Source organism: Carcharodon carcharias, chromosome 7, assembly GCF_017639515.1.
Source record: "Carcharodon carcharias isolate sCarCar2 chromosome 7, sCarCar2.pri, whole genome shotgun sequence".
In the NCBI taxonomy this organism is placed as follows: domain Eukaryota; kingdom Metazoa; phylum Chordata; class Chondrichthyes; order Lamniformes; family Lamnidae; genus Carcharodon; species Carcharodon carcharias.
In genome coordinates, this window is record NC_054473.1 from 174,039,140 (window position 1) to 174,111,228 (window position 72,089).

Sequence of the window (72,089 nt, forward strand, 5' to 3'; positions counted from 1 at the left end):
AGACTGGGATTATTTCCCCTAGAGTAAAGGAGATTGAGGGGGGACATGATTAAGGTGTATAAACTTATGTGGGGCATAGATAGGGTAGACAGAAAAGAATGTTTCCCCTAGGCGGAGGGATCAATAACCAGGGGCATAGATTTAGGGAAAGGGGCAGGAGGTTTACAGGGGATGTGATGAACAAATTTTGCACTCAGACGGTGGTGGGAATCTGGAACTCACTGCCTGAAAGAGTGGTAAACACAGAAATCCTCATAACATGTAAGAAGTATTTGGATGTGCGCTTGTGATGCCATGGCATACAAGGCCATGGGCATAGTGCTGGAAAATGGGATTAGAATAGTTAGGTACTTGCTTGACCTGCGCATCCAAACCTCTGACTCTATCACTCTGTGACCAAGCAATGTTGCAACAATAACAAATTAAACAATCATCAGTGCTATGGATGTTGGGAGGACATTGTGGATTTCACTGTTGGCCTCAAGTACCTGGCCATTCCACCCCAGCCTCACCTATACCAGTTGACCTGGATGCATGCTGCCTCTCCAGCTCAAGGGCCTCCTACTCGAATTGGCTTAACATGAGGAGGTGAACCTGGCCACCTCCAGTCCTCGCATGCTCCGAGGCATTATGAGCCTTCTTCTGAGAAAGAGAGAACACCATTCATTACGGCAAATTGCACATGGACTCTGCACGCGCAGGCCACACCCCAACCACAATGGGCTACATCAGGCCTCCAGTGCCTCCACTCCCTACTACTGCCGATCACTCACAAAAAGATAGTACGCCTGATCCCGACCCCAGCCACTTGGACACATGCTGCGTACATCACTTTAGGAACCACACGGTATTTGCTCCCATAGCAAGGAGGCGCAACCACGTGTAGCATCGAGGGCAGCAGAAGGTTTTTTGCCATGACACCTTGAGGCTCTCCTTCCACCATCTCATCACCGCGAATAGGACATGTGCTGGAGTTCTGAGTATGTGCCTAGCTACACCTCCTGCAGGTTGCCCCCAGACTAGTCATGTGTGCGGGGGAGAACCCATCTCCTCATGAACCACTCAGGCTCATCTAAGCATGGGCACTAAATGCTTGCCCATCCAGTGAAGGAAAAATGCCCAACATGATTTCAAGGCTGTGGGCCAAGTGCTGGTAAATGGGATTAGGTACGTAGGTCAGGTGTTTCTCACGTGTCGGTGCAGACTTGATGGGCCAAAGGGCCTCTTCTGCACTGTGATTCTGTGATTCTGTGATTCAATGCAGTCACGACAGTAAGACTTGAGGGGGGAAACCTCAAAGGCTAAGGCTACCTGCTGGGTTAAATGCCCATTGCCAACATGGTACTCACCCTGCCAGAGCGCAACAAATCGTTGAAGTGCTTGCGACACTGGATCCAGGAGCGCCGCACCACGTCGCGGGAGCTCACCACCTCCGCCACCTCCTCCCAGGCCCCTTATGGCAATATGGGGGGGTCCTCCTCCTCCCATCCTGGGGGACCAACACCTCCCACCGTGCTGCCACCTCCTCAAGGAGGGCAGCAAGGCAGTCATCAGGAAAACGAGGGGCGCATTGGCCCCCCGCTGGCCTACCCTGCAGCCTGGCCTGCTCCACAGGTCTACCCTCCAGCCTGGCCTGCTCCACAGGTCTACCCTCCAGCCTGGCCTGCTCACCCAACCCCCTGTGGTGCGCCCTTGAACTTGCCATTGTGAGCAGCCTACAAAAGGCGATCCGGCCTAGACTGCCTGTTTGCCATTGGACCCGGTGGTCTGTGCAGGCCCACCGCAGCCTGCACACTCCTGCTATGCAGAGGAGTCGGCAAATACACTTGGCGGGCCTTAATTGGCCCACCGACGTAAAATGGTGGCGCAGACCCAATCATGGGCGGCGATCGGGTCCATGTCTGCCCGCCTGCACCCGTCCAGGCCCACACCCCCACCCCCCCCACCCCCCCCAACACAACGGAAAATTCTGCCCGTTGTGTCTTTGCTGCTTGGTAGTTTATTTGGGTGGTTTATTGTCCTCATTGAATATTCATAGTGGTCTTGGGAGCAATTTGACCTTTAGTACAAAGGGGCCATTAATATTGCGCTGCCTGTTGGCACACATCCTTGTTTTTTTTATTGCTGCCAAGCTGGAAGTAGCTTTTGTAGTGGAACATTTTAATTCAGGTTTTTAGCTGCCGTGCTAAAATAAACCTAAGTTGGTTTGGTTACTGAATAAAATCTGCTTTCCTCATAAGCACTACTCCAGTTTTTAACTCAGATTTCTTGAGTAATGCCAGGTAAATAAGAATCTTCCCCCCTTCATTCAATTTAAATCATGATTCTTAAGTGATAGAATCTGATGTTGTGATGTCCTTTCCTCCTGGTCTGCAGTTTATTATGTTAAAATTCAGACAAGGGAACAGGATAGCTATAGAGTAGGGAATGTGATCATACCATGAGCTTTCCAAGGTCCACTGAGCGACTAATGAAAATTAACTGAAAACCTTATTAAACCAAAATAATTAAAAACCTCCATATCAGAAGACATGCAGGTAGGTTTGAAATGGAGGGGAAGGAAGGTCTGAACTTCAAAAGGGAAGACTTTTTTTAGAATTATATAGCACCTTTCACAACATTGGGATGTCCCGGAGAGGGTCCAGAGGAGGTTCACGAAAATGATCCCAGGAATGAAAGACTTAACATATGAGGAACGTTTGAGGACTCGATGGAGTTTAGAAGGATGAGGGGGGATCTGATTGAAACTTACAGAATACTGAAAGGCCTGGATAGAGTGGACGTGGGGAAGATGTTTCCATTAGTAGGAGAGACTAGGACCCGAGGGCACAGCCTCAGAGTAAAGGGAAGACCTTTTAGAACAGAGATGAGGAGAAACTTCTTTAGCCAGAGAATGGTGAATCTATGGAATTGATTGCCACAGAAGGCTGTGGAGGCCAGGTCATTGAATGTATTTAAGACCGAGATAGATAGGTTCTTGACTGGTAAGGGGATCAAAGGTTACGGGGAGAAGGTGGGAAAATGGGGTTGAGAAACTTATGAGCCATGATTGAATGGTGAAGCAGACTCGATGAGCTGAATGGCCTAATTTCTGCTCCTATGTTTTATCGTCTTATGGTCCCAAAGTACCTTCCAGCCATTTAAGTGCTATTGAAGTGTAGTCACTATTGTAATGTAGCAAACCCAACAGTCAATTTGTGCACAGCAACCTCCCTCAAACAGTAATGTGTTAATAACCAGATAACCTGTTTAACTGATGTTGATTGAGGAACGAATATTGCCCATGACATTAGGGATATTTCCTTTTTAATAGTGAAAAAGTGCCGTGGGATTCTATTGTTACGATCCCTGTAGGGACCGATAACTTTTAAAAATATATATTAATTCCCAGTGACAAACTCAAATGATCACATTACAAGATGTCACATTTTAAAACTTTTAGTGTAACAGACAAATTAAAATCAGCATCAACTAAACATTACTTAGTAGGCAACTAATACACTAAACTACAGAAAAGATATCCCCCTTAACTTCCTAACATAATCAAAAACGCCATGCCACGTTTATACGTTATACCGCACTCTCCACAGAATGGTAGTCATTATAGGAACCAGTCCAAAATTACTTTCAGCTTCCAAAAGGTTTCCTTCTCCCTGTTTCACAGAGTCATAATGTCCAGTGTCCATAAAAATTTGTTTCTTTCAATTTGCTGAGAATCCCCAAACCGATTTCTAGTGGCAAGGTTGATTTTGATGACTCCTTCAAGCCACGCCAGGGAGAATCTTCCATGTCCTTACATTTCCGCAGGTCTTGTCTCTCCAACCATAGGATGAGCTCCCACAAAGTTCTGCCTGGCGGATAACAGAGGGAACAGCCTTTTTCCTCTGTTGTTCCCAAAAGCTACTGTTTCCCTGTCTCTCTCTCTCTCTCTCTCTCTCTCTCCAGGTCTCTCTCTTTCCCTCTCTCTGTCTAAGTCAGTAAGTCTGCACACAACAAAACCAGCTGCCCTTCTCTTTGTGTCCAGGGTTGAAAGCTGGCACTCGAGTTTCATTAAGAATTGACCTGGGCCCCTGTCCCCGTGGCAATCAGGTCACATTGGCTTATCACTAGGCAGAACTAGTAGGAGGTCACATGTCGCTCTCCATTGCTTCACTTTGCCTTGCATTAAAAAAGAGAGTTTAAAACATAACCATCTTATAAAACCTCATATTCATAACAATATACACACAACTGCGAGGGCAGACAGGGCCTCAGTTTTAACATTTTATCTGGAAGATGGCACCTCTCAGCACAGCATTTCCTCAGTACTGCACTGGAGTACCAGACTGAACTTTGGTGCTCATGTCTCTGGAGTGGGACTTGGAACCCACAACCTTTTGACTCAGAGGTGAGAGTGCTACCAATTGACTTATGGCTGATACCAGAGGGAAGGTTTGTGCAGACGAAAGTTGTTTTAGAACAAGATGAAGGACTAGTGCGTTTACTGGTAAGACTGGTGTGTGTTTTTTTTAACAAATGTTGAACATCTAATGTATGTACAATGTTAGGCACCTTTTGGGGTAGAGTTTGGCAAATTTCAAACATAAATACTTAATGAGCTAATAGTACATGTGTTTAAAATGAATTTTACCTGTGTAAAAATGCTACTCATAGGAATATAGTGTAATCATATTAAGTATTTGCATATGAATCCTTTTAGTTTTAGGGTTATAAAAGTGTAGTTTAAGGCATGGGAAGAATGCATCAAAAAGGGTCCTGTTAAATCATTGAGATGTCTTTATACAAATGATAGAAACATATGGAAAAAAACTGCTGGATTTGGAGGTTTGCTTAAACATGTTTTATCATTAACAATAAACCAGAATATATCTGTATAATGTGCTTTAAAAAAATCTTACTTCTGTGCGCATTTTCTGCAACAACATTTTCCGGTATAAATCCTGACATTTATATTTATAATGGAAACTACCAATGTAAACTTGTCACACTGTAATTACAACATCCTGCCTGTGGAGGCACTGTACCAATTCTGTTTCTTATCTCCCAGCATTTTCAGTCAGAAACATTGACAGTGCAGCCAACTCAACTTCCCTGCTTCCCAAGTTGCCGTTAGTTTTGATATTTAACTAGATAAATATTATCATGTATAAAATCACAGTATTACAGAAAGCAAGAAGAGAAAGTACGGCTTATTTGTTAGATGGGTTAGGAAGAGGTACAGCTGTATTTCTACAAGAAAATGTGGATACAATCAAGATACAATGATCTAGGCAACTAAGAGAGATCATGGAAAAATTTTGGGTTCGATTAGAGCAGAGCGCTGGATAATTTCTGATGTTGGAAATGGTTCGCTTTGCAGGGAGAGGAAAGGGAGATTTATAAATTAGTCAGCATATGTAGCAAGAGAATGTAGGGTATTTATCAGGGAGGTTTTCAATCATCCATCTACTAGGAAGTTTGAAACAAGACAGCCAAGTGAGGAAGTAAACAATTTGGAGGAATTTATAGAAATAATTAATGCTGACTGCACTTTTTAAGGATGCTTCCAGAGGAGGATATTTATTTTGTGATTTCTGTGCTGACATATCAAATCCTTTTGAAAATTTGCCCAGTGTTCCAGACACACAGCGTTTCAGAGGCATGTTTGGGATGTAGACCGAATCTAAAAGCAGAGAGAAATTAAAGGTAAGATGAAAGCAGAAAATGCTGAAAATAGCAGGGGTGGAATTTTCCAGTCCCACTCGCTGGCAGGATCTTCCGGCCCCACCGAAGTCAATGGCCTTCTGGCTGGCTCACCCCATCCACCGTGGGGAGCCCGCACAGGTCCGGCAGGCATCTGTGGAGAGAGGAACAGAGTTAATGATTCAGGTCGGTGATCTTTTACCAGTTCTGATTATCATCATTTCCAACATCTGTTGTATTTTGGTTTTGTGTTAGAAATTGTAGGCAAATGTCTTAATCAGGACAAGTGTAATGTTTTCTTAACTGTCAAACACCAACGACCATTTGTACACGTGGTATATTTTTTCGTACCAGTTTCTATATGGTTGACAGAAGACCAGTTTTGAACCACTTGATGCCACCTTCAACTCTTACTTAACAACAGCAGGTAAGACAGTTCCCAACCAAGATGATTCTTGTAGGGCATTCACAATATTTATGCTCCTTGAGGAAAAAATTGAACCCACCTCCTATTTAAGCTACTAATGCTTTGCATTATCCTGTAACAACAGTGAGCATGTGCTTCTGTTGCATGTCCGATATATTCTGCAATGTATTTATCTATCATGTTTCTCAGTAAAAATGAAATAGTTAATTCTTCCAGTGGCTTGGTGGTTAAATTCACTTCTTGCATGGTACTGTGCCATGCAGAACAGTACAGTTCATGGACTTCCACCTGTAGTGAGCTGGCTGGTCCCAACAATAGGTGGACACAAAATGATCCTCAGGATGAGAACCAAAGGAAGTCAGCTGGCCTTTCGACTGCTGGGAAACATAGGTTTGTGTGCGGTCCCCACTTTGCACAACAGCGCTTAAGAAATTGGATCAGACTCCACCCATCTTTCACTGCGGCGTTGCATGTGCCATTTCCACACTGAACTGGACTAGCCATATAAATAAAAGCAAAATACTGTGGATGCTGGAAAACTGAAATGAAAACAGAAAACACTGGAAAAACTCATCAGGTCTGGCAGCATCTATGGAGAGAGAAGCAGAGTTAATGTTTTGAGTCCATAGGACTCTTCTTTAGCACTAAAGGGAGGTAGAAATGTGATGGATTTTATCCTGTTTAAGTGGGAGTGGAACAAGTGGAGCAAGATAGAAGGTCAGGGATAATTGACAGCTAAGGAGAGATTGACAAAGGTGTCATAGACACTAGACAAAAGGAGTGTTAACGGTAGTAGTAAAGAGTAAAGGAGGTGCTAACAGCGGCATAAAGATAAGATAACAGAAGGTGTTAATAGCAGAACAAGGGTCAGTGCTCTGTGAAAGCACAATAACAAGTGACAGATCGCCCTGTGGGACGGAGGGGGGATTTGGGGGAAAAGGATTTAAAAATGAACAAATAAATAAAAGAATAAGATAAGATTCAAAAAATAAATTTTTAAAAATAAATAGGTAAATAAATTGAATTTAAAAAGAGGTCAAGGTGGAGGAAGAGAGTTCATGGTCTGAAGTTATTGAACTCAATGTTAAGTCTGGAAGGCTGTAAAGTGCCTGATCGGAAGATGAGGTGCTGTTCCTCCAGTTTGAGTTGGGCTTCACTGGAACAATGCAGCAGGCCAAGAACTGATATGTGGGCATCAGATCAGGATGGTGTGTTGAAATGGCAAGCGACAGGAAGGTCTGGGTCGTGCTTGCAAACTTTGCGAAGGTGTTCCGCAAAACGGTCACCCAGTCTGCGCTTGGCCTCCCCAATGTAGAGGAAACTGCGTTGGGAGCAGCAAATACCATAGACCAAATTGAAGGAGGTGCAAATGAAGTGCTGCTTCGCCTGAAAGGAGTGTTTGGGGCTTTGGATGGTGAGGAGGGAGGAGGAAATGAGGCAGGTCAGAGACTAGGAATCCTGCAGCAAGCAATTCACCTCCTGACTCCCCAAAGCCTGTCCACCATCCACAAAACAGCCCACTTGGTTGGCACCCATCCACAAATATTCACTCTCTCCACCACTCACATACAGTGGCAGCAGTGTGTACCATCTCCAAGAGGCACTGCAGGAACTCACCAAGTTTCCTTAGATAGCACTTTCCAAATCCATGACTACTACCACCTAGAAGGACAAGGGCAGCAGATACATGGGAACACCAGCACCTGGAAGTTCCCCTCCAAGCCACTCACCATCCTGACTTGGAAATATATCACTGTTCCTTCACTGGTACTGGGTCAAAATGCTGGAACTCCCTCCCTAACAGCACTGTGAGTGGACCTGCACCACACGGACTGCAACGGTTCAAGAAGGCAGCTCGCCACCACCTTCTCAAGGGCAACTAGGGATGGGCAATAAATGCTGGCCAATAAATGCTGACCTAGCCAGTGACGCCCACTTCCCATAAATGAATAATAGGAGATTTTGCCGTCTGCCTAATTGATTACAATGCTCCGTAGTGTATTTGCTTGGAACAATGTTAGGTCCATGGCCTACGCAAATCAGGAAATTAATGCTGAATTCAGTCCCTTTCCAATATCGGATTGTGACTGATTACAGCGTGCAGCGTCCACTGTGTGGTCAGTTTTCTCAGGCAAACAGCAGCGAAACCAGCTGTCTTTATACAGACTGTTGGAGGTTGGCATCACAAAAGTAAATTTGCCTGAATATAGTGCCAGCGGGAAGGGGAGTGCGCTAACTGGCTTCACACTAAAACCATGGGCTGCTGCCAGCCACGGCTCACTCCCTCTCCTGCCCTGCACTCATGGTAATTCTGGTGCGGGCATCCTTTCCGGCTGATGTTCATATTCTTCGTGATTAGAGCAATCCCCCTTGGGATGGGACGCTGGTCGTGTCCTACTGTGCATTGTCCTCTTTCTCTGCAGTTTGGTTTTGGCAACTTGTGGTTGACACTCGGATCAAGTCCGCAATTAGGCATGAACCAAATTCAAGGCGCATTAATCTCCTGTAATGGCTTCTCTTGTTCTGCACCGTTACATCTGGAGACCCCTAAGGATCTATATTTGATCCCCTCCCATCTCTCAACAAGATGTCCCTCGACCACATCATCCGAAAACACTTCAAATTGTTGTCGGTAATTGAATTTGTTTTTCTGTAAAGAGAGTAAACCAGAGGCCGTGGTTATAAATTTTCCTGCTTTTTACACCAGTAAATTTCTGGCACAGATAATGCAGCAAAAAAATACCTATTTCATTTCCATGTTTTGTGATTTCAGTGTGCCAACCATTGCTGAGCCAAACCCTATCAGGAGTCAACATCTTCAAGGGTGCTAGGGACAAATGTTGGCAACCAGAGACAATGTTAGAATGTGAACACAAATTCTCGACTGACTCTTCAGTGCACTACCAGAGGAGTGCTTCACTGTTAGAGGGGAGGGTTCAGATGAGATGTTCAGGCGCACATAAAAGATTCAATGGCGCTGTTGGGAGAGGGGAGTTTTCTCAGCATTCTGGCCAACATTTATCAACATCACCAAAAACAGATTAACTCATCAGTTATCTTACTGCTGTTTGTGGAACTGAGCTGTGGACAAATTAAAGGCCTTGTTTGCTTACAGAACAACAGTGATTACCTCGAAAGTAGTATATTGACTGTGAAGCACGGATGCAAAAAAATGCAAGTTCTTTAGGCAATAGTACTATTCTTAGCATCCATTCTATGGGCCAAAGATGCCCTCTCATGTCCAGTCTGCAGCCTTTCACTTTCATGATTTGGTTCACTGGTTCTGTCTTTTATTACTAATTATTATTCAGACTATCATGTTATCACTAACTGCTGTGAAACTCTTCACTTTGCTTCATGTTGGCGCCTTTGGGTTGTTATCGTAAACCAGAACTCAAGTTTCATCGTTATCTTATTCACAGGAAGAAAAATGAATTTACATGTTAATACTGTGTTATGGATGAACTCACACACTTGAATCGGTGGCTCATTAGCAACGAATTGCCACCAGCCCAATGTTACTTTTATGAGAGAGTGCTAATGTGCTGAAAGCTGTCTTCTGTGTGGCCTGTTGTTTAGAGGTGAAAGCAGGAAGAAAATTGATAGATTAATGTCAGCTGAACATTGAACGTGTGACTGAAGGATGACAGTTCTACAGGCATATCTGCAAGTGCACAGGTACAATGTACCTATGGAAGGAACTCAGCCAGATTGACTCAATATTAATGACATTCGGACAAGTTTAACAAGGCTACTCGATTCCAATTTCACAGAAAATACTGGTAAAAAAAACCCGAAGCACGTGTACTGCGAATGGAACTTGATTTGCCACTTGCAAAGCAACGAGCCTGCCAATCACTAATGTAGAGACATCCTGCAGTACCAATAATGGGGATGTTTTATCAGCTCCCTCAGATTTTTCACCACCCACCTCTCCTGAAGATAACTGATTCATGTTAGGAAATCCATTGATCTGTGTGTCCCTGTAGACATTGCAACATTTAAGGGACATTTAAGGATGTTCCAAGGCTGTTACAGTGGTTCTGGCCTAGTAACAAGTGGGACCTGCTGTAAGTGTGTTGATAGGTATCCCAGATCAGTTCAAGGGACAATGAAGAGCGTCAGTCAGAGAAGCCAGGCAACAACAGTGAGCAGGCTGTGCAGCTGGGACTCAGGAGAAGGCCCAGGAGCTGTTTGGTGGCTCCATGCTGTGGAAAAGGTTCAGGCTAAAAGAAACCCTGGGAACCATTGATAGTTCAGTGCAGCTGAGAGTGGGGTCAAGGAAGCCCACTAGCAGCATTTACTTGGGGCCGCTGAGAATGATTGGAGCCCAGAGAAATTCAGGGGCAGTGCCAGCTCAGTGAAGCTAGCTGCTTGGTGAAGAAGCTGACATTGTGCTGGTGAATAGATGCTTGTGAGCCATCTCCAGAATCCTGGGGAATGTGGTCTCAGTAAAAGAGATTAAACTACCGGGAGGTGATCAGCTGCTGAGGCAATCCGAGTCCAAACGGCTTTGAGGGAGTTCCGAGGCTTGATCTTTGAAAGTACACAATTGGAATTCCTTTTGAAGAAGACAGTGTTCAAAGATAAACGCTAAATACTGCAGATGCTGGAAATCTGAGATAAAAACAGAAAATGCTGGAAAAACTCAGCAGGTCTGGCAGCAACTGAGAGAGAAACAAAGTTAATGCTTCAAGTACATTTCACTCCTCTTCAGAGCTAAAAAAGTGCAAGAGATTGTGTAACTCAGTGAAGACTAACGTCTGGGTGGGTTCCTGAGAAATCCGTTGGTTACATCTGTCAGTTAGTCTGTAGTGTGGTGTGTTGGACCAAGTTTGTCGGTCAATCCACATGGACAAGTTGATTTTGAACATTAGAGTATAAGATATACCTTGTACATTGTTTTATCTTTCTGAACTTATGTAATAAAGTTTGTTCTTGTTTGTTCAAGATCTGTGGAATCTTGTGACTTTATTCCAAAAGCAGGTGTCTTTAATCTCAATCTTTAACCACTTTAAAATGGTTCTCAACTGGACCCTCCCCCCACATCCTGGGGTCTGGCCAAGGATCATAACACTCAGGATAAACTCACTTCCAAGGGCACTAATCACCCCCCAAGTGTCTTGGGGCTAAATTTTCACCTCGGTGTGCGGCTGTAAGCCTGACACGCCCAAGCGTGAAACAGCACGGGATGATATTGGCAGGCGCATGCGGTAGTCGGCAGCATGCCCGCTGACAATTAAGAGGGCTGTTAAACCCATTAATCGATTAATTAACTAGAATTTCTCCCTGCCTGCCCAACCATATGGTTGGTGGGTGGGTGAATGAGCCAAGCGGCCTTTGGATTTTTGAGGAAGCCTAATCCACGGGCGGGATGAGGTTTCCGATGTTAGTTAACAATAAAATAAAAGTTTCCAGAACTCATTCACAACATGTCCCTGCCCATGTGACAGAGTCATATGAGGGGACATACTTTCCTTATTTTTTAAAACTTTATATTTAACGTGGACAATCTTTAGCTCCCTGAGGCAGCTCGGTGCCTTCAGGGAGCTTTCTGTGAGCACACCCACATGAGTGCTGACTTCCGCGCTTGAACCCCTAACCCCCCCCCGCACCCCACCACCACCGCCACCACCACCCAGCCACCACCACCACCACCCCCCCCCCCCCCCCCCCCCAACCCCGGCGAGTTCAACAACTTCAGATCGTGAACTCTCTCCTCTGCCCTCACCCATTTTTGATCCCCTTTTTTCAAATGATTATTTTTTATATATATATATTTTTCCCACCTATTTCTATTATTATTATTTTTTAAAATTTATTTCCATTTGTTGTTTTATCCCCGCCTTTTAGCCTATTTCGATCTTTTTCTCCCACACCATCCCCCCACCCCACCCCCATTCGGGCCATCTGTCACTTGCTCATCCTGCTTTCTACTCTTAATGTCACCACTAGCACCTCCTTTAGCCAGTATCACCACCATCAACCCCCTTCGAGCTTTCATTTATGCCATCTTTTGAAATCTATCGTTTGCCTGCACCTATCACTGGCCTTCTACCCAGCTTCACCTGTCCCATTCCCCTTAAACAGTATGTATTTCACCACATTTTTACTTCTTTTTAGTTCTGAAGAAGGGTCACACAGACTCGAAACGTTAACTCTGTCTTTCTTTCCACAGATGTTGTCAGACCCGCTGAGTTTTTCCAGCAATTTTTGTTTTTGTTTCAGATTTCCAGCATCAGCAATATGTTGTTCTTTGCTCTTGTTTCATTATTGGTAGAATTCTGAATACAGCTGAAGTGTGGAATCATCAGTGAACTGCCCCATTCCTGACCTTATATTGGAGGCCATTTATGACGCAGCTGAAGATTGTTGGCCAAGAACACCTCCCTGGAGATCTCCTGCAGCGATGTACCAATGGGTGCAATGATTAGTTTCCAAAAACCATGACAATCCTCTTCTGTATCAGGTATGACTCCAACCACCAGAGGGTTTTGCCCAGGATCCCCATTGGGCTACTTGGTACCAGAATTGATCAAAAGTGTTGCCTTGATCTCGCCTCCAACATTCCACTCTTACGTTCATGCCTGAATCAGGACAGGGAAAAGGTCTGTTGATGTGTATTGATGAACGGGTTATTGCTGGAGAGGTGCTATTTGATGACAATATCACTGAGTCCTTCTCGCTCTGAAGAAGTCATCCAGACTCGAAACGTTAACTCTGTTTCTCTCTCCACAGATGCTGCCAGACCTGCTGAGTTTTTCCAGCATTTTCTGTTTTTGTGTCAGAGTCCTTCCATCAACTTGCTGATTGATCGTGGGATGTCGCTGGTGCTGAATGTGTTTCCCTACATAATATAAATCACTGAACTCCAAAAAGCACTTCATTGTGCAAAGTCCTTTGGGAAGTTATTTTAAAGGCAAATTCCTAATCTCAGTGGTCACCCTTCTTCCAAAACACGCGTGGTCATCAGTACTACAATTAGGTATAAAATTTTGAGTGGGGCATCAGTGAAGGTTTCAAGGGTATAATGGAGGGGGACAATGAAGCACTGGCAAAATTCATGCCGGAAAAAGAGAAAACAAAACAGAAGTAGTATTATGCAGAATTTACAACAAGGAAACTGATCATTCAGCCCGACTGGTCTATTCCGGGGTTTATGATCCACTTGAGTCCTTTCCCACTCTACTTCATCTAAAAAGCCTTGCAGTTAGCACCTATCACAATCTCAGGGTGTCCCATAGTGCTTTACAGCCAATGTAGTACTTTTGAATGTAGTTGCTGTTGTAAAATAAGACACAAAGCAGACAATTTGCTGACAGCAAGCTCCCTCAAATAGCAATGTGATAATGACCAGATCATCTGATTTTATGATGTTGAATGAGGGATCAATATTGTCCAGGACACCTGGGGAGAACTCCCCTGCTCTTCTTCCAAATGATGTCATGGAATCTTTTACATGAGAAAGCAGAACAAGGCCTTGGATTAACATCTCATCTGAAAGATGGCACCTCTCACACTGCAGCACCCTCTCGGTACTGCGCTGGTGTGCCAGCCTAGATTGTTGTGCTATGGAGTTGTGGAGTAGGTCTTGAACCCACAACCCTCTGACTTAAGGGGAGGATGGTACCAACTGAGCCCTGGCTGCTGCCAATCTAACCAATTCAGCATAACCGTCTCCTCCTTTCTCCCTTGTGACTTATGTTGTTTACCCTAACATTCATCTATGCTGTTTACTTCAGCTACACTACATGGCAGCACGTACCATCTTTGAACCACTCACTGGGTAAAGAATTTTCACCTGAACTTCTTAGTGGTTTTGGCATCAATTAAATAGAGTCATAGATTCCCATTGTGTCCGTGCCAGCCATCAAGCACCTATCTATTCTAATCCCATTTTCCAGCACTTAGCCCATAGCTCTGTATGCTATGGTGTTTCAAGTGCTCATCTAAATATTTCTTAAATCTTGTGAAGGCTCCTGCCTCTACCACCCCCTCAGATTCCAACCACGTCTGAGTAAAAAAAGTTTTCCTCAAATCCCCTCTAAACCTCCTGCCCCTTACTTTAAATCTATGCCCCCTGGTTATTGACACCTCTGCAAAGGGGAAAAGTTTCTTCCTATCTACCCTATCTATGCCCCGCATAATTTTGTATAGCTCTATCAGGCCTCAGCCTTCTCTGCTTTAAGGAAAACAACCCCAGCCTATTCAGTCTCTCTTCATAGCTGAAATGGTCCAGCCCAGGAAGCATCCTGGTAAATCTCCTCTGCACCTCTCCATTGCAATCACATCCTTCCTATATTGTGGCGACCAGAACTACACACAGTGCCCCAGCTGTAGCCTAATTAGCACTTTATACAGCTCCAACATAACCTCCCTGCTTTTATATTCTATGCCTCGGCTAATAATGGCAAGTATCCTATATATACATATAGAGTGGCTATTTCCCTGCAAAACAGATATGCCGCTTAGGATACTGTTGAGGGGAATGGCCTCTCAGGAGAAAGCAGCAACAGCCAAATTCGTTGCACCGCGGTTGGCTCTGCTGCACAGGGGAGGAGTAAAAAGTGTGGGAATGCAATAGTTATAGGGGATTCAACTGTAAGGGGAATAGATAGGCATTTCTGTGGCCGCAAACGAGACTCCAGGATGGTATGTTGCCTCCCTGGTGCTAGGGTCAAGGATGTCTCAGAGCGGCTACAGGACATTCTGAAGGGGGAGGGTGAACAGCCCCAGGGGTACACATTGGTACAAACGATGAAGGTAAAAAAAGGGATGAGGTCCTAAAAGCAGAATATAGGGAGTTAGGAAGTAAGTTGAAAAGTAGGACCTCAAAGCTAGTGATCTCAGGATTACTACCAGTACCACGTGCTAGTCAGAGTAGAAATAGCAGGATATATGGGATGAATATGTGGCTGAAGAGATGGTGTGAAGAGGAGGGTTTCAGATTCCTGGGACATTGGGACCGGTTCTGGGAGAGGTGGAACCAGTACAAACTGGGCGGGTTACACATGGGCAGGATTGGGCTGATGTCCTAGGGGGACTGTTTGCTAGAGTGGTTGGGGAGGGTTTAAACTAAATTAGTGGGGGGTGGGGGTTTGGGGGGTTGAGGGGGGGGTGGTGGTGGGGTTGCGGTGGTGGGAACCTGTGCAAGGAGTCAGAGGAGGGGGAATCAAAGACAAGAACAAAAGACAGAAAGGAGAATAAGAAAAGTGATAGGCAGAGAAATCAAGAGCAAGAATCAAACATGTGAAAAATAGTTGGGCCGGGACAAGTAATGTTAAAAAGACAAGCCTTAAGGCTTTGTGCCTTAACGCAAGGGGCATTCACGATAAAGTGGATGAATTAACCATACAAATAGATGTAAACAGGTAGAATATAGTCGGGATTATGGAGACATGGCTGCAGGGTGACCAGGGATGGGAACTGAACATCCATACTTTGGTTCTGTCTTCACAAAGGAGGACACAAATAACATACCAGAAATGTTGGGGAACACAGGGTTTAGTGAGAGGGAGGAACTGAAAGAAATCAGTAGTAGTAGGGAAGCGGTGTTGGGGAAATTGATTGGATTGAAGGCCGATAAATCCCCAGGGCTTGATAATCTACATCCTAGAGTACTTAAGGAAGTAGCCCTAGAAATAATTGATGCATTGGTGGTCATCATCCAAGATTCTATAGACTCTGGAGCAGTTCCTACAGATTGGAGGGTAGATAATGTAACCCCACTATTTAAAAAGGGAGGTAGAGAGAAAACAGGGAATTATGGTCCAGTCAGCCTGACGTCAGTAGTGGAGAAAATTCTAGAGTCCATTATAAAAGATTTAATAGCTGAGCACTTGTAAAACAGTGACAGAATTGGACAGAGTCAGCATGGATTTATGAAAGGGAAATCATGCTTGACAAATCTGCTGGAATTTTTCAAGGATGTAACTAATAGAGTTGATGAGGGGGAGCCAGTGGATATGGTTTATTTGGACTTTCAGAAGGCTTTTGACAAAGTCCCACATAAGAGATTGGTGTGTAAAATTAAAGCACATGGGATTGGGGGTAGTGTACTGAGATGGATAGAAAACTGGTTGGCAGACACGAAACAAAGAGTAGGAATAAACGGGTCTTTTTCCGAATGGCAGGCAGTGACTAGTGGGGTACCACAGGGATCGGTGCTGGGACCACAGCTAATCACAATTTATAGTAATGATTTAGATCAGCGAACAAAATGTAATATCTCCAAATTTGCAGATGACACAAAGCTGAGTGGGAGGATGAGCTGTGAGGAGTATGCAGAGATGCTTCAGTGTGATTTAGACAAGCTGAGTGAGTGGGCAAATGCATTGCAGATGCAGTATAATGTGGATAAATGTGAGGTTATCCACTTTGGTAGCAAAAACAGGAAGGCAGTTTATTATCTGAATGGCTATAAATTGAGAGAGGGGAATGTGCAACGAGACCTGGGTGTCCTCGTACACCAGTCACTGAAGGTAAGCATGCAGGTGCAGCAGGTGGTAAAGAAGGCAAATGGTATGTTGGCCTTCATAGCAAGAGGATTTGAGTACAGGAACAGGGATGTTTTGCTGCAATTATATAGCTCCTTGATGAGACCACACCTGGAATATTGTGTGCAGTTTTGGTCTCCTTTTCTGAGGAAGGATGTTCTTGCTATAGAGGGAGTGCAGTGAATGTTTACCAGACTGATTACTGGGATGGTAGAACTGGCATATGAGAAGAGATTGAGTCAGTTAGGATTATATTCGCTGAAGTTCAGAAGAATGAAGGGGGTCTTCATAGAAACCTATAAAATTCTAACAGGATTAGACAGGGTAGATGCAGGAAGGATGTTCCCGATGATGGGGGTGTCCAGAACCAGGGGTCACAGTCTGAGGATGCAGGGTAGACCATTTACAATTGAGATGAGGGGAAATTTCTTCACCCAGAGAATGGTGAGCCTGTGGAATTTGCTACCACAGAAAGTAATTGAGGCCAAAACATATGTTTTCAAGAAGGAGTTAGATATAGCTCTTGGGGCGAAAGGGATCAAATGATATGGGGAGAAAGTGGGAACAGGCTATTGAGTTGGATGATCAGCCATGATCATAATGAATGGTGGGGCAGGCTTGAAGGGCTGAATGGCCTACTCCTGCTCCTAGTTTCTATGTTTCTATGCCTCCTTAACTACCTTATCTACCTGTGCTGCTGCCTTCAGGGACCTATGGACATGTACACCAAGGTCCCTCTATACTTTCTAGGGTCCTACCATTCATTGTGTATTCCCTTGCCGTGTTAGTCCTCCCAAAATGCATCACCTCACACTTCTCAGGATTACATTCCATTTGCCACTGCTCTTCCCATCTTACCAGCCCATCTATATCGTCCTGTAATCTAAGGCTTTGCTTCTCACTATTTACGTCATCACCAATTTTTGTGTCATCTGGGAACTTACTCCTATATTCATTTTTAAATCAATAATGTACACTACAAATAGCATGGGTCCCAGCACCAATCCCTGTGGTACACCTCTCATCACAGGCTTCCAATCACAAAAATAACCTTTGACCCATCACCCTCTACCTCCTGCCACTAAGCTAATTTTGGATCCAATTTGCCAAATTGCCCTGGATCCCATGGGCTCTTATCTTCTTGACCATTCTCCCATGCGAGACCTTGTCAAAAGCCTTTATTGAAGTCCAAAATAAAAGCAAAAAACTGCAGATGCTGGAAACCCAAAACAAAAACAAAAATACCTGGAAAAACTCAGCAGGTCTGACAGCATCTGTGGGGAGGAGCACAGTTAATGTTTCGAGTCCGCATGACTCTTCAACAAGACTAAGGAAAAATAGAAAAGGGGTGAAATATAAGCTGGTTTAAGTGGGGGTGGGACAAGAAGAGCTGGATAGAGGGCCAGTGATAGGTGGAGATAACCAAAAGATGTCACAGACAAAAGGACAAAGAGGTGTTGAAGGTGGTGATATTATCTGAGGAATGTGCTAATTAAGGGTAGAAAGCAGGACAAGCAAGGTACAGATAGTCCTAGTGGGGGTGGGGTGGGGTGAAGGAGTCGAAAAAGGCTAAAAGGTAGAGATAAAACAATGGATGGAAATACATTTAAAAATAATGGAAATAGGTGGGAAAAGAAAAATCTATATAAATTATTGGAAAAAACAAAAAGGAGGGGGAAAATCGGAAATGGGGTGGGGATGGAGGTGAGAGCTCAAAATTGTTGAACTCAATATTCAGTCCGGAAGGATGTAAAGTGCCTAGTCGGAAGATGAGGTGCTGTTCCTCCAGTTTGCATTGAGCTTCACTGGAACAATGCAGCAAGCCAAGGACGGACATGTGGGCATGAGAGCAGGGTGGAGTGTTGAAATGGCAAGCGACAGGGAGATCTGGGTAATGCTTGCAGACAGACCGAAGGTGTTCTGCAAAGCGGTCACCCAGTCTGCGTTTGGTCTCTCGAATGTAGAGGAAACAGCATTGGGAGCAACAAATGTAGTAGACTAAATTGAGGGAAGTGCAATTGAAATGCTGCTTCACTTGAAATGAGTGTTTGGGCCTTTGGACAGTGAGGAGAGGGGAGGTAAAGGGGCAGGTGTTGCACCTTCTGCAGTTACATGGGAAAGTACCTTGGGAGGGGGGTTGAGGTGTAAGGGGTGATGGAGGAGTGGACCAGGGTGTCACGGAGGGAATGATTCCTATGGAATGCTGCCGGGGGGGTGAAGTGAAGATGTGTTTGGTGGTGGCATCATGCTGGAGTTGGCGAAAATGGCGGAGGATGATCCTTTGAACGCAGAGGCTGGTGGGGTGATAAGTGAGGACAAGGGGGACCCTATCATGTTTCTGGGAGGAAGAGGAAGGTGTGAGGGCAGATGCACAGGAGATGGGCTGGACACGGTTGAGGGCTCTGTCAACGACCGTGGGTGGAAAACCTCGGTTAAGGAAGAAGGAGGACATGTCAGAGGAACTGTTTTTGAAAACGGCATCATCAAAACAGATGCGACGGAGGCGAAGAAACTGAGAGAATCCCATTCTCTCAGTTCCTTCGCCTCCATCGCATCTGTTCTGATGATGCCACTTTCAAAAACAGTTCCCTGCCAAATTAGTTTAACCACCCCCCACAACAGCACTAGCTAACCTCCCCGCAAGGTGGTTGGTCCTGTTCTGGTTCAGGTGCAACATGACCGACTTGTACAGGCCCCACCTTCGCCAGAAACAGACCCAGTGATCTAGGAAACTAAAGCTCTCCCTCCTGCACCATCCCTTCAGCCACGCATTCATCCTCTCTATCCTCCTATTCCTATATTCACTAGCACGTGGCACAGGGAATAATCCGGAGATTACAACCTGTTTTTTAATCTGCTACCTAGCTCCCTAAATTTTTGTTGCAGGACCTCATCCCTCTTTCTACCTATGTTGTTGGTACCAATGTGAACCATGACCTCTGACTGTTCACTCTCCCCCTTCAGGATGCCCTGCAGCCATTCTGTGACATCCTTGACCCTGGCATCAGGGAGGCAACACACCATCTTAGAGTCACATCTACAGCTGCAGAAGCACCTGTCTGCACCCCTCACTATTGAGTCTCCTACCACTATTGCTCTTGCACTCTTACTCCTCCCATCTGAGCCACCCACAGTGCCGTGAACTTGGCTCTGGCTGGATTCTCCAGAGGAACCTTCACCCTCACCATTTTCCAACACAGAAAAATGGTTTTTGAGTGAGATTCATTCTGGGGCTCCCCTGACTACCTACCTGCCTCCCTTCTTCTGACTCGTGATCACCCATTCCCTCTTGGACTGCACTTCCTTAAGCTGCGGAGTGGCATCTAAACACGTGCTATCTGCGTAACCCTCAGCCTCGTGGATGCACCGCTGTGTCTCCAGCTGACGCTCAAGCTCCGAAACCCATTGCTCAAGCTGGTCAAGCCGGTGGCACTGCCTACACGTGGTCATCCAGACTGCAAGGAGTGTCTAAGAATTCCCACATGCTGCAGGCCGTACAACACATGGGACTGAGCTCCCTTGCCATGCTTTTTTCTTTGTTTTTAATTGAAAGACTATCTCCTTAAATTTAAGCCAAGTAGAAAACCATTTTGTTTTTCTTAAAGAAAAGAAATGCTGAGACTCTTACCTTCTATAATGTCACTTTAAAATGGAAAAAAAAACTTATCCACTGGACTTTGGCAGGAAGAATAGAGGAGCTGAATATTATTTAGATGGAGAAAGATTGCAGAAGGCTGTAGCACACAGGGATTTGGGAGTCCTTGTGCATGAATCCCAAAAAGCTAACATACGAGTTCAACAGGTAATAGGAAAGGCAAATGGGGTGTTCACCTTCATTTCAAGGGGAATGGAGTATAAAATAGGGAAGTATTGCTAAAACTATACAAGGCACTAGTTAGACCACACCTAGAATACCGTGAACAATTTTGGTCCCCTTAACTGAGGAAAGATATACTGGCATTGGATGCAGTTCAGAGAAGGTTCACTAGGTTGATCCTGGGTATGGAGGGATTTTCTTACAAGGAGAGGTTGAGTAGGTTGGGCCTGTACTCCTTGGAGTTTAGAAGAATGAGAGGCGACCTTATTGAAATGTATACAATTCTTAGGGGGCTTGACAGGGTGGATGCTGAGAGGTTGTTTTCCTTTGTGGGAGAGTCTAGGACCAGACTGCATAATCTCCATTTAAAACAGAGATGAGGAGGAATTTCTTCTCTCAGAGGGTAGTCAATCTTTGGAATTCTTTACCGCAGAGGGCTGTAGAGGCTGGGTCGTTAAGTATATTCAAGGCTGAGATAGACAGATTTTTAATCAGTAAGGGAATCATGGGTTATGGGGGGAAAAGGCAGGAAAGTGGATCTGAGGATTATCAGATCAGCCATGATCTCATTGTATGGCGGAGCAGACTCGATGGGCCAAATGGCCTACTTCTGCTCCTACGTCTTATGGTCTTGTAGCTCTCTCCTTTGCCCTGACGTCATCCCTTTCTAATTCCAGCGCCGCTGAGTGTCTGGGTGAGAACTGGCCCCCTCGTGGGTAAACTCCACTCCGCTCCGCTCCTTATACAGCCCCTCCACCCCCTCACAGGTAAACTCCCGCTCTTTCTCCAGCCGCTCCACTCCAGCTCCCGCTCCCTAAATGTAGATACGGACTCAGTAGCACCACCTCAATGGACCTTACAACTTCTCTTAATTTACCTACACAGCAACTCATCAAAAAGAGCAAGATATTTATTGGAAAGCGTGTGGGATATCTTGTGAAAGTAATAAGGCACTCTCTCTCTCTCTCTATATATAAGCACAATCTTTAATTCCCAATTGAAATTTGGAGCAAGTACAGTTTTTATGTGGAGCTGATTAACAGATAAGAAAATTCGTACTTTAGTTTCTGAAATAATTGCCTTTTAAAGGGGAAAAAAAGCTAACATTTTGTCAAAAAATACTGCTGCTTTAAAGAGTTAACAAATTGCCAGGCAAGATTGAGATACTGGGCTTGTCTGTAGATGGGCGGAGCTTGGCGTTTGATGGGCGTCCCGTGCAGGGCGGGCGGGCTGCAGTCAGGGGGCGGGGCCTGTAGTCAAGGGGCGGGAGCTGTAGTTAAGGGGCGGGGCTGGGTCTGTTGAGCGACAGCGCTGCTGTTTCCGGGTTGTGTTTGCGCGGGAAGGTGTTTCAGCGTTCTATCGGTGTCTCAGGGTTCTGGCGGGGCATTTAAACCCTGAGGGCGGCGGGCAGGAAGCATGGACCCCTCGGAGGTGGAGTTTCTCGCAGAGAAACAGAGCGTGACCATTATACCCAACTTCAGCTTGGATAAGATCTATTTAATAACCGTGAGTCTGCTCTGGCAATCTGCCCTCTATTGCCCAGCTTGAATGGGAGGCTGTTTCCTGCAACTCTTACGAATAATTGGTGCATTCGCCTTCATTTACACTTTAAAGCACTTTGAGATATTTCTCACACATTGCACATGTAGGCAAGTCTAAACTAGAAGGCAAGGTTTTTTTTAAAGCAACTAAATACATGTAAACAAGCGCTGAAGAGTTGAGAAAAAACCGGTGCCAGGGTGAGGGACATCTCTGACCGGCTTGAAAGGATATTGGAGGGAGGGGGAGGATCCAGTTGTTGTGGTCCACGTGGGGACAAAGAACATCGGTAAGACTAGGAAAGAGGACCTGTTTGGGGATTATCAGGAACTAGGAACTAAATTAAAGAACAGGTCCTCAAGGGTTATAATCTCCAGATTACTACTTGAGCTACATGCAAATTGGCATAGGGACTGGAGAATAAGGGAAGTAAACAGGTGGCTAAAGGAGTGGTGTGGGAAAGAGGGGTTCCATTTCGTGGGGCACTGGCATCAGTATTGGAACAGGAGGGATCGGTACCGTTGGGATGGTCTCCACCTGAACCGATCTGGGATCAATGTTCTAGTGAAAAGGGTAAATAGTGTGGTCAACAGGACTTTAAACTAGAAAGGGAGGGGAGGGGGAGGGGGGTCGGGGGAGGGGGAGGGGGGTCGGGGGAGGATAAAACTCCAATAACTATGACTAATGGGAAACAAAACAGCAGGTTAGCGTATGGGGGGGAGTGGATTCAACTTCATGGAAAATTATGAAAAAACTGAAAAGAAAGGAGAGCCTAGGAGAGACTATTAAAGCCTCCAGAACACAAAATAGGACAGTGTTTGGAAAGGGCTAGGAATCTAACTTCAAGCACATCAGATAAAGGGACGACAATGAGAAAGGGGACGGGAAATACAGGACTGAAGGTGTTGTATCTGAATGCATGCAGTATACGAAATAAGGTAAATGAGCTTGTGGTGCAGATTGAAATTGGCAGGTATGATGTGGTGGGCATTACGAAGACATGGCTGCAAGGGGATCAGGACTGGGAGCTAAATATCCAAGGATATACATCCTATAGAAAAGATAGGCAGGTTGGCAGAGGGGTTGAGGTTGCTTTGTTAGTAAGAAATGAAATTAAATCGATAGCAAGAAATGATGTAGGTTCAAATGATGTAGAATCTGTGTGGGTAGAGTTGAGGAACCGCGAAGGTAAAAAAACCACAATGGGAGTTATGCACAGGCCTCCAAACAGTAGTTAGGATGTGGGGCACAAGATACACCAGGAGATAGAAAAGGTGTGTAAGAAAGGCAAGGTTACAGTGATCATGGGCGATTTCAATATGCAGGTAGACTGGGAAAATCAGTTTGGTAGTGGATCCCAAGAAAAGGAATTTGTGGAGTGTCTACGAGATGGCTTTTTGGAGCAGCTTGTGGTGGAGCCTACTAGGGAACAGGCAATTCTAGATTTAATGATGTGTAATGAGGCAGATTTGATAAGGGAGCTTAAGGTGAAGGAACCCTTAGGAGGAAGTGACCATAATATGATAGAATTTACCCTGCAATTTGAGAGGAAAAAACTGGAATCAGATGTAACGGTATTACAGTTGAATAAAGGCAACAACAGAGGCATGAGGGAGGAGCTGGCCAGAATTGACTGGGAGATGAGCCTAGCAGGAAAGACAGTGGAACAGCAATGGCAGGAGTTTCTGGGAGTAATTTGGGAGACACAGCAAAAATTCATCCCTAGGACGAAGAAGCATACTAAAGGGAGGACAGGGCAACCATGGCTGAAAAGAGAAGTCAGGGACAGCATAAAAGCTAAAGAGAACGCATACAATGAGGCGAAGAGCAGTGGGAAACCAGGGGATTGGGAAGCCTACAAAGGCCAACAGAGGACAACTAAAAGAAGAAATAAGGAGAGAGAAGATTAAATATGAGGGTAAACTAGCCAGTAATATAAAAGAATGTTGCAAGAGTTTTTTTTAGATATATAAAGGGTAAGAGAGAGTCAAAAGTGGACATTGGGCCCCTGGAAAATGACGCTGGAGTAGTAGTGGGGAACAAAGAAATGGTGGAGGAACTAAATAGGTACTTTGCATTAGTCTTCACAGTGGAAGACACAAGTGACATCCCCAAAGTTCAAGAGAGTCGGGGGGCAGAGGTGAGTATGGTGGCCATTACCAAGGAGAAGGTGCTAGGAAAACTGAAAGGTCTGAAGGTGGATAAATCACCTGGACCAGATGGATTACACCCCAGAGTTCTGAAGGAGATAGCTGAAGAGATAGTGGAGGCGTTAGTGGTGATCTTTCAGGAATCACTGGAGTCAGGGAGGATCCCAGAGGACTGGAAAATCGCTAATGTAACTCCCCTGTTTAAAAAGGGAGTGAGGCAAAAGACGGGAAATTACAGGCCAATTAGCCTGACCTCAATCATTGGTAAGATTTTAGAGTCCATTATTAAGGATGAGATTTCAGAATACTTGGGAGCGCATGGTAAAATAGGGCAAAGTCAGCATGGTTTCATCAAGGGGAGGTCATGCCTGACAAATCTGTTAGAATTCTTTGAGGAGGTAACGAGTAGGTTAGACAAAGGAGAGCCAATGGATGTTATCTACTTGGACTTCCAGAAGGCCTTTGACAAGGTGCTGCACAGGAGGCTGCTCAGTAAGATAAGAGCCCATGGTGTTAGAGGCAAGGTACTAGCATGGATAGAAGATTGGCTGTCTGGCAGGAGGCAGAGAGTGGGGATAAGGGGGTCCTTCTCAGGGTGGCGGCCTGTGACTAGTGGAGTTCCGCAGGGGTCAGTGTTGGGACCACAACTTTTCACTTTATACATTAATGATCTAGATGAAGGAACTGAGGGCATCCTGGCCAAGTTTGCAGATGATACAAAGATAGGTGGAGGGACAGGTAGTATTGAGGAGGCAGGGAGGCTGCAGAAGGATTTGAACAGGTTAGGAGAATGGGCAAAGAAGTGGCAGATGGAATACAACGTGGGGAAGTGTGAGGTCATGCATTTTGTTAGGAAGAATAGAGGCATAGACTATTTTCTAAATGGGGAGAGAATTCAGAAATCTGGAGTGCAAAGGGACTTGGGAGTCCTAGTCCAGGATTCTCTTAAGGTTAACTTGCAGGTTGAGTCAGCAGTTAGGAAGGCAAATGCAATGTTGGCATTTATTTCGAGAGGACTAGAATATAAAAGCAGGGTTGTGCTGCTGAGGCTTTATAAGGCTCTGGTCAGACCACATCTAGAATGTTGTGAGCAATTTTGGGCCCCGTATCTCAGGAAGGATGCTCTGGCCCTGGAGAGTGTCCAGAGGAGGTTCACGAGAATGATCCCAGGAATGAAAGGCTTAACATATGGGGAACGTCTGAGGACTCTGGGTCTATATTCGATGGAGTTTAGAAGGATGAGGGGGGATCTGATTGAAACTTACAGAATGCTGAAAGGCCAGGATAGAGTGGACGTGGGGAAGATGTTTCCATTAGTAGGAGAGACTAGGACCCGAGGGCACAGCCTCAGAGTAAAGGGAAGACCTTTTAGACCAGAGATGAGGAGAAACTTCTTTAGCCAGGGAGTGGTGAATCTATGGAATTCATTGCCACAGAAGGCTATGGAGGCCAGGTCATTGAGTGTATTTAAGACCAAGATAGATAGGTTCTTGATTGGTAATGGGATCAAAGGTTACGAGGAGAAGGTGGGAGAATGGTGTTGAGAAACTTATGAGCCATGATTGAATGGCAGAATAGACTCGATGGGCCGAACGGCCTAATTTCTGCTCCTCTGCCTTATGGTCTTATGGGAAACCTTTCCTTCAATCTGTTGTTCCCTGCATCAGGAAGACTGTCAAAAGTTTCAGAGTATGTGGTGAAATGCTTGAATCCCAGAACTTTCAAACTCCGATCAATCCACATCTCACTGATTTTACTTTAAAAATTTTTACTAATTTTGCAGCATTTAATGTACTCTCTATGCTGGAGTTGGTCTCGTGTAAAAGTTGACCCCCAACTTTCTGGCCAAAAAAAATCATTTTTTTTCATGTATCAGTCGATTTTGATTTTCAATCAAAATAATCCAAACTCTTTGTACTTGCCACAAGCTCGTGGCTGAAGTCAAACTTGCTCTGGTGCAAACCTACTCATTGATAGAATAATAGACTAGCACACCATTCAGCTCTTCATGTCCACGCACGTCAACACGTGATAAAAATATTTTATGGCTAACTTTACAGTACTTTTGAGGGGGTGGGGTTGGCAGGAACAGTCCCTGACCTGGCAACTCTGGAGATGATGGGAGAGGGTGAATTTCAACCCTTCCACTATTACTGGTGAGACATTACAAGTCTATTTAAAAAGACCTGGAGCTTTGCTGCCTTACTGTTTATACTGGTGTAAAAGTCCACCCTTTGCATTTTGGCTGAAAGTTTAGCCTTAGAAATTCAGCTGTTACACCAGTAAGTCAGCAAAGTTCCAGATCTTTAAATAGATTTGTAATGTCTCATTTTGATCCTAAATCTCACTCATTCACTCCTCATCTTTTACGCAAGTGTAAACTGACACGTTTTAGGCACAGTTGGCCAAATCCTGCTTATTTTATTCAAATTTGCTCTGTTTAATGTATGTCATGCTTGAGAACTAAAATCAACTTCTTACGTTTGACTGGCATGTGATCTCTCATTTGTTGATCTTAAGCTCCACTCTTAATGTTTCTCTCATGTTGACTACACCCCATGACCCAGTTTCCACAAAATGAAGAAAGCATTTCTTCCCTGCCTTCAGTATTTGTTCATGCCTTTAATTTATAATAGAATGATTTGCATTTGCTGAGAGGATGTTTCCCCTTGTGGGAGAGGCTAGAACTAAGGGCACAGTTTTTTTTAAAAACAAAAAGGGGGTATCCTATTTAAGATGGAGGTGAGGAGAATTTTTTTCTGAGAGTCGTGAGTCTGTAAAATTCTCTTCCTCAGAGAGCGGTGGAGGCTGTGTCATTGAATATTTTTTAAGGCTGAGTTAAATAGGTTCTTGACTGACAAAGGAGCCAAAGGGTGTGAGGGTAGGAAGGGAAGTGGAGTTGAGGGCGCAGTCAGATCAGCCATGATCTTATCAAATGCTTGAGCAGGCTTGAGGGGCTGAATGGCCTACTCTTGCTCCTAATTTTTTTTTATTCGTTCATGGGATGTGGGCATTGCTGGCTAGGCCAGCGTTTATTGCCCATCCCCAATTGCCCTTCAGAGGGCATTTAAGAGCCAACCACATTGCTGTGGGTCTGGAGTCACATGTAGGCAAGACCAGGTAAGGATGACAGATTTCCTTCCCTAAAGGTCATTAGGCATCCAGATGGGTTTTTACAACAATCGACAATGGGTTCATGGTCATCATCAGACTTTTAATTCCAGATTTCTATTGAATTCAATTTTCACCATCTGCTGTGGTGGGATTTGAACCTGGGTCCCCACAGCATTACCCGGGGTCTCTGGATTACTAGTCCAGTGACTAGTATGTTAATGTGAACATTAACATATCATTCAGAAATGTCCCAAAGTGTTTCATGGCTAACTATTTTGAAAAGTAACTTATGTAAGCAAATGCACCAATTATATTGCAAGGCTCTATGACCAGTAATGGGGTAAATGTCTTGGTTAAAGCAACTTCTAGTGGTATTTGATTTTTGTGGGTGTGTGTAAATTTAATTTGCATATAAACTTCAACCACCCGGCATGAACTCAATGGGCTGAATGGTCAGCTTTTGCGCAGTTATGATTCTATGTTGTGCTTTTGGTGGCCTTTTGTATACAGGGAGATTTGGGACCATTCAATCCAGGGCTTCCAGTCGACGTACCTGTGTGGCTCGCTATTAATCTTAAACAGCGACAGAAGTGCAGGATTGTAGTACCAGATTGGATGGATGTGGGTGAGTTATCTCGGTGTGTTTGAGCTTCAGATGGGAAACCAACTTGAGTAAATTTAAAAATACTGTTTGTTACTCCCCATTTGGCAGGGTGTTTGGGCATGGATGTTGGAGTTTGCCCTGGCCCTCCCTCAGTCCGTGGTTGAAAGGGCCAATGACTTGCTTCCAAATCCATGTTATTCCTCAGCTGGTGCTGGCTCCCATTTGTTGTCATAATAAGTCCCCAGGGGAGCAGCACTCGAAGTCTACGCCTCTCCTTTAACCCGCTGTCCCCATTTAACTTGCTTCAAGGCTTGTATTGGAGGTGTGTGATTCTGCAGCTGAAGGGTAGGGGGCCTGCTTTGTTTGGTTTTATTGGTGACCTGAGGCTGACTCTCTGCTGTTGCCAGTTGTCAAGTGGCATCCATACAATGGGAGTTGCTCCTTGTCGGTGCCTGTCATCATGTTAGTGATCTAATGTGCTGCTCTGCCCAGTGCCACTCTTTTCAACTGCTGCAGCCCTGAGAAAGAAAGGCTTTGCATTTATATAGCAGCTTTCAGACCTTCAGAACATCCCATCGTGCAGGCAGGAAAACGGAGTTAAAAGCCCAGGATCAGCCATGATCGTATTGCATGGTGGAGCAGGCTCAGGGGGCTGTGTGGTCTACTCCTGCTTCTTGTGATCTTATGATTCAGAGCCAGTGACGTACCTTTTTGAAATGTAGTCACCGCTTTAATCTAGGCATAGGACGATTTTGCAAGGACAAATGTGATAAATGACCAGCTAACTTGCTTTAGTTGTTTTCAGGGATAAATCTTGGCTGCGAGAACTCTCTAGCCCTTCATAGAGCCGTGGGATCTTTTATGCCCATCTGATCAAACATGGCAGCTCCTTCAGTTCTGTGCTGCGTTGTCAGCTTGGACTGTGTGCCAAAGTGGGGCTTGAACCTCACATGCTTCAGACTTGGGCAGTGCCACTCCTGATCAAAAATGGAGGCCTTTGGGGATGAGGACTTCATGATTGCTTGTTTTTATACTTCCTTCCTCACGAGGCAAGACATTCTCAGACTGCGCTGTTCTGAGTCATTGCGTGAAGCTGCCGTTCTGCCAGGCACCAACCGTGTAAAGGAAAAAGAACTCGCATTTTCGTAGCGCCTTTCACAACCTCAGGGCACCCCAAAGCACCTCGCAGCTGATGAAACACTATTGGCGTGTGGTCACTATTGTAATGTTGGAAACATAGCAGCCAATTTGCGCACAGCAAGTTCCTGCAAGCAGTGATTTCAATTAAAAGAGAAGACTAGATAACCTCTCTTAGTGACACAAAAGCAAAGTACTGCAGATGCTGAAAATCTGAAATAAAAACAAAGTTCTGGAAATACTCAACAGGTCAGACAGCATCTGCGGCGAGAGAAACTTTTCAGGTCGGTGATCTGGTGTCAGAACTGGAGAAATTTAGAGATGTAATAGTTTAAGTTAGAGATATAATAGTTTAAGGCAAGAGCAGAGAATAGGAGACAAGGAACAAAAAGAAAGCTCTGCGATAGGGGGGAGGGCAGGAGAGATTGCATGATAAACTGGGGGCGGTGAGGGGTGGGGGTAATGGGACAAGAAAAGATGCATCTAAAGGAGGTGTACACGACAACAGAAGAATCATTGCCAGAATTTGCTGTCCGAAAAAATGGAAGCAGTGGTTGTGAGCTGCAATTGTTGAGCTCAGTATTGGGTCCCAAAGGCTGTAAAGTGCCTAATCGAAAGATGAAGTGCAAGACCTTGAGCTTTATTGTAGGAGGTCCAGGACACACAGATCAGAGTGGGATGCAGAACTAAAATGACGGGGTCATTCTTGCAGACTGAACGGAGGTAAAGCGATGACCTAATTCTCATTTGGTCTCCCCAACCTGGGGGAGACAGCATCACGAACAGCATACACAGTACACTAAATTGAAAGAAAATACAAGTAATGTTTTAGTAATATTCCTTGAGGGGTTTCACCCAAGAGGGCAGTCAGGGCCTCGGTTTGACTGCACCCCTGACCGTGCCGCACATCCTCAGTACTGTGCTGAAGTGTCAGCCTAGATTTTGTGCTTGAGTCTCTGGAATGGGATTTGAACCTACAACCTTAAAGATGTAAACGCTTCAGAAACAGTTCAGAGAAGGTTTGCTAAACTTTGGTGATGGCGTAGGGGTATTGTCGCTGGACTAGTAATCCAGAGACCTACGGTAATGCTCTGAGGACCCGGGTTCGAATCCTGCCACGGCAGACGGTGGAATTTGAATTCAATATAAAAAAAACCCTGGAATTAATGGCCTAATGATGACCATGAAGCCATTGTCGATTGTTGTAAAAACCCATCTGGTTCACTAATGCCCTTTCGGGAAGGAAATCTGCCATCCTTACCTGGCCTGGACTACATGTGACTCCAGATCCACAGTAATGCGGTTGACTTTTAAATGCCCTCTGAACCAGGGCAAATGGAGATGGGTAATAAATGCTGGCCAGGCCGATGACACCCACATCCCATGAACGAATGTAAAAAAAAAAAGACTAATACCAATAATGGGCAGATTGTCTTATGAGGAAAGGCTGGACAGGTTAGGCTCATATCCACTGAAGTTTAAAAGAGTAAGAGGCGACTTAATTGAAACCTTTAAGATCCTGAGGGGTCTTGACAGGGTGGATGTGGAGAGGATGTTTCCTCTTGTGGGAGAATCTAGAACTAGGGGGTCACTGTTTAAAAATAAGGGGTCGCTCATTTAAGGCAAGAGATGGAAAAAATTTTTCTGAAGGTTGTGAGTCTTTGGAACACTCTTACTCAAAAGGCGGTGGAAGCAGAACCTTTGAATATGTTTAAGGAAGAGGTGGATAGATTCTTGATCAACAAGGGGGTGAATGGTTATTGGGGGAAGACAGGAACCTGGGTTGAAGTTACAGTCAAATCAGTCGTGATCTTATTGAATAATGGAGCAGGCTTGAGGGGCTGAATGGCCTACTCCTGCTCTTAATTCGCATGTTCTGAATGAGAAGTGAGAGTGCTACCACTCACTATTACCTACACTGGTACAGTCTTCAATTCTGTCATAAGATGTGACTAAGTGAGGATTAATGGTCTTGGTGATATAAGCATTTTGTTATTTTCTTTCAGAAAAGCTTGAACAAATCAAGGAACAGGAACGTAAAGAAGAAACCTTCACCCTGATGCCCAGCCCACACTACATGGAACTGACTAAGTTACTGCTGAATCAGTAAGTTGTGCACCGAACCCAGCAATTGCATTAACAATGATGTATCGCTTCTTTTTTCGTTCACTCTTTTAAAAGTGTTAACTTCTTGCTTGAGAGACAGTTCACTCTCTGGCACCTCCTCTGAACTGGTCCTTATCTGTCTGTTAACCTTGGCAATGCAAATTGGCTATTTAACTGTGATGGACTGACATCAAAACCAAACCTGGTGCAATCAGCAGTCTCTGTCCTCACATGTATGGTCACTGATGAACACAGACATATTTGCATACACAGACACACTTGTAGGTGGGATTGATGGAGAGAACTGGAACTGTAGCCAATTTGACTTCTCCCCTAACCCATGGTGCTGAGGTCCATTGTGGTACCACAGCACCAACTGAGGACTGAATCAGCGAGTTTCTTTTTAAAATGAGATAAGTTTACAGATTTCCCCTGTCACCTTCAATTCCCCAGGCTGCATCCCATTCTGTCCGGCTTGTGTCACTCTTGAGCTGGGCATTAAGTAGCTTGGGGCAATTCTCTCTTTATCTTCCTACTGTTCAGTATTTCCCTGATCAGTATGCACAAGTTTGGGAATTGACCATGTGGAAGATTGAGCTGCAAACCTGCACCCTGTGGCTGCAGATCCCTTTTGTTATTTTTTATTCATTCATGGGATGTGGGTGTCACCGTCAAGGCTGTCATTTATTGCCCATTTCTAATTGCCCTTGAGAAGATGAGCTACCTTCTTGAACTGCTGCAGTCCATGTGGTGTCAGTACACCCACAGTGCTGTTAGGGAGGGAGTTCCAGGATTTTGACCCTGTGACAGTAAAGGAACGGTGATATATTTCCAAGTCAGGATCATGAGTGGCTTGGAGGTGAACTTCCCGGTGGTGGTGTTCCCATCTATCTGCTGCCCTTGTCCTTCTAGATGGTCGTGGGTTTGGAAGGTGCTGTCTAAGGGGGCTTGGTGAGTTCCTGCTGTGCATCTTGTAGATGATACACACTGCTGCCACTGTGTGTCGGTGCTGGAGGGAGTGATTTTTTGTGGATGTGGTGCCATTCAAGTGGGCTGCTTTTTCCTGGGTGGTGTCAAGCTTCTTGAGTGTTGTTGGAGCTGCACTGGTCCAGGGAAGTGAAGAGTATTCCATCACATTCCTGATTTGTGCCTTGCAGATGGTGGACAGGACTTGTTTGTGACATTTAAAAGTAATCTAACCAAGTTAAAGCAAACTTGTTTACATGAGCCTTGATGCTGCTGGCTACTGGTGCTGAATATTTTGGGAGTTGCTGCTGTTAACGCTATAAATTATTTCCTCTTGCCGATTCCTGTTCTGGTTAATCCTTTAAAATCGATTTAAAACTGCTTAAAGTGTAACTCGAACAACAATTGGAACAGTAAAATCCTTTTACTTTTGACATGCACAGAAACTTGAGGATCCTCATCTTGTTCATTGATTAAATTGGGTGTCACCTTGCACCAATTTTATAGGACATGAATCCATGCTTGTATTTACCCATGTTTCTGGACTGCTGGCATCAGATGGATCTCACCCCCTTCCATCTGTCGTCTTCTCCCCCAAAGCCCACTCAAAAAAAAAAGAGGGGAAATCTAGGAGCATCACTCCCCAGTGTTGTGCATATCGATATTGTTCCAATTTGAAGCAGAAATGACTAAGGTACAGGAGCAGATGGGCTGGGGTTGGGCAAAGACAAAGTGAAGAGGAGAAAAGCTGAAAAGTTAACCTTTTCTTTTATTGGCGTTCAGCTCTGAAGCCTGCTAGGCACCACTCCTAACTTTTTACCTTTCAACGAACCTTCTTGGTTAGGAGATGGTTGATTAATGCTCCATACATGCTTATTTTTCAAACTATTTTGAGAGAGGTGCCCATTCTTTTTGCGCCTATGAAACTGATGACAATTGCTGATGTTCCCAGTTGAAAGCTCCCCTGCCTGTGTAGACTGATGCTATTCAGGCATTTGGAATGTAAGTCCAGTGTGTCAGGAGGCCACTTTAAAATGTCCTGAAGCAGTCTGTTAGCACATTATACAGTAACTATACCAAAATGAAGGATCCTAAATATAAGGTGGTCACAAATGAATCCAGTATGGACATTAGGAGAAATTTCTTTATCAGAGAGTGGTTAGAATGTGGAACTTGCTATCGCAGGGAGAAGCTGAGGTGAATAACACAGATGCATTTAAGAGAAAGCTAGATAAACAAATGAGGGAGATAGGGTGAGATGAAGAGCATTGGGAGGAACCTCCTGTAGAACATAAACACTGAACCAATTGGAACTAGTTGTGGTTCTGGCTGTAAGTTCTCATTAATTTTTGAAGGAAGGAAATACCTAACCATATTCTCCGACATTAAGTACCTGCCTGAGTAGCCACACACAACCTGTACTTGTGCGGAGCTTTACTGTAGCAGGCAGAGCGCAAGTCAGCTACATTCATTTAGTGCGTCTAACGGTGACTGTGGTCCTATAACAGTGTGATAGACCACTTCAGAAAGCATCAAGAGCCAAAAGAAGCCATAACTAAGAATGGAAAATGGCATCCACATCCCAAGAATGACCTTTTTTTGTTGAAAGTAAAACGTAACTTGATGTGCTTCCTTTTGGGTTACTGGTTTCAGAATGCTGCTGCAGTAGCTCTAAGTGTATTTACTCTCCCTCTCCAGTGCCTCAGACAACATTCCCAAAGCTGATGAAATCCGGACCTTGATAAAGGATACTTGGGATACTCGCATTGCAAAGCTGCGGTTGTCTGCAGATAATTTTGTGAATCAGCAGGAGGTACACGCTAAGGTAAGAAACTTTGATTTTCTAACCTGGTGCCCACACTGTTTCCAACTTGAAAATCTGACTCTCGGTCAGACAGCTTCTAGGTAACTAGATTTGCACCCATTGAAAGATTTAAACTGGATGGATTTTGATCTTCACAAAGACTCCGTCAACAAAAATAAAAGCTGCAGCGACCAAGGAGAGAGGGATTGGGAGGAATAGCCAAAAGCTTCGACAAAGAGGTGTCTCATAAAGGAGAAGAGGGAAGTGGTGGGTGTGGGGGTTTGTGAAGGATTTGCAAAGATGAAGGATGTGACACCAACGATGGGACGTCCAAGAGGCCCTGAGAAGAATGGAGAGTTTGTGGGGGAGGTTGTAGGAGCTTTTAGAGATGGTGAGGATCAAGGCTTATGAAGTGAATTAGATATGTGATAGTTAAATTGGAGGCTTTGGGAAATTGGGAACCATTTGAAGTCAGGATGAGTGAGCCTTGTTATGGCATACAATACAGATACTGGAATGTGGATGAGCTGAAGATTTTGGAAGCTGGTGTATAGAGCTGGTAACACTGCAACAGTCGGGTTTAGAGGTGGCAAAGACATGGGTTGAGGCTTCAGCAACAGATGAGAGGAAACAGAAGCGGATGTTGTAGCTGCTCTTTGTGATGTCAAGGGCTTGGAAGTTCTTCTCGCAGTTGAAATGAAGGTTGCAAACAGTCTGGTTCAGCAGGAGATGGCGGCCGGGGAGGATCACAGAATCTGCGGCAAAGCTGTGGCACGGCGGGAGGTTAGGCCCAGGCAAGGGAGTGAAGTTGGTAAGGCAACTGAACTGACAGCTTCGGCCTTTATGCCAAAGAAATTCATGAGCTCCTTGCTCCTCCGGCGAAGGGGAAGGAGTGTCAGATTTTAGATGGTTGACACTAGTAACAGGAAGGTCTCCACTTAGTTGTGGGCAACTCGTGGCAAGCAAGAGGAAGGTTTGCCAGTACTTGATGTGATCCAGCAGATCAGCTGATTCACAGCTACACCTGCTGTGCACCAGATAAGATGAAGCCTTTTGTTTTATTCCTTCATAGGATGTGAGAGTTGCTGGCAAGGCCAGCATTTGTTGCCCACCCCTAATTGCCCTTAAACTGAGTGGTTTACAAGGCTATTTCGGAGGGCAGTTAAGAAGGCATGTTACTGTGTGTCTGGAGTTACATGTGGGCCAGGCCAGGTAGGGACTGCAGATTTCTTTCCCTTAAGGGCATGAGTGAACCAGATGGGTTTTTACAACAATCGATGACAGTTTCACAGTCACCGTTACTGAGACTAGCTGTATGTTCCAGATTTTAATCACTGAATTTAAATTCTACCATCTGCCGTGGTGGGATTTGAACCCATGTCCCCAGGCAGGGCATTAGCCTGGGCCTCTGGTGGAGTAACATTACAATTATGCCACCGTCTTCCCCCATCACCTGCAGCACTTGGATTTGAGGGAGTTAAAATGGATTCGAAACCCGTGTTCCAAAACAGCCAGAACATGGAGAGAGTAAGGATTTTGCTGGGGCATCAAAGATGCAGATGAAGGAGTGTTTGAGCTGCTGACCTATAACGCTGAATGGAGAACCAAAGGTTTTAAGTGACTGGGGAGAGTTTTATCCAAAGAAGAGGGGGTTGGTACTGACGGATACAAGGACCTTTTTATTCTTTGATGGGATGTGGGTACTTCAGCTATTTCACAGGGGAGTTAAGAGTTAACCACATTGCTCTGGATCTGGAGTTACATGTAGACCAGACCAGGTAAGGATGGCAGATTTCCTTAGTGAAGCACATGGGTTTTTACAACAACTGGCAAGGGTTATCATTAGACTTTTAATACCAGATATATATTTTTAATTAATTTCAAGTTAAATCATCTTCTGTGGGGGGTGGGGTTTGAACCCATGTCTCCAGAGCATTACTCTGGGCCTCTGGATTATGAGTCCAGTGACAATACCACTGCACGAGCACTATTAAGCATGAGGCTGCCTTGCCTTTGAGGGAGGGGGGTACTGAGCTGAGGCTTCGGTTCTGAGTCATTTCCTGACCCTTGTCTGTACATGATCCCTATTTCCCCCAAAGTATTCAAATTTCCTCTTTGCTATTCCGCATTTTCCCTTTTTTTTTGAAGCCTGGTTTTGCATTGCAGATGTTGTTTCTGGTTTCCCACTGCCCCCCCCACCCCCCAACAAACCAGAGCTTTCTCTTCCTCACCTTTACTGGGCAAAGCTAAGGAACCCGAGTGATGTGATTTTACCCTCAACCACAACAACAACTTACATTTGGAAGATAGCGGAAGGTCCCGTGGTGCTTACAGGGCAGTGAATACGTGTGTAGAGGATTCTGGCAACTTTATCATGCTGTTTGCGGTCATTTTTCTCAACAAAAAAAAAATTATGCCTTTTTTTTTGCAAATAAAAAAACATCAAGTTCCAGATGTCCCTCAATTAATTTGTCAAGTAGTTTGGACCCTTTGTACATATTCTGTTTGCCACTAGAGGTTGCTGTTCTTCAGTTATAACCAAGTACCACAGGAGCATTGTGCAAACCATCTTCGACACAAACGCTCAGAAACACCCTTGATTTAAGTTATTTACTGGCGAGGTTTTCGGTGATTAGCTCTAAACTTCTGAAACTGTAATTCAAAACCAAAGTGGTTTGCATATGAGACTTCAGCTGAGGGGACAGATTGGCCAAAGCTGGAGATTGAAGGCTGCGAGGAGATTTGATAGAGGTGCTCAAAATCATGAGGGGTCTGGACAGAATAGATGGTGAGAAACTCTTCCCACTTGGAGAAGGGTTGAGAACCAGAGGGCTCTGATTTAACGGGGTTGGCAGAAAGAACCAGAGGTGACATGAGGAAAAACTTTTTTTTTAGATGGAGCTCTGGGATGCACTGCCTGAGAGTGTGGTAAGGCAGATTTCATTGTGACTTTCAAAGTGGGGGAGGGGGGGGGTTAGATAATGATCTGGAGGAAATATTTGCAGGGCCTGGGGGAAGGCAGCAGAATGGGGCTAGCTGATGAGCTCTTGCAGAGAACCAGCACAGACATGATGGACCAAATGGCCTCCTCCTGTGCTGTGACCATTCTATGATTCTTTGTAGATCTCTTATATGTTCTACAATGTGCAGTGGAGACTTGAGCATAGAGAGACCTTTTACTTATTTCAACTCTTTCTTGGACTCGAACTCAAGTTCTGTCGAAGGGTCATGAGGACTCGAAACGTCAACTCTTTTCTTCTCCGCCGATGCTGCCAGACCTGCTGAGTTTTTCCAGGTAATTCTGTTTTTGTTTTGGATTTCCAGCATCTGCAGTTTTTTTGTTTTTATTTTTGAGACCTTTTACTATGTTGTAACAAGGATATACTTTTTTTTAAGATATAGTTTCTATATTTTCTTTTTCCGGCTAAATGATAAAAAAACTAAAACCCTCTTTAAAAACAATGGAGGCTGCCGGACGGCTACAATATGCAGCTTGCATTCTACCAAGTGAGATGGAAAGAAAATGACAATCAACCCCTTGGGGAGTGTGAAAGACCCCATCTCCTGTTGGCTTTACATTTTGCTGAAACTTTTCAGATGTTTCTGAGATGAGACATCAACATGTTCTAAGACAATGACTGGAGCAGACATGGACAAATAAAATTTCTCTGGAATATAGAGGCAGGGATTGTTTACCAAGCGGAAGAGAGATCAAGACTATGTTGTACAGAAATAAAACAAAAACAGAATTACCTGGAAAAACTCAGCAGGTCTGGCAGCATCGGCGGAGAAGAAAAGACTTGATGTTTCGAGTCCTCATGACCCTTCGACAGAACTCGAAGGGTCATGAGAACTCGAAAAGTCAACTCTTTTCTTCTCCGCCGATGCTGCCAGACCTGCTGAGTTTTTCCAGGTAATTTTGTTTTGGATTTCCAGCATCTGCAGTTTTTGTTTTTATTTTTGAGACCTTTTACTATGTTGTAACAAGGATATGCTTTTTTTTAAGATATAGTTTCTATATTTTCTTTTTCTGGCTAAATGATAAAAAAACTAAAACCCTCTTTAAAAACAATGGAGGCTGCCAGACGGCTACAATATACAGCTTGCATTCTACCAAGTGAGATGGAAAGAAAATGACAATCAACCCCCTGGGGAGTGTGAAAGACCCCATCTCCTGTTGGCTTTACATTTTGCTGAAACTTTTCAGATGTTTCTGAGATGAGACATCAACATGTTCTAAGACAATGACTGGAGCAGACATGGACAAATAAAATTTCTCTGGAATATAGAGGCAGGGATTGTTTACCAAGCGGAAGAGAGATCAAGACTATGTTGTACAGAAATAAAACAAAAACAGAATTACCTGGAAAAACTCAGCAGGTCTGGCAGCATCGGCGGAGAAGAAAAGAGTTGACGTTTCGAGTCCTCATGACCCTTCGACAGAACTCGAAGGGTCATGAGGACTCGAAACGTCAACTCTTTTCTTCTCCGCCGTTGCTGCCAGACCTGCTGAGTTTTTCCAGGTAATTCTGTTTTTGTTTTGGATTTCCAGCATCCGCAGTTTTTTTTGTTTTTATCTTTGTACAGAAATAGTTGGCTGAAGCTGCTTGCTCTCTCTCTCTCTCTCTCTCTCGCAATTATTGTGCCCGGGTTTGCAAAGTAATCATCCCGAGAAGAGAAATCTATTGTAAGTTGAGATCTTTTGGGAATAAAACGAGGAAACCTGCTCCATACAACTGCACCCAGGAAAACAACTGAACAAAATGGATACAATGTGGAATCACCCGCATCGAAACCAGACTAAAGAACGGTCAAAAGGTTTTTCAGGGGCTTCGTGAGAGCAGGGAGGAAGGTGGCGGCAACTGTACAGGTTTAGGCCGATGGTAGATGAATGAATGCTCCCCTGTACCGCCAAACTTCATTGAGATTGGATTGCAGCACTGCAGATATACACTTTGCTCTAGTTTCCTCCCAACCAGTGCTGACGTTCAGTAGCACCAGTATCTGTATCTGTATCTCTGCCAAGTGAGTGTGTGCATATAGATAGTAAGCTTACATTTTCTGATGGGCACTTATTATGCTGGCATTATAGCATTAACCTGTTTAAGAATAAAATGGGCTAACAGTGAACAGGGGAGGAATCTAGACTTAGATGGACTATTTTTGATTGGGTGAGGTATTGCGCTGCTGGGCACTAATCCCCTGCACGCCCATGCATTATGGCCAGGATTACTGCCTGCCTTTCTACCCTACACCACCGTCTGCCCCTCCCCCCAACCTTTTTCTCCGCCTCCCCTCGGGGCTTAGGGAGCTGAAGCCAGTCAACGAACATCAAGCTAGTCCTGAGTAAGAGAACTTAAGCTCAGCCCAAAGATTAGGAAGCTTCTAGTCCAAATGGCTGTTCGATACCATGCTGCTCAACGACCGACTGAGCAATTGAGGGGAGTTTCACTGTAGGAAATTACCTGTGCCCTGAGCTGTACTATCAATGCCATGACTGCAACGCCTCTCCGTGTGCTGTTGATGGCAGGTGATTGCTACCCAGCACTCTGTATAGTTCTGGGGAGAATCTTGGGCCGGGATTTTCCAGCCTCACTGTGGTGGTTGTGGAGAACAACCAAAATTCCATTCACTTTGATGGCACTGGTAAATCTCCTCTGGCGGGCGGGACCTGAAGATCCGGCATCAATGTGGCTCAAACCTGCTTCTGAGAGGTTGCGGATTGCCGGTTGAAACTAAGATCAGAATAAATAACCATGTACCTTGTTACACAATAAGACAATGGAGCCTGTAGAGAAATCTGTTGCTGCACTACAGATCGGTTGTCGGTTGTTGTCTCCACATTTTATTCCAACGTTACCCTTCAACAGTACATGGTAATGTCACTGAACTAGTAACCCAGAGGCCCAGGCTAATGCTCCGGGTACATGGATTCAAATCCCACCACGGCAGCTGGTGGAACTTGAATTCAAGTTAATAAATCTGGAATTGAAAACTCATCTCCGTGATGGCAACCATTGTCATAAAAACCCATCTGGTTCACTAATGTCTTTACCTTACCTACATGTGACAGCATCTGCTCTCAAATGGCTTAGGAGGACACTCAATTAGGGATGAGCAACAAATGCTGGTCTTGCCAGTGATTCCCATGGATGAATAAAGAGGCGGGGGGGGGAGGGTCATGAAACATTCAGTTTAAATGCAGATATGTATATGACCCTATCTTTAACTGTAGAGTTAACAGGAATATCAAGTGCTTCCTCCAGTGATTCAGTATACATACTATTGTGTGTGCAACCGATCCCTGTTCATACCAGCTAAGGCAGCGATTCTCAAACATTTTTGTCTGTGGACCACTTAATTGGGGCAGAAGACCCCATGGACCACCTACTGGTGGTTCCCTCTACACCCGCACCCCCCCACCCGCTGCACAAAGCCCCTGAAAAAACCTCCTGTCGCTTGCCTCTGTGAAATAAAACTCACCTGGATTAATGAGAACTTATGGAAACTATAAATATTTTGCTTTCTTTTCACTGCTAAATGCTATGTGCATTGGTTTTTAATTTAAAAAATTAAGCCAATGAATTATTAATTCAAGCCAGAAACCAAAGTCTAGACATTTTTATATTGTAAACATCAATTCTACAAGAGAACATATTTATTTTCAAACATTATACCATGTGTTTAAAATATCATAATCATCTTCTGAGAAACTAATACTTATTTCACATCTATGTTTATCAGACAAAACCAACAGTTACATAAATCTTGCTTATTAAACCAAGTTGCTGTTGCTTGCACTGATGACAACTCTCGCTGCACACGCAGGAGCCTGTCTGGTTGTGTGATGTCACGCGAGTGGTAGGGGTGAGGGCTCTGCCTTGTTCTCTCGTACAGCCCTGGCTGTGGTGGTGTGCATCAGCAACTTGCATTTTGGACCAGCACCAGCTTCCATCCCGACCTATTGTTCTTCTGCAGCTGTTCAGCTAGCAGCCTGGAGGGGGAGCTAGTGAGTTGGGTTTCAGTAAATCCTGTGTGCAAATGCAGCGAGTGTTCTGATCACTTTAAAAGTTGCATTCCTTGCCAATGCCTCCTGCTTGGGACAAGTACTGAGCCACACTGACCCAAGATATGTATCTTGTATCCATGTCACCACTAAGACTGCCTACTTCCACCTACATAACTGCCCAACTGTGCTCAGCTCATCTGTCACAGAAACCCTCATCCATGCCTTTGTTACCTCGAGTGGACTCCTGGCTGAATTTCCATGTTCTGCCCTCTGTAAACTGGAGGTCATCCAAATCTCAGTTGTCTGTATCCTAACTCGCAACAAATCCAAGCATCCACCACCCCTGTGCACACTGACCTACATTGACTCCTGGTTAAACAACACCTCAATTTAAAAATTCTCATCTTTGTTTCCAAATCCCTCCCTGGCCTTGCCCCTCCCTACCTCAGCCACACAACCCTCCTGTGATGTCTACACCTTTTGAGCATCCCTGATTTTAATTGCTCTGCCATTGGCACCCATGCCTTCAGCTGCCTTGGACCTAAGCTCAGGAATTCTCTCTGTAAATCTCTCCAGCTCTCTTACCTCCCTTTCCTCCTCAAAGACACACCATGAAACCTACCTCTTTGTCTAAGCTTTTGGTTATCTGCCCAAATATCTCCTAATGTGACTCAGTGTGATATTTTGTTACATAATGCTCCTGGGAAGTCTCACGGGATGTTTTATTATGTTAAAGGTGCTAAAAGTAAGTTATTGTTGTTAATACCTTGGGGGAGAGGGGGTGGAAAAATCCTGTGAAGTCTCAAACTGCTGAGAGAATTGATCCCAGTGGGACTCCTGTCCTGTTCTATTTGGCACAGGTAGGGAGAGGTGTTGCAATACGGACACTCACCCGAGGATTACAGTAGCTGTACAAATACGCAAACTCCTGTAGGAATACTGGAGTCCCTGCTTTACTTAGCTGAAGTTGCTGTTATAGGTTCTGAGCACCTGTGTTTGAGAGCGCTGCACTAATAGTTCCCAGTGGAAAATAGCTAAAGCTGATTATTATGGGTTTTTTTTTGTAAAGGTTCAGTAGGAAAGTTTTTAATCATTGTTCACCTTTTCTTTACTTCCCCCAGCTGGACAACCTCACTCTAATGGAGATTAACACAATTGGGACGTTCCTTACAGAGTCGCTGAATCAGATGCACAGACTGCGTGCAAATCTTCAGCCCGGGGAGACTGCTCAGTCTCAGGACTATTAAGCTGCTTTCTTTGAGGAGGTGACTTGAAAAGGAAAGTTTGGAGAAGGGGAGATGGAGAGAGGAAACCACGTTAAGCGATTTTGTTTTTTTTTAACCTTACAAAGCATTTACAACATGGAAGCGTAGGCTATTCCACCCGCCAGGCGTGTACCGATGTTTACACTGTGTACAAACCTCCTCCTGCTATTCTTCCTCTCAACCTGTCATATCCTTCTATTCCTTTCTCCCTCATGTACTTATCCAGTTTCCCCTTAAATGCATCTGTACTACTGGTGGTAGTGAATTCCACAGTTGAACCACTTTCTGGGTACACAAGCTTCTCCTGAATTCCCTATTGGATTGATCTTATATGTATGACGCCCAGTTCTGGTTTTGGCTGCAAGTGGAAACACCTTTTCCATACCCCCCTCCCCTCCCCACCAATCAAAACCTTTGTAATTTTGAGGATCTCTGTCGATGAGGATCTTCAAGTTAATCGTTCCGAAACCCATCTCCTGCCAGGAAGCCAACTGCAGGCCTATTCGCAAAGCAAAAATAAAATATTGAGAGCCCTCGTGAAAAGAATCCATTCAGACAGCTGGGAAAAAGTCGTTGAAACTGCGGCTTGTGGTGCTCAGCTATGCGCACCGTAGAGCAGTGTGCTGTTGCCTGGTGTCGCCGGCTAGTGGGATGTGCGCCGCAGCAGTGACTGGGCGGTGAGTCGAATCCCTGCGGACCCACCTCCCAAGAACAAAACGCGAGTCAGGCCCATGGCGACTTCCACTCCGTGCCGAGCCTTTAAATGAATCGGCAATTGGCGTTTGCAGTTCAGGCAAAGCCGTGCCAAAAAAAAAATGGAAACGGAAACAGAAAATGCTGGAAAAGCTCGGCAGGTCTAACAGCATCTGTGGAGAGGAAAAGAAACAGTTAATGTCTCGAGTCCGTAGGATTCCTTCAGAGCAAACGTTACATACATTTCAGTGCAAAAAAAAAAACCACCTTTGAGTTCATCGCAGATTAGCCTTCCGGAGAGGGGAGGGGGACGGGGAGAGGCAGAAGGAGGGTGGGAATAGTACGCTGGAGACCTGAGGTAGGAACAGTGAATTATGGAAATAAAGCTGCAAGGTGGGAGGTTACTGCTTTGATTTCAACCTTTCCTCAGATGTTTCTCTCTCTGATGCTGACTGATAAGTGATGTGGTTCTGAAGCTTTCTGGTTATGCCTCCCAATCCTTTGCTGTGGGTTCAATTCTCCTAACCGGTACATTATATTTAACATTTTAAAATATAAAAATGAAGCGGTTGGGATGAGGGGGGGGTGGTTTGATGGGGGGGGGGGGGGAGAAAAGCTGCAAACACTGGTTGACTCAGCAACTGAGGTGAAGATAGTTTCCCCAAGCCTCGCATCATCCATTTACCAACCTGACTCCAAAATAAAACACCCAGAGCCTTCGAGAAGAGCAGAATTGTCTGTGTTGACTCCTTCAAGTAGGGAAGGAAGGAGAAACTACTACAAGAGGAGCTTGGGGCCTTAATGTTTGACTTGGAACAGCAGGCATGTGTTTGCAACCTGCAGACTGCTGGTCTCTGTTTTGGGCTTGCTTTTGTAATTCGGGAAGATTCCAACAATCCTGCCTCTCTCACACTCAAATATGGTAAAATTGTAGCATTTTGCAATAAGTTGGCTCTCTGAAGGCTGGGCATTTGCTACGTCGTTAACATCATTTTCGATAATTCAAGAAAGTCTGGCCCAGTAAAAGTAAACTTCAGTTTCGGTGGCAGCTTTACAAAAAAAAAGGAATATTATTCTGCCTGCTGCGTGCCACTTTATTATCCAGCTAAGTAGAGAATTGAGCTGCTGCATTAGCTGTGCATCCAACCTGAAACTCCTACTTTCCAACTACACAGTTGAGTGTGTATTGGGCAGTGCAGGCTGCAATGGCTTGCAACTGAACCTTTCAATCTTATATCCTTGCATCTACGATTCTGAGATTAATCTGGTTATAAATGGACCCCTTCCCCAAGCCAGAGTGATGTGTATAGTGGGGATTCTAATCCTGACCGCATTGCAAAGTACCGTTCTTGCTGCAGAGCGGGTATGGCGAGCTGGCTAGGGCTTTTCCACGTTCTTATACAACCAGGGTTTACACTTCGAAAACGCTTCATTGGCTGTGAAGCATTTGGGGCATTCTGAGGTTCTGCAAGCTGCTGTCCAAGCTGTAAGCCTTTCCCACACTCCCCTGCAAAAATAACCTGTTAAAATGTTTTAATGCCTTCAAATTTTGTTCTGTACGTGATCTTTTCTTTCATAATTTTTTTCGTTGCTGCTGCTACCGTTAAGGGTGGAGCTTGGGCCCCTCGCTTCGGTCCCCTGACTGATCCACTGAAACCTGTATTTGGCAATAAACTCTATAGAGTAGACTTATTGTTTTGGAGAAGGAATTTATTCCAATGAAAGGGAATTCTGCTTTATCTTGGGGAGGTGGCGGCATAGTGGTATTGTCACTGGACTAGTATTCCAGAGACTCAAGGTAATGCTCTGGGGACCCGGGTTCGAATGATGGTGAAATTTGAATTCAGTAAAAAAAAATCTGGAATTAAAAGTCTAATGATGACCTTGAAACCCGTTGTCGAGTGTTGTAAAAGAAAAAAACCCATCTGGTTCACTAATGTCCTCTGAGAAGGAAATCTTCCGCCCTTACCTGGTCTGGCCTACATGTGGTTGATTCTTAAAAATGCTCTTTGAACGAGGGCAATTAGGGATGGGCAATAAATGCTGGCCTAGCCAGCGACGCCCACATCCCATGAACGAATTTTTTAAATTTTAACCTGGAAAATGCTGAGAACTTGCACCGTGTTAGTTTTGAATGTCGCCAAAAAAGTTCCTAATCTTCCACAAAAGCAAGATACTGAGAAGGTTGCAAATCAGGAATTAAAATTAAATACTGCAAATACTCAGCAAGTTTTTTTTTAATTCTTTCACGAACGTGGGCTTCGCTGGCTGGGCCAGCATTTATTGCCCATCGCTAGTTGCCCTACACAAGGTGGTGGTGAGCCGCCTTCTTGAACTGCCTCAGTCCATGTGGTGTAGATACACCCAGTGTGCTGTTAGGGAGGGAGTTCCAGGATTTTGACCCAGCGACAGTGAAGCCTGGCAGCATTTGTGGAGAAAAATGAGACGGTTTCTTCCAAGATGCTGCCAGACCTGCTGAGAATTTCCAGCATTTTCTGTTTTTATTTGAAGTCATAATCTGGGCTGCTGCATTGCTTCAGGTGCATGTTAAAGAGCTCATGGTGCTGCTTCTATAACAGCAGGGAGTTTGCCTGAGACTCTGGCCTTCTCCCTACCCTTGAGTTCAACACAAAATCTAGAATGACACTCCCCAGTGCATAGTTGGGGAGAGCTGCCCTGTTTTGCAGGTGAGAAGTTAACCCGAGGGCCCCATCTGCCCTCTCAAGAGCATGTCAAATACCCCATGGCACTATTAGGTAAAGTTCTACCTGGTATCCGGGCGATATTTAGCCCTCAATCAACATCCCAAATAAGAACAGATTATCTGTTTATTATCACATTGGAGTTTGTGGGAAGATGCTGCTTGCAAATTGGCTGCCTTCTTACATTACAGCAGTGGCCATGATTTCAAAGTACTTAAGTGACTGTAAAACGCTTTGGGATGTTCTGGGATCCTAAAAGGCCCTCAAAGAGCTGACATGGGCACGATGGGATGAATGGACTTTTTGCGCTGTATCATGCTATGACTTGTTCATGTCTCCCTGCAAGTAATCTGACGTAGGCTTGACACTGAGGGCTAGCAGGCTATCCAGCCATGGAAGGCATCACAGCCAACCCCAATTCTGTCCTCATTCAAATTCATATGGACATCCACTGGGAATTGCTGAACAGGCATCGAAAAGTGGCAAAAAAAAGCAATTCAGTTAACTCCACCCTTTGTCCGTCTCCCAGCATCTTCACCATGTTTAAATAATTTCCTTTTGAAGGTTGCTATTGTATCTGTTTCCCCCACTCTATCAGGCAGTTCATTCCAAATCGTAGCCACACATTGGGTGGGGTTTTCGGTGCCCCCCCCCCCCCCCCCCCTTGCTGGTGGGATCTTCTGGCCCCACCAAAGCGAATGGAAGTTTGACTGGGTCTGCCGTGGGTGTACCCACTGAAGGTTGCCGGAAAATTCCAGCAATTGTGTGTTTAAAAACTCTCATCTCTTCTGGTTCTTGCGACAATCAACTTAAAATCCGTGCTCTTGGGTTATTGATCCTCCAGCCATTGGAAATAGATTCTCTTCCTTAATTCTACTAAAGCAGTCATGATTTTAAACAACTCTATCTCATCTAGAGCTTTTCTGCTGTAAGGAGAGCAGCCTCAACTTGCCCAGTCTATCCATGAAACTGTAATCCCCCATCACCACCACCCTCCTCCCCAGAACCATTTTATTAAATCCCTTCTGTACCCTCCAAAGTTTTCATGTCCTTCCAAACAGTGGAGTCCAGAACTGAACACACAGCTTCAGCTAAAGGTCAACTGGTGTTTTAGGTAAGGTACTTCCTGGCCCTTGCACTCTACACCTCCATTTGTAAAGCCCAGCATCCAAAAATTTTATTAACTGCTTTGTTAACCTGTCCTTCAACCTTTGTGCACAAAAACCCTCTCCTTGAATCCCCTTTCAGATTGTGCCATTTAACTCACAATCTTTCTCATTCTGCCTACCAAAATGTATCACATTCCTCTGTTATCTTTCCCCCACATTCCACCAGCTTGTCCCTGTCCTCTTTGAAGTTTCCTCTATTTATTACACTTCCAAATTCTGTATCATGTGCAAATTTTGAAATTGTAATGCCCCCACTCCCCCACCATCCCAAGTCCAGGTAAATGATGCATGTCAAAAACAGCAGAATCCTGGGGAATACCAGTGTGTTCCCTCCTTGCAGCCGGAAAAACAGCCATTCACCATGACTCTGATTTTAATTCCTTATCTAATTCTGTATCCATGCTGCTACTGGCCCTTTTATCCCATGGGCTTCAACTTTGCACATACGCCAATGTTTCTTTTTCCCTAATGTATTTATCTAGCTTCCTCTTTGATGAATTGTTACTTTTTGCCTCAACCGCCTGGTAGTGAGTTTCACTTTCTAACCTCCCTTTGGTTTCTGTGACCTCAGTTAATTCCGCGTGCACCCCCACCCCGCCCAGACTCTTACTTGATGGGCTGACTCTCAAGATTTTTTCTCAGCCAATAGAAAGGTAACTTGTGGAGGAGACGGTGGCGTAATGGTATTGTCACTGGCCTAGTAATCAAAAGGCCCAGGCTAATGTGCTTGGCTTTTAAATCCCACCACAGCAGCTGGTGCAATTTAAATTCAATGAATAAGATCTGGCATTAAAAGTTGGCCTCAGTAATGGTGACCATGAAACTATCATCGATTGTCATAAAAACCCATCTGGTTCACTAATGGAAGGAAATCTGCCATCCCTACTTCGCCTGGCCTACATTTGACTCCCGCAGCAATGTGGTTGGCTCTTAACTGCCCTCCGAAATGGCCGAGTGAGACACTCAGCTCAAGGGCAATTAGGGACGTGCCACAAATGCTGACCCTGCCAGCGATAGCCACATCCTGTGAAATTGATTAATTTTTTTAAAAAAACGCTGGTGTCTGTGCTCCAGAATGAACAAGGAGCTGCTCATGGCGCGGGTTGGGGGGGGGGGGGGGGGGGGGGGTGTTGGTGGGGAGATAGAATATGGATGGTGTAGGAAGAAGGGGGAGGGGTGGAATGGGGATGATATGAGGGATGAAAGGAATGGGAAAGATGGAACAAGGAAGGAAGTCCTGATGCAATAAAGGTACGAATCGCGCCAGAATTATTTTGTGGTCTCTGCTGATAAACAGTATATTTAAATAATGCAAAATAAAAAGGGAAAAAGCAGATGTGTAAGGCAGAAGTAATTTTAAACTTGATTTGAATTCTAGACCTTTTATACTGTATGTTAGCATTGGGCAATTTTTCCGCATTAGTGGATTGGATTAATTTTTTTGGAAACGCGCAGAGTGAGAAGGCACAGAATTCACTGAGCTTTCAGCAGTCTAGGGGGTTAAACCTTTGGCTAAATTAAAAATCTGTGGAGCTCCTGTGGGATACTGCCACTAGCTCAGATTGCTTTCCACTATGCAGTTGCTTCCTTTGTATCGTGAGGCTGTGCACCGGTGTTGCTGCTGGAGATACATTACACCGGAGTTAATGTGATGGAAATCAAAGGTTGAGTTGGCTGCAGCATGGGAATTTGGAGATTCCTGCGGTCTTGTTAAAGATTCCGATTTTTTTTTTTATTGTGCAAATTTAAGCAACAGCAGCTTTCAGAGTGAATTTAAGTCACTGGGATTCCAGTTTGCAAAAGCAGGAACAAGATTTGTTGGATTAAACCCACAGTTTTCAAGCTTTTCCCCACAAGGGATTTCCTGCACTTAATGACATGCACTTGGAAGGACCTTCAGACCTGTTTTCCAAATGAGTGTCAAATGGCTGAAGGAGCACAATTCTGTCATCGCCAAAGTATTTTTTACGGCAACAGAGATAACTTTTCGGGTAGGTCAAGAAATCCAGAAATTTGATTAGCTCGTGAAATCCCCTGAGCCGAGGCACACACACACACACACACACACACACTCCCTGTGGGGGTGAGGGGTTTGAAAGAGTATAGATTGAGGCAAAGCAGATTGAAAGAAAGTGCTGAGTGAGCTGACTTTCGGAGAGAATTGTAAGGCGATGGTCATGAAGGGTACTGGTGCCTTCAGGTCTGGCTCAATTCATATAACCTGACACCAGAATTGAGTTTACTTTTAACCATTTATTATCAATTTTATTATAAGACCATAAGACATAGGAGCAGAAATTAGGCCATTCGGCCCATCGAGTCTGCTCCGATAAGTTTCTCAGCCCCATTTTCCTGCCTTCTCCCCGTAATCTTTGATCCTCTTACCAATCAAGAACCTATCTATCTTGGTCTTAAATACACTCAATGACCTGGCCTCCACAGCCTTCTGTGGCAATGAATTCCATAGATTCACCACTCTCTGTTCTAAAAGGTCTTCCCTTTACTCTGAGACTGTGCCCTCAGGTCCTATTCTCTCCTATTAATGGAAACATCTTCCCCACGTCCACTCTATCCAGGCCTTTCAGTATTCTGTAAGTTTCAATCATATCCCCCAGCACACTTCTAAACTCCATTGAGTATAGACCCAGAGTCCTCATATGTTAAGCCTTTCATTACTGGGATCATTCTCGTGAACCTCCTCTGGACCCTCTCCAGGGCCAGCACATCCTTCCTGAGATACGGGGCCCAAAATTGGTCACAATATTCTAAATGTGGTCTGACCAGAGCCTTATAAAGCCTCAGCAGCACATCCCTGCTTTTATATTCTAGACCTCTAGAAATAAATGCCAACATCGCATTTGCCTTCCTAACTACTGACTCAAGCTGCAAATTAACCTTAAGAGAATCTTGGACCAGGACTCCCAAGTCCCTTTGCACTCCAGATTTCTGAATTCTCTCCCCATTTAGAAAATGGTCTATGCCTCTATTCTTCCTACCAAAGTGCATGACCTCACACTTCCCCATGTTGTATTCCTTCTGCCACTTCTTTGCCCATTCTCCTAACCTGTCCAAATCCTTCTGCAGCCTCCCCGCCTCCTCAATACTACCTGTCCCTCCACCTATCTTTGTAGCATCTGCAAACTTAGCCAGGATGCCCTCAGTTCCTTCATCTAGATCATTAATGTATAAAGTGAAAAGTTGTGGTCCCAACACTGACCCCTGCGGAACTCCTCTAGTCACTGGCCGCCATCCTGAGAAGGACCCCCTTATCCCCACTCTCTGCCTCCTGCCAGACAGCCAATCTTCTATCCATGCTAGTACCTTGCCTCTAACACCATGGGCTCTTATCTTACTGAGCAGCCTCCTGTGCGGCACCTTGTCAAAGGCCTTCTGGAAGTCCAAGTAGATAACATCCATTGGCTCTCCTTTGTCTAACCTACTCGTTACCTCCTCAAAGAATTCTAACAGATTTGTCAGGCATGACCTCCCCTTGATGAAAGCATGCTGACTTTGCCCGATTTTAGCATGCACTTCCAAGTATTTTGAAATCTCATCGTTAATAATGGACTCTAAAATCTTACCAACAACCGAGGTCAGGCTAATCGGCCTGTAATTTCCCGTCTTTTGCCTCACACCCTTCTTAAACAGGGGGGTTACATTAGCGATTTTCCAGTCCTCTGGGACCCTCCCTGACTCCAGTGATTCCTGAAAGATCACCACTAACGCCTCCACCATCTCTTCAGCTATCTCCTTCAGAACTCTGGGGGTTAATCCATCTGGTCCAGGTGTTTATCCACCTTCAGACCTTTCAGTTTTCCTAGCACCTTCTCCTTGGTAATGGCCACCATACTCACCTCTGCACCCCGACTCTCTTGAACTTTGACGTGTCTTCCACTGTGAAGACTGATGCAAAGTACCTATTCAGTTCCTCCGCCATTTCTTTGTTCCCCACTACTACTTCTCCAGCATCATTTTCCAGCAGCCCATGTCCACTTTTGCCTCTCTCTTACCCTTATGAGAACTTATGTCTTCAAATCTTGCTACCTCCCTCTCTTTAGCTAGCGATGCATTATCCTTCATCCCTTCCCATAAGCAACTCTCTGGGATAGGGGTTGCCAACCCTCCAGAATTGGCCTGGAGTCTCCAGGAATTGAGGACCAATCTCCAGGACACTGCTGTGTGCAACCCTGGAGAAAAATCATCGGGACATTGAAAAGGATTGGTTTTTTTGACATTTTCTATGAAAACTTCTCTTTACCAGGTATAAAAATATTGAAAATAGTAGGAAAAAAGGCTGTTTGATTTATAGTCAAGCATCATCTAATCGGGTAATAAGTTTTTTTTTGCTTTCCAATAGGCGTAGGAAGATAGTACCCCACAAGAATGGTTGTGTTGGCCGACTAATGGCTGGAGGGTAGAGGCAAGTCACATGATGAAACCCCCAGGAATACAGTTAATCACAGTTGCCAACTCTATCAGTCCCATTCCCAAAACGTTACTTGCATTATGAAATCAGTGCAGATCACTCGCTGGCTATTTCTGGCTGAAAATCTCTTCCTTTCCCATCTTGCGCGTGAGGGAACATTTGGCCTGTATTTGGTGCCACAAGCACTGCCCATGATACAGCTGAAAAGAGAGGCATGTTGCCAAAGCTTTTCGTCTTGCACTTGTCAGGAAATATGCCAAATTTCAAACGCTCACATTTTGTAATGCAGGAGAAGAGGGTGCTTTTTGGTTGGGAAGTCAACTCTTGATTGGTCGGGGCTTTACCATAGAGAAAGCAACAAGGAACTATGGACTCCCCAAACCCCTGGGTAATTCAGAAAGGTGCAAGGCTTGAACATATTCCTTTTTGCAGGGAACAAGTCCCTATGTATGAATGTATGTCATTTCTTGCAAGCATAGACGAGCCACATTACAAGCTCAACTGCTAATGTTAATTGGTTGTTAGTGTAGGTTTGCTATTATCAGTTGCTATTTGCATGCTTTCTTTAACGAAACCCCTAAACTACTTGTCTCTCCACCATACTGCAGGAACCTATACTACACCACCTCTATCCTACATCATACCAACCCACCATCCATCATACCATAGTAGCCAGTGCTACACCACCTCTATCCCATGCTATAGAAATCAGGTCCTACAGCACATCTCTTCGATTATCACGCTGTACTGCACATGCCCCACAGTGGTTCATCATCCTTACAGGAGACTCTCAGGAGGACAGTGGAAATGCCCTTGGAGCATCGCTGAAGAGGTCAAACATCCCTGCCGACTCATGGGAGACCCTGACTTGTCTCTGACCAAAATGGAGAAGGCTCATTCGGGAAGGCAGCGAAAACATCGAGCGACTTGGTCGGGATTGTGCAGAGGCGAAATCAAGGCATCGGAATGAGCGCACGAACCTCCGAACAACGTATCTACCCAGCCTTTCAAGCATCTCCTGCCCAGATTCTGTAGATTGCACTTTGGGATTATCAGCTACCTCAGTGGAAGAAAGTCACCCTTAATCCTGAGGGACTACCTCAAAAGCAGCAGTTAATATATCAACCACATGTGCTTTACAGTATATCACCATACCCTACATGGTACCACCTTCCTGTAGTTTACTTCCCCTGCCTGTGTCACAGCACTATGTCCTACACTACACCATTGCTTCCTCACACTATCCTACCTCTGCCCCATGCTAGACCACCCAGTGTTGCACCCCATCCTTTCTTCACCAGCTTTATGTGACACCATGATAAAAACAAAAAACTGCGGATGCTGGAAATCCAAAACAAAAACAGAATTACCTGGAAAAACTCAGCAGGTCTGGCAGCATCGGCGGAGAAGAAGAGAGTTGACGTTTCGAGTCCTCATGACCCTTCGACAGAACTAAGTAGAAATAGGAAAGGGGTGAAATATAAGCTGGTTTAAGGTGTGTGTGTGTGTGTGGTGGGGGAGGGGGGAGAGAAGTGGAGTGGGGGGGTAGGGTGTGGTTGTAGGGACAAGCAAGCAGTGATAGAAACAGATCATCAAAAGATGTCACAGACAACAGAACAAAAGAACACATAGGTGTTGAAGTTGATGATATATATGTGTTCTTTATTTAGAGCGGTTTATTTTTACAAGCTGTAACTTGCTAATTTACAAGTGCGTACATTCAAACAGCGGGTGCCTGAGATTGAGAAGGTTACATACTTAGATCAGGTGCACTCGACAGACAGTGAATCCAACAGAGCATTATAACTTTAAACTAGCCTCTAGTGGTTGAATGTATCCGGTGGTGTGGAACTGATGCATACAGATTGTGGAAGTCTTTGCTCTGATCAATAGTCTGCGCGAGCGAGCTGATCTCAGTCGGAATGGCAGCAGCATTATAACTATCCACAGCACCTCGGAGCACAGGAGGAGAAGTCAGTCTGGGTTGCCACTCTTCATCGCTACGTGATGAACCTTGCTCGAAGGACACATGCAGACAGAAAGGAAAAGCTTTTTTGTCATTCGTTCACAGGATGTGGGCATCGCTGGCAAGCCCCAGCGTTCATTGCCAATCCCTAATTGCCCTTGAGAAGGTGGGGCTGAGCTGCCACTCCAGTCTGGCTGGTGTAGGTACCCCCGCAGTGCTGTTAGACAGGGAGCTCCAGGATTTTTGTTCCAGCGACAGTGAAGGAACGGGATGTGTTTCCAAACCAGGGTGCTGGTTGGAGAAGCACTTGCAGGTGGTGATGTTCCTATGCTCCAGCTGCCCTTGCCCTGAGTGATAGAGTGCGGGTTTGGATGGCACCCTTGGTGTTTTCCCCAGTGCATCTTGTAGGTGGTACACACTGGTACCAGGGTGTGCAGGTGTTAGAGGGGCTGGATTTTAAGTTGGTGGATAGTGGTGCATAACTTTTATTTGTATAGCGCCTTTCACAACCTCCGGGCCTTGCAAAGTACTTTACAACCAATGGAGTAGTGCAGCCACTGAAGTAGTGTAGCCACTGTCATGATGTAGAAAATGCAACAACCAATTTGTGCATGGCAAGCTCCCACAAATAACAATATGATGAAGAACAGACTAGTGATGTTGGACATGGGATAAATACTGGCCAGGAAACTGGAGAAACCACCCCCACCCCTGCTATTCTTCAATTTAATGGCATGGAATTTTTTCTATATCTGCCTGATAGGGTTTGAGCCGCTCATCCAAACTCGGCACCTCTGGCAGTGCAGTACTTTAATACTGCACTGGAAGTGTCGGCCTACATGATCTGCTTAAAGCTCTGGAATGGGACTTTTGGCTGAAACAGAAGCGTCCTGCCACCAAGCCACAGCTGACCCCACCATAGATGTCAGGTAGAAGGGGAAAGAGAAAATTGAAAGGCAAGCAGGAAATAAAAGTAGCTGCTTTGTGTTGATGTAAATATGATAATTGAGGCATTGCCGCTCACAGGGATATGCTTTTTGTGTCCCCAGGTGAGACAGAGCTATGTACTTTATGTCCAATCTAAAGCCTTTTCTGAAGGAGCTGTAAAGTGGTTTAAAATTGCATGCTACTACACCAGCAGCATTCATCCCCCTGTCGTGTCACTTACTGCTTGGTGTGGGTGAGTGCTTCTGTGCTACACTCTGTAGCTTCACTAAATACATCTTGATGGATCTGTGGATGTCCCCGCTATCTGACTCAATCTGGGTGAGTGTAACTAAACATTGTCTATTTGTGCACAATGCAGTGCATTCACACTAACTGATGGGCTCGGCTGTTTGACACACTCAAATCACTCTTTTTGGTATTGTAGTTAACTTAAAAGTGCATGTTAACAGTAAAGCGCTTGAGAATTTTCTTTAACAACAACAACACTGATGGTTGATGGAGATCTCCCGTCATGTGATATGGGATTGGGTGCTGATATTTGTTACGCAATGTGTACTTATATACGCAGAGTGAAAAATCAATCCCAATCACTTCCAGCACTGCAGGCAGGAAAGGAAGATTTGCATTTATATAGTGCCTTTCATGACCTCAGGACATCCCAAAATGCTTCACAGCCAATGAACTACTTTCGAAGTATAGTCTCTCTAGTGTAAGGTAGGAAACGTAGCAGCAAGTTCCCATAAACAGCAATGTGATAACAACCAGATGACCTGTCTGTGATGTTGATTGAGGGATAAATTTAGGCCAAGATACCTGCTCTTTCTTTGAAATTGTGCCTTGGGTTCTTTTATGTCTACCTGAGAGAGCAGATGGGATCTCGGTTTAACATCCAAAAGATAACACCTTTGAAAGTGCAACACTCCCTCAGTACTGAACTGGAGTGTCGGCCTTTATTTTTGTGCTCATTCCCCATAGTGGGACTTAACTTGACAACCTTCTAACTCAGAGAGGAGAGCTAATGCAGCTGACGCTATCTCATCGAGTCCGAAATTTCATCTGAAAAGCGATGGTTTGACAGTGCAGGTTCCCGATTCAGGAGTCATTCCTTTAGACTGGAAAATGACATATATCACTCCACTATTTAAGAAAGGTGACAGAAGGAATGCAGGGAATCCTAGACAAGTTAGCCTAATATTTGATATCAGGAAATGATGAGAGTCTATAATTAAGGATAGAGTGACTGGAACATGCTGGAAATTTTCAGCTGATCAGAGAGAGCCAGCCTGGGTTTGTAAAAGGAAGGTCATGCCTGATGGACATCGTTGAATTTTTCGAAGAGGTGACTGAAGTAATAGCTAGAAGAATGCCTACAGATGTTATTTATATGGATTTCCAGAAGGCATTTGTTAAATCCTTCATAAAGGGCCTATTGGCTAAAGTTGAAGCTCAAGGAATTAAAGGTGAATAGTTGACCCGGTTAGGGAAATGACTGAGTGGAAAGAGTCAGAGAAGAGGGACAATGGGCAGGTACTCTCATTGGCAGGATGGGACATATGGTGTGCAGCAAGGATCTGTGTTGGGGCCAAAACTTTTCACTGTATTCATCCATGACTTAGATGATGAAATAGAAAGCCACATATCCAAATCCACTAATGACACAAAGACAGGGAGCATTGTAAGCAGTGTAGACCAAAGCATACAATTACGAAGAGATATTGATAGATTAAGTGAGTGGGCAAAACTGTGGCAAATGGATTTCAATGGAGGCAAATGTGAAATCATCCACTATGGACCTCCACCATTTCTGGCTTTTCACCATTTAGAAGGCACCCTGTTCTAGCATTTTGGGATCCAAGGAGACTTGGGTTCAGGTTCCTAGATCATTAAAATGATATGAACAGGCACAGAAAATAAACAGGAAGTCTAATGGAGTGCTGGCTTTTGTATTCAGATGTCTGGAATTCAAGAGGGTAGAAGTCATGCTTCAAATATACAAAAGCCTCTTCAGACCACAACTAAAGCACTGTAAGCAGCTCTGGGTACCACACCATAGCAAGGAAATATTGGTCCCGGGGGAAGTGAATGATAGATACCTGGACTCTAAGGGTTAAATTTATGAGGAGATATTACACGAACCGGGTTGTATTCCCTGGAATTTAGATTAAGGGGTGATTTGATCAAAGTTTTCCAACTATTAAGGGAAATAGATTGGATAGAGTGGGAGAAACTATTTCCTTTCGTTGGGGGAGCCTCAGACCGGGAGCCATTGCCTAATAGCCGCTTGGCAGTACAAAACTTGAGCATAGCTGAGAAAAGGGAGATGCTCGCGAAGCTGTTTGGCATCCTGATGAGTCAAGACAAGAACTTTAATAGCCTGTCTCTTTTTCCAGCAATACATTGTCTCAATATTAGAGCCAGACATCAGGGGTGAGACAAGGAAAGGGCGGCAGGAGTTTGGAACTCTCGTCCGCAGATAGCAGCTAATGCTAGATCAATTGTTAATTTTAAGACCAGGACTTGACAGATTTTTGTTAGCCAAAGGGATGTGGGTCACAGATCAACCACAATCTCATTGAACGCAGAGCAGGGCTGAAGGGGATAAATGGCCTACTCCTGTTCCCATGTTCTTGGAGCCTTGCTCCCAGATCATGTACTGAGGTCTCTGGAGTGGGACTCAAACCCACAGGCTTCTGACTCAAGAGGCAAGAGTGCAACCCATCAAGCAATGACTGACACCATTGCAGTTCACCAACAGTTAAGCAAACACTTTGGATCACGTCAAAGCAGATTCATTTAGTTCAACAGCACAAAGCACCAGACCAGCTGTGTGACAACCACTTCCCCAGCCTGTCATTTGACTTTCATTAATAAATTGCATTAAATATCTGGAGGTGGTATTTCATCACCAGCAATCCTGAGATTAAGTTCCATTTAGCCCTGATTCTGTCAGTGAAATATGGCTGTTAATGTCAGTCTCTAATTTATTTGAGATTAATGTCATATGCAGCTTTCTAAAAAGATTAATTATTGAAAGGTATTTCGGGAAACATTTTCACAGCATTAACCTGCATATTTGAACATGAATGGGCTATTTAAAGGGTTATAAAGGAATCCACTTCATTGCTTTTATCTCTTTATTTATTTCTAAATGGAGTCTGACAGGCAGGGTGAATTTTTTTTTAAAATTAGTTTACTAAATACAATGTGGAATGTGAAACTTTCCCCTAGTGGTTTAATTGGTGAATACACCACATGGTGGGTTATTAACTCATATGGATGAGATGATATCAGGCTTGTTCCTTTAGATAAAAAGAGAAAATGCTGGAAATACACAGAAGCCTTGTGAAAAGAAAAACTGTGTTAACGTTTCAGGCCATGACCTTACATCTTTGTCCATACTTAAGCTAGCTGCCCATGGAGGCCAGCTGAAGAATCCTATCGTCTGCAGTGCGATAAAGCTTCGAAAGTCTTTCAGATGAGACCTCAAATGGACACCAGGTCTGGTCTCTCGGGAGAAAAGAAACATCCCTATTTCGGCACCAGTCCCCCAGTGTCATGGTCTATATTTATCCTTCAGCCAACATCACAAAGAACAGGTTGTGCACCATCATATTGATGTTTGTCCGTGCACAAATTGACTGCCACCTTTCCCTCATTGCGGCAGTGACTATACTTCAAAAATACTTCAGGGGCTGCAGAGTCCTTAGGGATGCACCGAGGGCACAAAAGTCACTATATAAACACAAGTCTTCCTTTTCCAGTCAGGGATGGACTGAGATGTAAGCCTCAGTCAGCGCCGGCACCTCTTGAGCTAGAGTGAGGAGTCAGGGTTGCTGCTGCTGCCCGTGATCCAGTAACTCCCTCTGCGAAGTGCAGATGTCGAGTGAGCATGGGATCGACCTTAGGCTGTGATGCCAGCTGAATAGTTGCTGTCTCCATGTGAAGAATGTCCGTTCCGGTGCAGTACTGGAGCAAGTCTGTCAGCAACTGGGGGAACCAAACGTAAATGGGAGTCAACGTTTCAGGATAGGATGGTAGGAAAATGGAATGGGAAGGACGTGGCACACATAGGAGGATGAAGCTCACGGAGTGAAATATAAATTGAGACTGAGATGCTCCAGATAGGTTATCTTGTTGTCTATTATACTGGAGTGATCGGGACACCAAAATCAGAATTTGTTGTAGGCCAAAAAGCACCACTTTTAAAGGGGAAAATTCCCACAGGAAAGGATTCATATCCGTCACACTAAAACCCATGTGAAATGTTGACACTAGCATGAGAGAATCCCAACCCGGATACCAGCCTGCATGCACAAATTTCTTTAAATTTGAACTTTTTTGGACTAAAACAAGTTTTCTCTTTTTATATATTCGTTCATGGGATGTGAGCATCGCTGGCTGGGCCAGCATTTATTGCCCATCGCTAATTGCCCTTGTTCAGAGGGTATTTAAGAATCAACCACATTGTGTGGGTCTGGAGTCACGTGTAGGCCAGACCAGGTAACGACAGCAGATTTCCTTCCCTAAAGCGCATTAGTGAATCAGATGGGTTTTTACGACAATCGACAATGATTTAATGGTCATCATCAGACTTTTACTTCCAGAATTTTATTGAATTTGAGTTTCACCATCTGCTGTGATGGGATTCGAAAATGGTTCATTTCTGCAGCATCTTCCAACTTGAGTCAGTGACGAAGCAGGGGAAACCTCCCTGCCCTGCTGTAGAGCCACCAGGAGAGGGAGCCACCCCATCTCAGTAACAAGAGCAATCTTTCGTTGGAATGAACGACCTCTGGAGTTAAGCTCTAACTGCAGATTTTTAAAATTGTATAAGAGTTTTTATTTCTTGTGTTGAGACCCAAGCAGGAATCGTGTGTGTGTGTGTGTGTGCCCAGTGTTAGGTGACAGAGGGGCACGATGGTGTGTGGGGATGTTGGTGGTGGGGAAGACCCCAAATGATGGGAATTGGTGTAAATCAATTTTTGCTTCGAACCTCGCTAAATCTTAAGGAAACTAGAGATTACTCAAGCAGTCATGTTAAATGGCAACACAATTACTCGCACAGCTTACAGACATTACTTTTACCAGCCTCCGCCATATCCTCTTCTTCACCTCTGCCAAGAATAAAACTGACTTGTAAAGAATCATACCAGAGTTGTACAGCACAGGAGGCCATTCAACCCATCATATCTGTGTCGTCTTTTTCAAAGGCTTGTCAGTTTAAGATAGTTTAAACGACAAGGGAGGCAAAGGGTATAGAGGGTGGTCTGGAAAGTAGAGTTGAGGCCACAGTCAGATCAGCCATGATCTTATCACATAGCGGAGCAGGCTTGAGTGACCTATTCCTGCCCCTACTTTGTGCATCGTATGTTTGTATGATCTCTCTGCTGCCGTGAAATAAGCTCTTCACCCCTCTCTGTTAAACGATCTTGGCTCCATTCCTTGGTCTATGCACTCTTGAATCTGGTCATCCAACATCAGTGAGCTCAGTCCCAGGATATCCCTGCACCAGTTCCTCAGGATAGAGTCTTCAGCCCAACCATCTTCAGCTGCTTCATCAACACCTCAATGCAAAATGTAAATATGCAAAGGGTGGAATCCTTGATAACTCTGCTGTGACAAATGTTATGGCAGCTGTCATTTTTATCAACATGATATAAAACTGTTGAGTATAATGTTTTTATAAAACAGCGTAGCATGCATCCAAGCGTTCCATTGTGAAGAGTTAAGAACATTCATATGTCACCGGGCTTAGGAGTGGGAGGGAAAAATCTGAAGTGAAGGGTGGGATGACATGGCAGGAAGTATATTTCTTAGGCAGTCCTTCAGGATCGAGGATGACTTGCTTTTACTCCAGTGTGATGGGTTCAGGGATGGTTGATAAGTCTAATGTGCAATCGGTGACTCTGCCACGTGCGGGGTAGGTGATGTTTGAAGGGCTGGGTGGATGGGTTGTTTAGAGGTTTTTGTGCTCCCTCCGATACCTCAAGTTTGCTGATGCAATCTCTCAAAGCGTTTGGTATCGTCCCGAATGATCCTTCTCCAATTTGGTCGGTCACAAGCCAGGGTTTCAACGAGTCAGTGGGAATGTTGACCTTTTCAGGGATGCTTTGAGAAGATCACTAAAGCATTTCCTCTGTCCTTCTTGGAGTCTCCTGCCACGATAGAGTTCCAAGTAGAGCAGTTGTTTCAGGAGTCTGATGCCAGGCATATGAACAACATCTAATATTACTTTGCAGCTCGCTTGTAGAATTCTTATCCTGGTATTCAAATTCCTCCATCCCCTCACCTGTACCTAACCGTATAACCCTGTGAAATCACTGGGCACCACTAATCGAGCTCTCTCCAACATTCCATCCTTAAACACCAGGAACTTTACAGGAGGGTTGTCAAACGAAATTTGACACCGAGAAACATAAGGAGGTTTTAAGGCAGGTGACCAGAAGCTTGGCCAAAGAGTTCAGTTTTAAGGAGCAATCCTTCTCACAAGCGTTACATAGGCAAAGGTTCAGTCACAGGATTTGGGTGTCACTGGCAAGGACAGCGTTTGTGCACCATCTACAAGATGTACTACAGAAACTCACCAAGACTCCTTACACAGCACCTTCCAAACCCATGACCACTACTATCTAGAAGGACAAGAGCAGCAGATGCATGGGAACACCAGCACCTGGAAGTTCCCCTCCAAATCATACAGCATCCTGACTTGGAAATATATAGCCGTTCCTTCACTGTCACTGGTTCAAAATTCTGGAACTCCCTTCCTAACATCACTGTGGGTGTACCAGCACCACAGGGACTGCAGCGGTTCAAGAAGGCAGCTCACCACCACCTTCTCAAGGGCAATTAGGGATAGGTGGAAAATGCTGGCCTAGTCAGCAAAGCCCACATTCCATAAACTAATAAAAAGATAATAATTTTCCTTGAGCTCCAGTGATGGATTTACATTTTCCGATCTTATTTCTGTCCTTTCTTTCTCTAACTGCAGCAGAGCTTTGTCCTTGTCCTTCATTTTGGTTCCGCTGCTGAGCAGGTCTTTGTCCAGCGAAACCTTAACTTGTTTCATCTCTGTAATTGTGCTACATATGGTCTCATTACCTGCTCGCAGCTTGGAAAGTTCTACAGCTTATTCTGTCGCTGCCTCTTCTTTTGCATTCAGCTGGTACTTCAGCTCTTCAGTCTCTTTCTTGAACCTCTCAGCTTTTTCATGGAACGTTGAACATTTTTGAGTCTTCTTTGCCAACTAGCTCTTCAGCCGGTTCAGAGCGACATTATATTCATTTTGCTTCTCTTTATAATTTTCCAGAGGAACAAACTTTGGCCAAAGGGATACTTGTAGCATGTGAAGGTTCTTCACCAGGTTTTCCTTTTCTTGGTGCAGCTCAATTGCTTCACCTTGATTTTTCTTGTAATTCTACAGAAACTCTAGTTTCTTCTGCTGCTGCTCAAGACAGTCTTCATTTCTTCATGATGCTGTAGGGGTAAGTCCTCCTTTCCATTTGATGTGAAGGACAATCAGCTGTTCTTTGAACTGTTTATTTTCTTGTTGACCTCTTGCCAACTCAGACTGCACTTCAGTGCATTGCATTGTCACTACTGATAGTTCCAATTCAGCTTTTTCTGAAGTTAGTATTCAACATCTTTTTTTAGCTCCTCAAGTTTTTCTAGGGCTATGAATTGATTTGTCAAAGAATCTTTCAAGGCAGCGACTACTTTGAGTACCTTTCCGGCCTGCTGTTGTGCTTGGCTGTCCTTCTGGTTGAGATCTTCCAGCTCAGCTTTGATACGAATATTTTTCCTGTGAAATAGCTTCATTTTCTTTTTGTAGGTTTGTTTCTTTTGGGTTATCTCAGGTAGCTTCTCTTCATGTACAGCCAGCTGCTCGCTCCACACTCCACCTGCTGTTGCAGTTTGGGTAATGTGTTGGCCTTTTCAAAAAGCTCTATTTTTAAGCCTTTTGGCTCTTCCCAGCCTCTTCTTGCTTCTGCACTAAACTCTTTGGCTTGTGCATTTCATTGCACTGACGTTGTCTATAACCATTTTATGGTTTGCTTCGGTATTTTCTCCCTCGGTCTGGGGTCTCCTGTCTCCCTTGGCCTGGTGTTTTCTGTCTCCCTCACTCTGGGATCTCCTGTCTCTCTCAGCCAGGTAGCTTCTGTCTCCCTTGGCCTGGGGTTTCCTTTCTCCCTTGCTCTGAGTTCTCCTGTCTCCCTCAGCCTGGGGTCTCCTGTCTCCCTTACCCTAGGGTCTCCTGTCTTCCTTGGCCTTTGGTCTCCTGTCTCCCTAGCCCTGGCTCTCCTGACCCCTTCGTTGTTTTACGGAGGGTGTTCTAGACCTCCTTTTAAGGTCTGCACTCTCCACAGCTTGGAGTTTAAAATATTTGTCAAAAGCTTTTAAAACCTCGCTAAATTTGGTTGAGGATTCATCTATACCTTGTTTTAGGATTACTTCATCTGCAAGTACACAAACAGTATCAAAACGTATAAGCTTTTACTTTTTCTGATTCCTTGCTTAATCCTGATGCACTTCTGTAATCTAAAAATTTTCTTCTCCAAGATCCTAAATTTTTGGGTCTGGAGATCACCTAGAAAAAGAGCTCCAACTGTGTCTTCAATTCAGATACACTTCTCACAGGTCAGATTTCAATTTCTTTACTTCTTCATGCTTCGAGATTCTGGGTTCCTTCTCCAGCTTTTCTGGGATTTCAGGGTCCATCCTTTACTGCCACCATGTAGACAGGTTGTTTGGTATCTCACTAAGAGGTCTAGAAGCTTGTATAGTTAAACATAAACCATTTATTAGTAACCCATAACTATATACATATCCAAGGCACTGCCATGCTTGGGTGCTACCTCTATGCTGGCTCCTTCCAGACTCTATATACACACACGCACACTCATTCAGTCTCCCATCACGTGACTCTCCACTTCACACCGTGGGCAGTACTGTTCTCCACATTAACCCTTGCTCTGCCTGAACACTAAGCCATCCTCAAACCTCTCCACTCTCCCTTGTTTAATTTACTCCTTAAAACCGAGCTCTTTATCCAAGCTTTTGTTCACCTGTACTACTATGTTTCTCGGTGTCAAATTTTGTCTGATAACACTCCTGTGAAGTGCTTGGGATATATTACTGTGTTCAAGACACTATATTAATGCAAGTTGCTGCTGTTGCATTCATACATGTCTTATTAAATTAAAATGTCTCAAGAATGTTATGTAGGCAAATGTTTTGAAGCTCATTGATGGGATTTGGGTGTTGCTGACTAGGCCAGCATTTATTGCCCATCCCTAATTTCGCTTAAGAAGATTGGTGGTGAGCCATCTTCTTGAACTGCTGCAGTCCATGTGGTGTAGGTACACCCACAGTTCCTAAGGGATGGAGTTCCAAGATTTTGACCCAGCAACAGTGAAGGAATGGCAATATAGTTCCAAGTCAGGATGGTGAGTCACTTGGAGGGGAGCTTGCAGATGGTGATGTTCCCATGTGTCTGCTGCCCTTATACTTCTAGCTGGTAGAGGTCGCAGGCTTGGAAGGTGTTGTTGAAGGAGCCTTGGTGAATTGCTGCAGTGCATCTTGTGGATGGTACACATTGCTGCCACTGTGTATCAGTGGTGGAGAGAGTGAATGCATGAAGGAGGTGGATGGGGTGCCAATCAAGTGGGCTACTCTGTCCTGGATGGTATTGAGCTCCTTGAGTGTTCTTGGAGGAAGTGGAGAGTATTCCATCAGACTTGTGCCTTGTAGATGGTGGACAGGCTTTGGGGAGTCAGGAGCATGTCCCCTTTAAAATTTATTTGTCATGCATAGCCAGTTTTATCGGTATCTTTAAAGGCTGCATATTTAGCACAGAACAAGTCTTCCAGGCTTCTGCTTAGCTGCACGCTCAAGCAGTTTAGCAAGAACATTGGTCAATAAGCTAGTCACTTGCCGCAGTACCCTCAGTCTCTGAGCTGCTCTTGTAGCCACCGTATTTATGTGGCTGGTCCAGTCAATTTTCAAAGCTTTCAGTGTGCCACCTATCCCTATGAGGAAGGATGACAAAGCTTTGGAAAAAGTGTAGCAGAGGTTTACTGAATGGTATTCAGGATGAGGGAAAAAAGAAAGATTTCTATTTATCTAGCACTTTTCAGAACCACAGGACATCCCAAAGCACTTTACAGCCAATGAAGTACTTTTAAAGTCTACTCACTGTTATCATGTAGGCAGTTTGTGCACAGCAAGCCCCCACAAACAGCAAAGTGCTAATTACTGGATAATCTGATTTTTGTAATTTGATAATTCACATCTTTTGTTTATAAGGAGATATTAAAACTGATGGCCAAAACCTTGGTTAAAGAGAAGTTTACAGAGTGTGTTAAAGGAGGAAAGGGAAATGGAAAGTCTTACGGAGTGAATTCCAGAATTCAAATAGACAGATTGCCAGGAGTGGGGGAGAGACACACAAGGATAAAGCAAAGTGCTGAGATCAAGTATAGGTGACATTATAAAGAGTAATAAAATAAATGCATTTATGATAACAAAACAGAGATTGGGCTGGAGGCTACAGATTGAATGTTCCTGCAGCTATACATGTCGTTTCTGTTATTGCAGAATCTGCTATTGTTATTCATTCCTGGGCAAAGGTGACGTTTATCTAAACTGATGCATTTGTGCCACCCTGCACCCTCCCCCCCCCGCCCCGCCAACCAAACCCCACTCCCCAAAATGGCTGCCAACATCCATCAAGTTTCCACCCAGTTATCACTGACAGTGAAACATTTGTTTTTAACACTATTTTTGGTATTCCAGTCTACTATATCTCACTTACAACAGCAGAACAGGCTATTCAGCCCAACTGATCTATTCTTTTATGGCGTTTATGGTCCGCGTGAACTTCCTCCCACTCTACTTCATCTAACCCAATCAACACATCCTTCTGTACCTTTCTTTCTGGTTTGCTTTTTTTTAACCTTAATTCTTTCATGGGATGTGGGTGTCACTGGCAAAGCCAGCATTTAATGTCCATCCCTAATTGATCTTGAACTGAACATTTCAGAGGGTGGCTAAGAGTCATTGCTGTGGGTCTGGAGTCACATGTAGGCCAGACCAGGTAAGGATGGCAGATTTCCTTCCCTAAAGGACATTACTGGACCAAATGGGTTTCTACAACAATCACTGATAGTTTCACAGTCATCATTACTGAGGAGCCTTACGTAGCTTTAATTTGAATTTAAATTCCACCAGCTGCCGTGGTGGGACTTGAACCCATGTCCCTGGAACATTAACCTGGGCCACTAGATTACTAGTCCAGTGACATTACCACTATGCTACCATCTCTCCCCCCCTGCCCCTGCCCCTGTACTACTCCAGTGAATGCAGAGTTCCAAACACCCTCAGGGTAATGAAGTTTCTCCTGAATTCCCGATTGGATTTAATAAAGTAACTATCTTATATTTGTGGCTCCTGGTTCTCTCTCTTCCTCACATAATATTATTTCCAGCCAGGATAATTCAGCACTCGGTGGATTTTGACTGGCTGTGATTAGAAATCAATACATGTTTCTCTCATTATTTTCTTTAGCCAGTTTCCTCACCTCCATTTCTCCTGAAGGTGCTGTTTCCTATTTGGGGTATGAGAGTAATTGAAGCCTCGCAAACTGAACAATGTACCACCAATGAAGATGATCCACACCTCTAGAACAAGATTGACATGGAGGTCCATGGCTGCCAACCACCTCTTAGGGCATGTAACCTGAAGAGAGAGAGAGAATGCAGTTCATCTCACTCACCTGTACTTTCCCCTACCTACCGCAATTTTCTCTCCTTTAAGTATTTATCCAATTCCTTTTTGAAGGCTACTGTTAAATAAGTCCCCACAACCTAATCAGGCAGCACATTCCAAATCTTAACCATTTGTTGGATAAACAAAGACCTTTGTCCCCATGTTGCTTCTGGTTCTTTTACCAATTGCCTTAAATCTGTTCCCTCTAGTTACTGAGACCTTCAGCCATTGGAAACGGTTTTTTAGTTACTCTATTTAAACTCTTCATGATTTTAAACACTTCTATAAAATCTCCTTTTAGTCCTCTTTGCTGTAAGGAGAATAACCCCCGCTTCCCCTATCTACCCACTAACTGTAATCCCCAAAACCATCCTAGTAAGTGTCTCCTGTAGTTCCTCCAAAGCTTTCATGTCCTTCCTAATGGTCTGTGTTACAGTTCATTCAGAGAGTCCGAGTTGCTGTGGCAACATACACTTTCACATGCATGTTGTAGTCTGGAGCTAGGGATAGTGAAGGCAGAGGCTCCAACTTTCTTTTCATCACCTGGCTGACCAGGAAACTCTCCCACTCTTACCGTATGCCATTGGCATGTATTGGCAGGATTTACAAGTTGATACTCAACCCATTTGACTACATTACAAACTCACCTTCCTTGGCTATCAAGTCCCAATATGGGACTCAAAGCCAGGGTGGGCTCCAAGGCAGGGACACTACCCACTGCACCACAAGACCTCCATCCTTCCTAAAGTATGGACACAATACTTCATTTAGGGTTGAACTAGTGTTGTACATGGACTTACATAGCCATTCCTGCCTTTTGGACTTTGTGCTTCTACTTATACTGCCCAGGATCCCAGATGAGTTATTAACTGCTTTGTTAACTTGACCTGCCACCGTCAAAGATTTATGCACAACACCCTCAGGTGTCTCTGTTGTTAAACCTCTTCAGAATTGCACTTTTTAACTCATATTGTCTCTCCTCATTCTTCCTCCCAAAATGTATTACCTCATATTTTTCTGCATTGAATTTCAGGTGTCAGCCCATTCCGTCAGCCTGTCTTCTTGATGTCTATCACTATTTGCCTCACTGTATACTGCACTTTGTATCATCTGCAAATTTCGCAATTGTCCCCTATACCCCAAGTCCAAGTCATTCATGTATATCAACAACAGCAGTGACACTTGTGCCTCAACACTCAGGAACACCAAAATAAACCTCCCTTCTGAGATTCACCACAATTCTCTTTTCTATCCCTTAAACAACTTTGTATACATATTGTCTCTACTGTCCCATGAGTTTCAATTTTATTAATATTAAAGTGTGTAAGAAATACTTTTTGTATCCTATTTTGACCCCAGTTCTATTTGAACTGATGTTTAAGTACCATACTTTGAACCTCTTGTTGTATTCTATTGCTCCCATCATCCGATTTTTAAGTAAATCTGGCTGCTTGTTTGTATCCTTCATGTATCCATTTAACAAAATTGATGTTCCCTACCTATTGACAGAGCGAGGAGAATATGGTGGGCTTCCCATGTGATCTTGGGTTTTCAGCATTGTTTTTAGTGGGTATTATTAATCCTGGGCGTGCTATCCCAGACATATAAAGCCAAAAGCTCCTGAGTGTAGGAGACCTAGCTATGAACCCACAAGCACAATATAGAAATATTAGTGTAGGACATTCAGATACATATCAAGGGCATTAGTGTCATTAGCTGTGTAAAAGGCATCTCTTTAAATGGGCATCATGCCAGCTTGTTTTTGTTTTCTCTCTCCCTTTAAACTTTCTGCTGTTTATACATTTACTAAAAGTGTAACAGACATTGGAGATGGTATACTAGTTTCACAGCAGACTGTCACATTGTCTATCTATACTCAGACAACTATTTTGACATCTTTGTAGTTGGCTGATGTATGCAGTGTTTTCTGGTGATGTCAACAGCGCGCTGCAAGTGCTATAAACAGCTGAGATGTAATATCCTTACATTTACTTATCGATCACACAAATGGATCAAACTATTTACTGTTAATGTGAATAGTTTAGAAAGTTAAGAGGAGACTCAGCTCTTTATAATCATTAACTATTGTTTGTATCTCATTTAGCAGAGCCCTGCACTTGTATTTAAAAGTGTGTGTGTGTGTTTGTTTGCACTTGTGTTTGTGTGTGTGCGTGTTTATGCAGGGCCCTGCACTTTGTATTTAAATGTATGCCCATGTTTGTGTGTGTGTTTGTTTATGCAGAACCCTGCACTTGTATTTAAATATATGTGTGTGTTTTGTTTCTGTGTGTGTGTTTCTGGGTGTGTTTGTGTGTCTGTGTGTGTGTGTGTGTATGTTTGAGTGTGTGTCTGTGTCTGTGTGTGTGTTTGAGTGTGTGTGTGTGTTTCTCTGTGTCTGTGTGTGTGTTTGAGTGTGTGTCTGTGTGTGTATGCTTGAGTGTGTGTCTGTGTCTGTGTCTGTGTTTGAGTGTGTGTCTGTGTGTTTGGAGTCTGTGTCTGTGTGTCTGTGTTTGTGGGTGTGTGTGTGTATGTTTGAGTGTGTGTCTGTGTGTGTGTGTGTCTGTGTGTCTGTGTGTGTATGCTTGAGTGTGTGTCTGTGTGTGTGTGTGTGTGTTTGAGTGTGTGTTTGTGTGTTTCTGTGTCTGTGGTCTGTGTGTGTGTGTGTGTGTGTGTTTGAGTCTGTGTCTGTGTGTGTGTTTGAGTGTGTGTCTGTGTCTGTGTATGTGTTTGAGTGTGTGTCTGTGTGTGTGTGTGTGTCTGTGTGTGTGTTTGAATGTGTGTCTGTGTCTATGTTTGAGCGTGTGTTTGCGTTGAAACTCTGATGCTGCTGATTTGAGGGAAGTGAGGAGAGAGCCGGACATTAGCTGGGCTTGGTGGCAACATTCTCAACCTTTGAATCAGAAGATTAGGAACAGGAGTAGGTCATTCAACCTCTCCAACCTGTTCTGCTATTCAGTTAGACCGTGGCTGATCGGTACATCAATCCCATTTACCTGCCTTTGATCCGTGGCCCCTAAAAACCTTACTCAATAAAAATCTACCAGGACAAAAGCGAAATACTGCTGATGCTGGGTCATGGAAATGAAAATGGAAAGTGCTGGAAATAATCAGGTCAGGCAGCAGCTGTGAGAGAGGAACAGAGTTAATGTTTCATGTAGCTGAATCAGTAGGATGGTTACAGCACAGAAGGAGGCCATTCGGCCTGTTGTGTCTGTGCTGGCACTGGAGGAGCAACTCACCTAGTGCCCCTCACTCGCCTTCTCCCCGTGGCCCTAGCTAGTCTGTCCAACTCCCTCATGGTTTTGAATACCACCATCAAATCAATGACATTGCATCAGAAAATAAATCCTTCAACTAACCCACAACGTCTTGGGGGAGACGGGCTGCAGACCCCAGGACCTGGACATGTGAACTGTGGTACTGCTGCCCTGTGAAAGGTGACACCTTCTGTGTGAGACGTTAAGCTGAGGCATGCTTGATGATGCTGATGAACTTTGATGCAAATGGAGGTTAAATGTCCCGGGGCACTGTTCAAGGAAGAACAAGCTGTTTTCATGGCTTCCTGCCCAACATTGCTCCCTGAACCTACACTACTAACAATAAGTCATAAGAAACATACTTTAGAAACATAAGAAATATGAACAGGAATAGACAATTAGAGCCTACTTCGCCATTCAATAAGATCACAGCTGATCTGTTTGTGTTTCGGATTCCACATTCTCATCTACCCCCGATAACCTCTGATTCCCTGGCCTAACAAGAATCTACCTACCTCCGCTTTAAAAATATTCAATGACCCCACCTCCACCTTCTGAGGCAGAGGGTTCCAAAGTCGCACAACCGTCTGAAAGAAAAAATTTCTCCTCATCTCTGTCCTAAAAGGGCGACCTCTAATTTTAAAACAGGGCCCCTAGTTCTGGACTCACCCACAAGAGGAAACATCCTTTCCACATCCACCTTGTCAAGGCCGTTCAGGATCTTATCTACTTCAATCAAATCACCCCTCACTCTTCTAAACTCCAGTGGAAACAAGCCCAGTCTGTCCAACCTTTCCTCATAAGACAACCCACTCATTCCAGGTATTGATCTAGTAAACCTCCTTTGAACCGCCTCCAAACATTTACATTCCTTCCTTAAATAAGGAGACTAAAACCGCACACAGTATTGAAGATGCAGTCTCACCAGTGTCATGTATAACTGAAGCATAACGTCCTTACTTTTATGTTCAATTCCTCTCGTAATAAAGGATAGCATTCCATTCGCCTACTTGGTCGACTACCCATTCATCCCAATGCTAGTGTGCACACAGACGACACAAAGGATGCTGCACCATAACGTAATTAGTTGTGCAAGGAGTGCTTTTAGATACTTTCCGAGATATATGTGATCGCCTGTGTTATAAATGTTCACCTTTCTTTTCTAAAACTGCTGCTGACAAGGAACCACCATCTGGAGTATAAGGTGGCATGAAACCAATGCAAACATATGACAGCAATGTAAATCAATGATCGACTCATAGTGTAATCAGTACCAAGGCTGCGGTAAACTGTCACAGTGTAAAACCTTCAGTAAATGTTCTCATATCACTGGTGTTAGAAGTGTCATTGTATCAATCCAACTCTGAACTTCATTTGTTAAATTAAGTTCTTCACTGAAAATGATTCTATAATTTAAATTTTTTAAAAGCCAGTGATTTTTATTTACACACCACTGAACAAGAGGCAGAATCTACATCTGGGTTTGACCAACTTCAGGGGGTTTGGCTGATGGGTTTAAGTTGGTCTCCTTTTCTTTTATTGAGACTGAACTGAAAGTAACAAGTAAAGTCTGTTGAATGATGTGCTTGCATGCCACTGTAATGAAAAGGTGCTCGGCACAGCAAGAGTTACTATGGGACTGGAGAACAGCAGCGTCCATAATATGGTGTATGGAGTCACGTGGCAATAAACTCAGAGAATAGTCTAGAGAGAACATTCTGGAACCAGCCTGCAGGGAGGTAACAGCACCATGCGTGACAGTAGCCTGAGATCTATAAATAGTTAAAGATGAACAATAAACGGTTCATGTTTAAATATACAAGTCTCAAGATCCCATCATTGAGAAATCTAAGGAACCCATACTACAACAACATCAACAACAACATCACTGCCAGTGAAAAACTGAATTTTTGATGTGATCTTTCAAATGAATTAATTCAAAGAGATATTCTTGATGCATTGATCACAATAATCTCCAAGACACAATAGCAGGGACCAGAAGTAGTCTGCTTAATGTAGAATCAGTTCAGCCCCCAGAAAAGAAAATCAAGCCATTTATTTTCTCCATCCAGTTTTCATTGCTTCACTATTAAGCTCATGTGAATCATACCGAACTATTTCTACAGGTATCAGCAGCTCTGTAGTGTCCGCCAACCCTGAAGTAGCTCATCTTTCGGACCTCCAATGCTTTATCCAGCATTCTCCTGTACCTCACCCAGCAGCTCCATTGCCACACCTGCTGAGCTCAGATTTAGGAACAGCAAAAACAAAATGGATGCTTACATTGTTTTGTGGTTATTTGTGTTTTGTATTAAGTTCAGAGAGTGTAATGAACTGGAGCAGCAACTTGGGGGGAAAAAAGCACTTGCCTCAAGTTTAAGTGCAGTTTGAGTGTGGATCACTGATTGCACCCAAAGCAGAAACACTTGGCTACAGGTATGGTTTGATATAGAAAAAGAAAGTTAAAGGATGGGCTAATCAAGGCTTTCAAAATTATTAGGGATTTTGATAGAGTAGATTAGGAGCAACTGTTTCCACAGGCAGGAGGTTTGGTAACCAGAGGACACAGATTTATGATAATTGGCAATGAAGCCTGTCGAGTGGTGGGAAGCAGGTAGGGGGGAGAAGAGGAGATTTTATTTTTACACAAAATGGTAACGGCCTGGAATGCACTGCCTCAAAGGCTGGTAGAAGCAAATTCAGTAATAACTGTTGTATATTTTATATCTCAGACTGATGCAGAGATGACACTGGTTTCTATGTGCGTAACAGGCTTTATTCACAGTGCTTTAAAATGTCTGCTCCATGCTTCTAGCTCTAGCTTCCAGGTCTTTCTACAGCTTTGCTTACTTTTTTCTGAGTCCACGGCCAAGCTGAACCAATCAAGCGCAGCGAGCATCAACAATAAACAGTCTCACATAATCAAACACAGAACAATTGAACCATTGAACACAACAGTAACTTTCAAAGGGGAATTGTATTGTTACTCAGAATAGAAAGAATTTACAGGGCTATTTGGGAAGAGCAGGAGAGTGGGCTAATTGGATTG

At 44.3% G+C, this 72,089-nt stretch overlaps 1 protein-coding gene across 1 annotated transcript; it reads left to right on the forward strand.

Annotated features, from left to right (window-relative positions):
• Positions 1-21,764: 21,764 nt before the first annotated feature.
• Positions 21,765-43,369, forward strand: gins2 (GINS complex subunit 2). The gene is made up of 5 exons (XM_041190896.1): positions 21,765-21,928; positions 27,736-27,850; positions 30,973-31,072; positions 33,737-33,863; positions 41,973-43,369. Exons 1-5 carry the CDS (start codon positions 21,839-21,841, stop codon positions 42,096-42,098), a joined length of 558 nt encoding a protein of 185 aa, XP_041046830.1. The 5' UTR covers positions 21,765-21,838; the 3' UTR covers positions 42,099-43,369.
• The last annotated feature ends 28,720 nt before the right edge of the window (positions 43,370-72,089 follow it).

Bases quoted from the DNA above. Each gene is read 5' to 3' on its own strand.
- gins2 (XM_041190896.1), top strand. From the start codon at position 21,839: ATGGACCCCTCGGAGGTGGAGTTTCTCGCAGAGAAACAGAGCGTGACC. The intron at 27,851-30,972 runs GTGAGTTATCTC...ATTTTCTTTCAG, and splicing joins ACCAGATTGGATGGATGTGG to AAAAGCTTGAACAAATCAAG. The intron at 31,073-33,736 runs GTAAGTTGTGCA...CTCCCTCTCCAG, and splicing joins ACTAAGTTACTGCTGAATCA to TGCCTCAGACAACATTCCCA.